This window comes from Strix uralensis, chromosome 6 (assembly GCF_047716275.1).
Source record: "Strix uralensis isolate ZFMK-TIS-50842 chromosome 6, bStrUra1, whole genome shotgun sequence".
Classification (NCBI taxonomy): Eukaryota; Metazoa; Chordata; class Aves; order Strigiformes; family Strigidae; genus Strix; species Strix uralensis.
In genome coordinates, this window is record NC_133977.1 from 22,727,352 (window position 1) to 22,799,440 (window position 72,089).

General features: G+C 37.0%; 2 protein-coding genes across 17 annotated transcripts; one reads left to right on the forward strand and one right to left on the reverse strand.

Annotated features, from left to right (window-relative positions):
• Nucleotides 1–568: 568 nt before the first annotated feature.
• DCAF17 (DDB1 and CUL4 associated factor 17) lies at nt 569–26,101 on the reverse strand. Of its 5 annotated transcripts, none has more exons than XR_012629484.1 (15): nt 25,655–26,101; nt 24,287–24,390; nt 22,850–22,940; nt 21,786–21,925; nt 20,947–21,025; nt 20,679–20,768; nt 18,431–18,538; nt 17,812–17,917; nt 14,147–14,289; nt 12,712–12,821; nt 12,249–12,336; nt 10,567–10,650; nt 8,972–9,127; nt 7,914–8,186; nt 569–1,678 (listed from the first exon to the last, which is right to left on the reverse strand). XR_012629484.1 is itself a non-coding variant. In XM_074873225.1 (14 exons), exons 1-14 carry the CDS (start codon nt 25,817–25,819, stop codon nt 7,998–8,000), a joined length of 1,653 nt encoding a protein of 550 aa, XP_074729326.1. In that variant the 5' UTR covers nt 25,820–26,101; the 3' UTR covers nt 7,486–7,997. The 5 variants fall into 5 exon arrangements, 1 of the variants encoding a protein (XP_074729326.1); XR_012629483.1 differs by having other exon boundaries at nt 569–1,688; XR_012629482.1 differs by lacking the exon at nt 569–1,678 and adding an exon at nt 7,486–7,825.
• Nucleotides 20,726–58,488, forward strand: METTL8 (methyltransferase 8, tRNA N3-cytidine). Of its 12 annotated transcripts, none has more exons than XM_074873229.1 (12): nt 20,726–20,797; nt 26,843–26,955; nt 33,273–33,428; nt 37,810–37,901; nt 42,574–42,965; nt 43,535–43,584; nt 45,520–45,583; nt 45,916–46,055; nt 49,042–49,148; nt 49,243–49,308; nt 50,459–50,685; nt 53,543–53,823. In XM_074873229.1, the coding sequence occupies exons 2-11, from the start codon at nt 26,951–26,953 to the stop codon at nt 50,647–50,649; spliced, it is 1,263 nt and encodes a 420-aa protein (XP_074729330.1). In that variant the 5' UTR covers nt 20,726–20,797; nt 26,843–26,950; the 3' UTR covers nt 50,650–50,685; nt 53,543–53,823. The 12 variants fall into 12 exon arrangements, 9 of the variants coding, with proteins under 9 accessions (XP_074729330.1, XP_074729332.1, XP_074729331.1 ...); XM_074873231.1 differs by lacking the exon at nt 20,726–20,797 and adding an exon at nt 26,186–26,708; XM_074873230.1 differs by lacking the exon at nt 20,726–20,797 and adding an exon at nt 26,186–26,343.
• The last annotated feature ends 13,601 nt before the right edge of the window (nt 58,489–72,089 follow it).

Below are 72,089 nucleotides of genomic sequence, written 5' to 3' on the forward strand. Positions count from 1 at the left end.
ATGGTGTTTAGCTTTAATTTGCATGGATTTGTGTGAACTGCTCTCAGGATTTAAGTGTTTGCTCGTTCTAGTCACAATGGTAATGAACATTGATATTGTTGTTTCACAAGTCACAGCATCTAAGAGAAGGAAACACGTAAGACCTGAATCTTCCGATGAATGCACTCATGCATGAACTTCCAAGGATGCCAAATTGTCATTAGCTCATGAGGCAAGCAGGTAGTCTCAGTATTATGTTCATAAAAATTGTATTAAGTTTTCTGAGGATTGCTTGAATGAAGTGAATCTTCCTATTCTTTACTTGCAAACCAGCATGTAATAAAACCATAAATCTGCCTACTTATGCACAAAAAATGTCATGTGGCTTAAACAGCATAGTATTTATACGTGATCAATTTTAGAGTATTTTTACCTGTTAATATCTTTTTATCTCCTTTGCTGGAATTCCTTTACTCATTGTCTTTTAAACAATCAAATAATCTCTGTTATATTTTCAAAACTTTAGTGTTTAGTTAAAGAGTATCGGAAAATCTTCAGATTTATGCTGAAATGTTACAGATTGCAAAGCATCAGTTTCATAGTGCTTGTCAGTTCCATACAGGGAATTGCAAAATTATTACATATAATTCAAAAAAAAAAGATTCATAGGCCCCAACATGTATCCATTCTTTCCAGTTATATGAGGTAGTCTAATAAAATGTCTTTTGTCTCCATAAAGCCTACAAACTAACATAAAATAGATATTTTAATCTACCTTCTATGAACATAAATCTCCAAATGGTAAAATACTTCCAGTTCCCACTGTTTTCAACAAGCTTTTATTACATCCAGTCACCCCAACAGTCCCATATAGGAACCTTCTACCCAAGTAGATTTTACTTATGCCTAAAACAATATCTCTCAGACATCCTTCATGAATTCCTATAGCTCAAACTGGTGTACCCTGTTAAAGCACCCAATAATAAGAGCAAACACAGAATTCTGTTGAACTGGAAGATGAAGCCCAGTTTTGCCAGCTAACCATGAACAAACTGTTTTTAAAATAAAGAAACATAAAAGCTTACAGAGTGTTTAATAAACCAAACCTGAACAAAGTGCAAAATAGTTAGACAAAGTGAAATGGGCTTTATGGAACATCTGTAATGCAGAAGAGATTTCAGGCAGCACAGTTAGTAACTCCTGCCTGTATTTCTCCTTGTTTCCTGTTCTTCCACCTCTTCTTGCCCACTTGATGCAAATGTCGGGTTGGTATAGAATCAGAAGCAATCTTTAGCACAGCTACGATGTCTGAGGGGATTGCATGTTTACATGGGGGTGGGAACTCAACATCATACAGCTGACTGGTGAGGGCTGAATGACGCATTTGATAATCTGTTTGAAACATAAACTCCCACTGGCATAAAAATGAAACTAACCTGTATGGGGCTTTCAAGTCTCTTGGATCAATGAACACCTGCTTTTGTTAACCATTACTGTGGATAGGTGCCACGGCAGTTTGTAATCTCTATTCTTTCCCAGAGCCTCTGTCTTCTAGAGCATGTTGATGTTTTTCCAGTACAGCACCAACTCTGTTAGTGCTCCCTCTTAGCAGTTCTGTCAGGACATCACCTAATACACACTTCTTTCTTTGGGTTGCTGCACCGTCAGATGTAGGAGTAGGATGACTGTGACTTCAGACCTGGAAGAACCTACAAAGTAGAGAAAATAAGACTTACAAAACAGACAAAGATTCACAGATTATTTTGAAGAGGCAGTAATGGACTCCTGCCTGTATTGTGCCTGTGGTACATGGCTACTTGGCAACTTCTGTTGTTGCTATACTCTTCATACATTTTGAGAGCAGCAGCTTAGACATAAATGTACATGAATGTTTATCTAATCAACACACCATGTCACCGTAGATCATTATTTTGTACTTTTGATGTAACTTTTTTAATACAGCAAGTGTTTAGGAAGCATTTATTTACTGAGAGGGTGGTCAAACAGTGGAACAGGCTTCCTAGAGAGATGATTGATGCCCCAAGCCTGTCAGTGTTTAAGAGGCATTTGGACAACGCCCTTAACAACATGCTTTAACGTTTTCAGCCTTGAATTGGTCAGGCAGTTGGACTAGATGATCATTGTATGTCCCTTCCAACTGAAATACTCCTATTTTCTATTCTATTCTATTCTATTCTATTCTATTCTATTCTATTCTATTCTATTCTATTCTATTCATTTTCCAGCAACTAGTGACTGACTTTTCAGAGCTGTAGTTAGAATGAGGTTAGAGAGTCTTTACCAGCTACAACTTATCTCTGTTTTCCATGCTGGACAAGTCATTGAAAATCCAAGCCTTAGAACAGGACATTCCAAATGAGTTACAGTGTAGCATTTGGATGAGTTTTTCAGAAACCTCATGGTTGTTCATCTTGTAAACAAACAAAGCTGCTGAGATAGACCAGCCATGTTTGTCCTGGCAGCTAATTTAACTGACTCTTGTGGAAGCTTTAGAAATATCCCCTTAGAAGTTATCTTACCAGGAGTAAGACTGACAAATGAGTTTAAGTAATGCAGTGTTTGAATGGCACTAACAAACCAAAATGATCCTTTTACTCTTTTTGGCACCATGTTCCACGTCTAAGAAGCAGAACCATTTGACCTTTGCTATTGAGGGTATCACTAATTTATCTTTGCAAAAACTGTGACTATTGAATGGGACCTTTCCTAGAAATAATCTTTACTTACTCTCTATCCTGGAGAGAGCTTTCACTGAGATACAGTAAGGTAGATAGTGCAGATTTTGTCCAAAATTCTGTACTGGTTATTGGTCAGTCATTATTACCTGTGCAATGAAACTCTTTATTGTGCTTCAATCGATAGACATTTTCTTTCTGTGAGTTGCAAAATATTTTTCTAATAACTTAAAGTCTTTTGTAACAATTTTTGAAAATTGTGGAACCATGGGGCAGTAGTTGGAACTGCCAAAGGAAGATTATAGAATATTACTGCTTGTACTTTTCTATTTGGCTTGTGCTTTCTCATTTTCTTCCCCATTGCTCAGCAGCCTTGTCAATGAGTATGTACTCAATGACAAGAGAAAGACAGGATGTGTGCTCTATTTATGCTCAAAGCAAATCTTATCAAGAGAAGCCAGTCCTTCCTATCTTTTCAGTCCCAGGTGTGCTGCAGCCATGCTGCAAGTTGCATGTTAGAGGCAGACAACACATGTACATACACAAAGTTGAGGCTAACTGCAGATCCAGAAGATAATCAGGAAAACTGCCAATGTATGAGTCTAATGTGGAACTTCCAAGTAAACATGTTAACAAAATAATTTTCCCATCTGGCTTCTGGCAAGCAGCTGTTACTGGGGACTGGCTGGTGTGCTTGCAATCCTATGGATCACGTGGAGCGCATTGCTTTTCCTGCAGCATCTGAAATAAGCCAGAGCTCCTGAGCCACTCTGTGGAGTAATTCCAGTGAATTTTAGCTTCCCCTTCCATGCTTTCTTTATCTCTTCCTGAGAAGAATGTGTACTTACTCTTTCCTAAAAATATAATATTCCTAAGAACACAATATTCCTTCCCCACTCAAGCAGTAATAAAGACATCTGTATTCCCAGTTTACTAAATGAGTTGTTAAGCTATACCAACCAAAGCAGTTCTTAACAGTTGTACCATTGTAACTCTTCACTCTGATAGGATACCTAATTCCTTTTATTAAAAAAAAAAAAAAAAAAAATTTGCAGTTAATTTTACTCTTATTATCCAAAGCAAGAAGTTTGACTACTTCAAATTTATTTAATCTATAAATGTTAGAATGTGTTCACAGAAGATTCTTTTGAAACTTCTGAAGGTTATTTTGGTCATCATTTTGTAACTTCAGTAAAGTAGAAATAAATACTAAAGTCACAGATGCATAAATTCCAAGTCTAGCAACCAGAAACCTTCAAGTGGTCCTCACTGAAAATCTAAGATTGTGAAATAGCTGCAAAACAAAGATGGTCCCTTAAATATCTCTGACATTGATTTTAAATACTGGAATACTTGTTTCCTTCTTTTACCTTCATTACCTATTCAGTGAGAGACACCTGGAATTCATGTTGATACACAGAAACTTTCATCAGTATGAACAGAACTAGTTGACAATTACTATACTATTCATCCATTCTTCAAAAGTAACATATTTGCAGGAAGTGTCTGAATTCTCTGTTTTAGCAGGGACTAATTAAATTTCTCCAGTTCATGGAGATAAACAAAAAGGTTCAGAATAGGTTCAGATATGCTATGCAATTATTATTAGTGAGGCATTGCTACATACATATCAGATCAATTCTCACACTTTCAAGAAAAAAAGCTCTTTGAAGGTTTTGTACTGGTGTCTGTGGCAATACTTGGCAGTTATGAAAGAACTCAGTTGCTGTTCTATAAATTCTTTTGTGGTTCAGCCTTAGAAAACCATGTTTGGACTAGTTCTTCCCCTTTTTCGCTCATATCATTTACGTTCTGTATATTCTGGCAACAGCAGAAAGCTTGTATCAAACAGCCTTAAGTGAAACCCTGCGTGAATTCAGTAGTCCATGACCTTTTTACTTACTAGACCAACATTTTCCTTTTTGCAGGCAGAGTGCCCAGACTTTGCTTAAAGCAGCTAACAGCAGTTCCTCACAACTATTCTTTAAGAAGACACCCAGTTTACATGCCACCCTATATGGGTGTTCTTTCTAGCAGGTATTCCCAATAGCAATCTTTATCATAACTGGGAAGCAAATTAATTTGTTCATTAGCATGTGTGGGATAGCTGTCAGTTCCGTAAGGAAAAAAGTTTCATGCTGGTGAGTTTTTGGCAGTCTTCAGTTACTGCTAAGTAATATAAATGGCATTTTTCTCAAAAACAAGAGAGAAATAAAAGACAAAATGAGAATAAAATGAGCAAGAAACTCTGCTGTTAAAGTAACAGGACATATCCAGAAAAAAAGAATAAAGAAACATTTCTCCGCACTGAAAAGGCAGAAAGTTTGGTTGAAGCTACCTAACTGGGAATGTTGGCAAAAGTGGCTAAGATCCCTTCAATTCTGTGTTTGAAATACACATTCGAGAACCTTTACTCACGTTAACAGTTCATATATGTAAATTTACATTTATATATATATATGTACATACAGATATTCTTTTTTCCTTGGGCATCTAGTGCTAGTGAAAATAATGGAAGCATGAGCTTTTCAGCTTCAAGCTTTTAAAGCATGCACTTGGTCCAGTTGAGACTGCATTTGATCTAGTTACTTGAGGCTTTATCTGCAGAGTCCGGAGGCCACGGCGTGAGCAGTAAGCACCCCCTGAAATACACAGGAAGTGAGGGAACTCAGAATTTCACACTAATAGTTCCTTAGTCCGATTTTTGTAAAACAGAAAACTATTAGTGAATGGGTTTCCTGATCATAAAGCAGTTAGCTACTGCCTATGAAAACTGAAGAATATTTTTGTCTTCTGTATTTTATTCATCCTAGTTTTTGAATTTATAAATGGGAAATAAACTACATTTGAAGAAGTTACTTCCGTTTTTTCAAAGCAGTTTTGTTTCTCTTTTCTTGTACTAATGTCACACTTCGGTGCTTGCAGAGATAATTATGCTGGTCATGTGCACAACATGTAATGGAAACCACATGAGTATCCTCAGAATTTCTCCACTTTAGAAATACTGTTATTCTTCAGTATACTGAATTATTCAGATTGTGTAAGAGATTTCCAAGTACCTAATTTACATTATGAAAAAGAGAAAGATAAGTGCTCTAGAATCATCATAAATGGACATCAAACTGTAGGTCTACAGGTCAGATGTAATGCATTTATTCAAATTTCGTATCAATTTGATACTGCACAATAGTACAGCCCTGCCAGCAGCAGTTACCAAAAACTGCTTACATTAAAAATCTCCTGGCAAAGTGAAATACTACCTCTTTCTGATGGATGGGTTTTGTTTCAAAATTTAACTTGAAATAAAAGCTGTTGATTCAGGTGGGCTGCCACCAAGCATTTGTGTTTGGTTCAGATACAGGGTTATCTTTAACAATGTCAAAAACTACTGGTTTGTGGTTAGGATTTTCCTCTCATTCTAACAGAAGTTTATTTTTAGCATTTTCTGGGGGTCTGCATAGTTACAGAAGCCAACACTGCTGTTCGCAGCTGGGAAAGTGCAACCCATAAGCGTTTAGTGATTCTGCTTCTCCAGTGTGTCCCAGCCCCTTTGTAAGTAGGGGTTGCAAATATACTCATAGAAGCGTTCAGGGCTAGTCCTTCTGGATTCTCCATTCTTACATAGCTTTCAAGGTGTTTTAAACAGAAACATCTCTCCTGTTTCGGAATGAAAATGTTTAAGTGTTACCTTCCAGGACGGAATATCTGCCATTATCTGTAGACTGTGTATTTAAAGTGATAGAATTTCTTACATGAAGCCCATAATCTTCTTCATCAAAGTCTGGGCTGCCTTTTGGTCATAACAAATTGTTGCATTTTTCAAAAGATGGATACTGATGTACAACTGTTGATTTAGCAGAATATCACTGCAAAAGTATAGCAAACTCTTGATGAGCAGTACTTGCACTATTTAATAAACAATGAAGTTTAAATGTCTTGTTCTGGGAGGAACTGCTTTAATAATTCAGTCAGAAATGAGCATAAAATATCAGTATCTGCTTAAGAGTTGGATCTTCTGCCTAAGAGTACAGATTCGTATTAGTTTTTACCCTCATATCTTACTTACATAGCTACTTATATAGTAACAGATAATGGAGAGGTGATCTTCCCTGGATAATAAGTGAAAACCTGTTGAAGCTAGGGTGGAAGTAGGGTGTTGCTGCTGCTCTTGATTTCTACTGTTGTTTCATTACCTTCTTAGACCTTCTTTTTGTGTTTTTTTTTTTCTTTCCACAATTGTATTTCACTTTTTCTTTTGCATTACACTTTTTATGAAAACTCACAGTAGATAATTTTTATAATTCTTCTAGAGCTCTTCATTGTTGCATCAGCTAGAATGATCCACATTGCATTAATAAAGCTTGCAGTGAAAATAAGTATCTGGGTTTAGAGTTAACACACTCACCATAATGGTGGTGGTAGTGAGAAATTGGGTGTTGGTCACCCACCTCAAAGAGCCACTCTCCCGAGCCCAGCTTTGGCTTGCATTGGGAAACACTCTTTATCAGAATGAAGTCTAGAGACTGTGTTTTGTTGTTGTGTGTTTTTTTAAATTTAAAATGAAAGCTTGCATTCTGCAGAACCTGAATATACCATATGGAACTCCCATGCATCAGACAGGCTGCACACAGGGATCAGGCGGAGCAGCTGGTAGCTTTGGCTCAGACTGAACAACTCCTCACCCTTGACACTGGGAAAATCAGAGAAGGGCTTGGTTTTATATATATGTATATATAAAAATATATTTTAAAAGGCAGTAGAAATATATAATTTATTAATATTTCTCTTTAAATCAAAACAAACACAACCAGAAAAGCCCAGTGATTTTATTTCTCACACAAAACCAACAGAATTTGTGTTGGTTTACCAACAAAATAGATTTTGTGTAAGTGGTTTAATGGTAACTCTGCCATTTTCATACTACTTATAAAATTTATCCTATACAGTTTTACATACTTTAATTAACAGTCTGTATTGAAGTTGCACAGGTAAAACTACATAACACAGATCGCAGCAGATGGTAGATGATCAGTAAGTCCATGTCTTTCTCTCTGATGTCCAGTATTTCAATCCAATTGCTGAAGAGAGGCAATAAATGCTGCATCTAGCATTAATGGTGAACTGGTGAATACATGAGAAGCCATGATGGACTACAGACAAATGTACAATGTTACAGAGGAAAAAGAAACAAAACCTTATGTAGTGTATGTAGTACAAAATGTTAAGATTAAATCCTACCTGAAAAACAGCAGTTGACTAATTTCTATGTATGAAGTCCTTAAATAATATCCAGTTGAAGTCTCTGTAGTTGCTGTTTATGGCTTAAATATATTCAAAAATTCTCCCTCCTTTCTTACAAAACACTCTTTCTGTCTTTTCATGGCTTGAACATTCATCATCTTTTGCAGTATCACAGACCATTTGGTAAACGTAACAACTGAACCTCCTGTTAGGCTTCTGTTCTATATGTAATACAAGGTCTTTGTCAAAGTAAACTTCATGACTGTAAGTCTGAAATGAGAAAAAAAAATATTTCTGATTACAGTCTCTGTTTCCACAACTTGCTAATACCTGTAACCATTTTCCTTGGGGAACAAAAAAATATTTAACAGGGGTGACCTCCATGATCAGACAGGAATTTTATGTGGATACACACAGACTGCTCTTCCAGATAAAGGACAGAATTTTAAAACTTTGAGAGGTTTCCCACATGCCTATTTTAGGAATCTAAGTGCAATTCAGAGCATCTGATTTAAGATCCTAAGTTGCCTACGCAGTCAATGATATAAGAGGTGCCAAAGGTGCTGAATATTTCAGACCATCTAAGCTGGATGTCCACCTAAACTTGGACTGTATGGACAGCCCATCCCATCTCTCCAAATATACACACAATGAGGTCCATGCTTAATTCTGTGCATGAGTAGTTCAAGTTAAGCTAGTGAGACTATTTACAAGTTGCAAAGTTAAGCTGATGTAACTAGCCAGAAGGTGAGTATTGAAGTTGATAAATACTTCAGAAATACCTAAGGGCAATCACTCCCCCAAACAAAAAAACCAAACAAATCAGCCAACAAAAAAAAATAATCTTAATTTCAATCATGGAGATTTTCAGATAGATGAACTACTGTCTGATGGAATACTTACAATTTTTGAGTTACGATTATTATTTTGTACAAGTCTCATCCACAGCACTTGGCAACACTATTTATATATCTGCTTCAAATCTGAACAAAAAATGGTAGGTAAATGGCTCTGGGGAAGCATTAGCATAAACAAAAGACAGGAATTCTCCTCACCACATCCCAGGACTCCAGTAATGGAATGCTCTTAAGTAGAATCCCATGTTCATTACAATGAAAATCAAGGTGCGCTTTTCCATCAGCCCCTATTTGAGTAACTGCCACAGTGGATAACAAATCCAATTCATCTTCATAGTCCACAATTTTGAATGTCTTAGGAAAAACAAAACCTCAAGTTTATGCATCAAACAAATTCACATTCTCCTCTACCTAAATTGCACAGCTCTCTTTCTTTCAGGTGAAAGCGGAATTGGAAGAATTATAGTTCTTAAGTCTTCTGGTCTGATAAAGAAAACTTTGCCAGCCTGACAGCCAACAGGCATCTTTCCCAACACAAGCTCTCCAATGTATTTTAGCAAAATTCCTTAAGATAGGAGAGAGGAAAGTGATGTCTGAAAACTCTTAATGTTCAAGTAGATGTATTTTATATCTATCATACAGGAAATACAAAAAAAGTACTTTGAAAGTGACAAAAGAAACGTATTTAAACTTCATGCCCTCTCTTGAAGCAGACATGTTAGAAACAGTGTAGTTCAAAACCATCACTGGTTTTGAGAGGAGGGGTATATTAGGGTAATTCTATTCACATGAACACCTTTATGTTCTGTTCAGAGCTCTCTCACGCTCCACAGAGTATGTGACAGCAAAGAACTGAGACCAAAAGGTGAAGATTGTGAGCTGCCTTAATTGCTTCTCTCCCTCACTGTCATGAACCTGGTAACATAGTCTCTAAATTCAAACCAACCTTTCTCTTCCATAATGGAAAAATATCTACTGGAATTAAAGTGTAACAGTGGGAGAAAAAATAGTGTGCAGACTCTAATTTTTTTTTTTTTTTTTTTTTTTTTTTAAAAAGTGGATAGAAACGAACTGCAGACCTTAAGGGTTATATTGGACTGTCCTATATTTTTACCAGAGTAAAATCCATTTCCTCAGAAAAAAAGAATAGAAATGACTGCCAGAAACTGCTGAATTTTAACTGTTGTGCTTATGTCAATTACAGCTCCAGCTCTAGATAGACAGCTAAAAAATTCTTCATAACCTCTTGAAGACTCAACACTAAGGCATGTGGTGTTTTTACTCTCAAGCAGTTACTTAAATGAAAAATATTAAACACCTTATCCTGCAATCTAATCAAAGTAACTGGGAGAGAAAAATATAGTTTAGAGATACTATATCAAAGACTAGAGGAACATAAAGCAAAGAAAAAAAAGAAATGTTTCTTTCAGTTCATAAAATGCTTTATAAGAAATGTTTAAAGGAGATGTTTGAATGGGGAGGAGTAATGGTTTATCACACTGATATTTCATTTCTGTGCCACTGAAGTTGCATGGAGTTATCACGGTATCATGGGGCATTAAGATCAGTTCTTAAAAGAAAGATATCCAAAGCACACCACGGAGAGAAGACTACAGACAGAAAGGGGAAATGACGTATTAAGAAGACAAAGACAGCCACAGAAGAGGAATAAAGAACTCAAAAGATTAACACAGCTAATGGTTATAGCCATCACACCTGAAACAAAAATTACTTCTGGCTAGCTAAACATTTTAAATAATCCACAAACTGCTCCGACTCACTACATCAGTTACCTCTTGTTCTGGGTCATCATCCAGCAAGTTAAAACGTGTTTTTACCACTCGACCAGAAGCTGTTACAGTAACACTGTTGTTCACCTTTGTAGAGAAAGAAAAAAGTGGCTCTTGACTTCAGAGCATTTTAGTTTCTTCCTATCTACTTGACTATTTATCTATTTCATGTCTTTTGCTTTCTGACCTTGTTTTCATCTCTTGCATCTTGTTTTACTCATTAGCTATGCATGGCCCTAGTACTGCTATCTCTTCTGTATGAGGGCTCATGAACTCAGTGGCTTTAGTTGAGATATTACTGATGTTTGCTCATATTCAGAGGTTCTCAGTCCTGTAGAGATGGCAAAGGTTCTCAGCTACCGTAATTTTTAGAACAGAAGTGACTGAAGCCAAGGTGCTGGAATGAGAATTAAGACAGCTAAGTCACCACCAATTTGTTTCTTAAACTCTTAGTTCCAGAAGAGGGGGAAAGTAGCATCTTAAACCACCACAGCTGCTTCCACTGGGCATCATTAACACCAGAAACATTCAAAACTGGGGTATCAGTGTCTTAATGAAAGTCAAAATGAAAAGGCACAGCACAGACAGGATTAGAACTCCAATTTCTTTCTCTTATTGCAACAGAAGTTATCTAAATAAATCCTACAAAAAAAAGAAGTAGTATGGCAAGTCATTAGATGACAAAGCTTATCCTTTCTGAATTCAATGGAAGCTTTATTCCTGAGTTAGTGTAGGTTTTTAATACACAAATTTTTCTTCTGCAAAAGCTTCAAAATTAGTATCACTGATTTCCAGGCACTTTACAATACTCATAAACTATAAAAATTTGCTTTTATGTAGGACATAACTTTGTATGCTGAAGCAAAATGGAGTTGCAGGCACTGCCAAAAAATTGTCTTCACAAGTGTGCTCTTTGACCTTTTTGACATTTAGATTGTCTTTGTGATTTTCTATCACTAAAGATTTCATGAAACAGCTGAGATGATTTAACAGCTAATTTCTACCAGGAGGTTCAGATCATCCCCTCACCACTTGGTTCTACCTTTCTGCACTCTTCTGACCCACTAACGATTCAGTTCTGTTCTGTTCCAGTTCAGCTCAACAAGCAAGCAGAAAAGTACTCACCTTTTCTGCTAGGTTATTGTTCTATTATTTTGTTGCACTGACTTGGCTCACCAGGTGTTAGATGAATGTTAAACCTGTCACAAGCAAGTGACAGGTGTGCATGGCCAGGAGAACAAACAGCCTTTTGGAAGCAATGTATTATCTTTGTTGTCTTAGGAAGACTTACCGCTAAGTTACAAGAGACTTGAAACATTTCTAGCATTTGTATGGTCAACTTACCTGAGCACCAGAGATGCACACAATTATCACTTGGTGGCACCTTCCTTTGAAGGAAATCTGCCACCATCTTGTAAGTATGTTTTATATCAGTGATACATGGTTATACTGCACATCATAAAGAATGCTGAAAACTAAAGAAAAGACTGAAGGTTTCAGAAAGCTGTCCTGAAAGTGTTACTGATTTCAAAATCTTTTTCATACAGCTTAAAGTCCAATGAAAACATAGAATGCCTTTCAATAAACTTTGAATTAAGCCCATAAAACACAGTGATTACTCATGTACACAAACACCCTGTATATTGCTCAAAATCATACATTGTGATCTCGGACACTAAACTCACAGAGTTTTCTCTGTTGGCCACAATTGTAAAATCTTCTGCAATCTCCACTTGATCTGCATTATTTTTAACTTCCTTAAGCTTCAACACTCTACAAAAGAAACAAATTACAAAATAAGTCATGCATTCTAATCAATCTACTACAATACTTCTATATTTAGAAATTTAAAAAATCAGGTATATTAAAACATCAGCAATATCTGAAACAAATTATTGTTGTCATTTATATTTATCAGTAAAATTTTAGCACAGTGGTCCATGAACATTTTTCATATCAAAATCTAGTGTTGCCTGCTGGTGCCCACATTCATCATGTAGAAATCTGCAGATGTTTCTACCAGAACTTCTGATTCTGACAGTTTCTAGGGCTTGATGACTATTTTGGCCCGCAAATTGTCAAACTATATATGCAGCTATGCAACTTTTCCTCTAACAAAAATAAGATTTGAGAAAAAAAGGCTCATACTTTACCAAATTTGGTCCCACGTGGATTATTCTACCTGACATATCTGGATGGAAATATATCCAATCAGGTTCCAGTGAACAGCATTTCATATCCTGTATGCCATTTTTTGCCTGAAGGAGGAAGGAAAAGCTTAGAATATTAGTATTTTGAAAATCTCACATATCTAATTAAAGAGGAAATACTGACCTCCTCTCCACATACCTCTGAAGGTTTTTAAATATTCCTCATAATCATGACCAGAAAGGATAGCAGTGAAACAATAGTAATAATAACAGTTTCAACTTTTTTAATATGCAATAAGCAATGACCTTGTACCATGGCTATACATGGTGCTACTTCTCCTGAAACTAAGCAAAATTAAGGTTTAGCTTACACTCTGCAAACACTTCAACAATTCCAGCAATTTGAGTGTCAAAGACGTGAGCTATGTCAAGACTTATGAAAAGCATTAGCACAAACTTTGACTTGAGCGTCAAACCTCAGGCTCAGCCTCTTTTGTGCAAATATTTGCGGAGTGTGAAAGGCTGGGACAGCTTGCCATTTCAGCTGCAAGCTGGTCAAAATCTTGGGATTTTGGCACTGTCATTTTGTTGTTAAATTTAGCTGACCCTGATCATTCAAATTTTTAAACATATGAACACACCTAGAAAAAACTAGGTGAGAAAGGATTGCACAAGTCCCTTTGAATCAAAATTGATCTTCAACTATGGTTGTGAAAGATCTGTTTTGAAAATAAGAGATAGGAGGGGGATCATTGATTTGATCAGGCTAGTAAAAGAGATGACACTTACAGATGAGAAGTTTTTTAGTGAAGAACCCTGAACTAACAGGCCTAGAAGCTGCCTGTATTACACAAGTATTGTCAGGTCAAGGCCAGATGCAAAATAAAAGCTGAGATGGAGAGGTCACACAAAAGAATATATGATGAATAGTACGTAAACAAAACCAATTAGGAATGCTGGATTAGACTGAGTAATAAAATCTTTCTAAGGAGAGAGAGAAGATACAAATCAGGGATAAACTACAAACATTAAGGAAACTTATTCTGCAATTTGTAAAACTTAAAATGTTTCTTTAGTCATGCCGTTTGGTAGGCTGACTAGACAGAAGTGCATTAAGATTTACCATGCAAGGGATCAGGTAATGAGATTCTGCCTGAGCCTTAATTTTTAAGCTGAGAATACAGTGCTACGTAACACTGACAGTGCTATGATCATATTGGAATGAGGAAAGTATCAGAAGCAGTACTAATTCAGAAGAAAACATTTTACACATGACTCCACTAGATTGCAGATGTAACACTGTGGAGTGATCCCTGTGAGAGGACCACACTGGAAAACAAGGGTACTGTTACCTCAAGCACTACTCAGAAGAAGATATGAAGACAAACATGATACACATTCATTTCAGAGAAGCTGCTATCTGAATATATTACCAAAGCATTGTCTTTCAGAGAACAAATATGGAAGACTCCTTTGTATTTTTTCTTGTTAGGTGTGATGATATAATGCCAAGGGTAACCTCCAATTTGAAATGCATTCTCCAGAGAAGATGCTTCAAATAACAAAGGTGGGGTATCTGCAAATATTCGGTAATGTTAACACCATTAGTAGCAGAACAATCATAATTCCACTGATCCTTACAATTCTAAATTCCAACAAAGCTATTAATTCTTCAGAACTTTTGAAGACTGGTGGAAATACATTGGCTGTGATCTTTTTTCTAGCACTATCTATGCTACCTCACCTAGCATCCAGGCACACATATGCAGTTCCCTGTGGAAAGTTACTGCCTTCTCAGATCTTCTTGCTGAACTACTCTTCTTATAACTTTGACTTACACTTCATTCCAAATGAACTGGATAAGCAAAGATGTAGCAAACAATTAAAATTAATCCAGCTCATCTGAATGAGAGAGGATGTACAAGTGAACAAATAAAAGAGCATATCAAAAGGGTCATTATTGTCTTGAGAAAAACAGTGATAAATAGCTGGAAACAGGCTAACAGCAGCAATCTCAAATAACAGAATTAAATGCAATAAGATACCCAAATCTGAATATTCCTTCTCCCGTTTGCATAATACAACAAAATAGCATGGACCAAAGCGAATGCAATCTGTAGCTGAGTTCATAAAAATCAATAGAAGTCTAGGGATTGTTGTAATTTATGGCAAAAGGTATCTAGTTTTTCCTTCAGTTCAGCTGGGATAAATTATACAGATGTAATATGCCATTCTTACAAGTCTGTGTACTAAATGAGAAGCAGCATCTTTGAACATAATGGACTGCATGGAGCTTTACAACTTCTACCAACTAGCTAAATAAAAGCAATTTCTACAGCTGCTATAGCTGAATCAACTTTAGACTGAAGATCAGCTCTTTCTAACAGTACAGAGGAGTGCTGGAAAAAATTTTTGACAAAATGTGGAGAAAATCTGCAATTACAAGGGGCATTTAAACAGACAGAATATAAAAACCCAAGCTGAATGACTGTGAAAACAGTGTTCTTATCTATAGACTTCTGTGTCCCAAAGGTCTCACCCAAATTTTGACTTGTTCTTGTCCTGCTTAGTCTAGATAATTATCCAGATCCTAGCCAATGGTGCTAAGATGTCATATGACATAAGAAATTATGTTTACATGGTGCTTCTTTCTTTTTTCCTTCGTTCATGTTGGAAATATGAATTAGTTCACTGCCCATGGAAATAAAGTCTTTCCTAAGGAAAGTGGCTGTCTCCTAGTTGTCTTTTGGACCAACACAGAGGAAATGGGAGATTCTGTGCAAGATATAACAAAGCATAGTTTATAAAAACTGAGGCATCTGCTGAAAGTGTATAGAATGTTGAAGATGGAGGCATAAGCAGAGGACCTTTTGATATCAAAATCTGTCAGAAAATTAAAAATGAGTCAAGAAAATTTAACATTTTGCCCTATCAACTTTTTAAATAAAGCATATATAGCAAGGCCCCTCAAAAATTTTGGTAGATAGACTAAATGATAGTTTTAAATGCGTTTCAATAATACAACAATCCTAAGTAGTACAGGCTGCTGATAAAATATGCCTTTATTTTTATGTTAATTTGGCAAAGATTCACAAGATCATAGCCACCTAAACCACTGTGATAGCGTGACTCTGCTGCCTCTTTCCTGCTATGTGTCACTTGCTCTTGTTGCTAAACACCTCCTGTTCTCATTGTTTGGAAGTCCTTTCCCTAGCAGTGCCAGCTTTCAATCTCCAGTTGAGCTTCTTTGTTCACTTCCTTAAAACTCTCCAGCCTCATCTAAGCATAAAGCCATAAAGTTGTTCCTGGCAGCAGTAACAAGTATTTGTTCTAAATGTAAAAAAAAAATCTCAGCAAATTATCTTCCTCTCAGTTTTTTTATGAAATTACTGTATCCTCTAATAATGAATCAAACTACAGTTTTAAGTTCCAGACCTTTCAGAAAGTGACACAATGAAGATTATAAATAATAAAAATAAAAATAAAAAATATAAATACCTCTCCATTCCTTCCACTGTGACCAAAATCAAATTCCTTACTAGTCAATAGCTGTAAATGATGTAGGTACATGGTAGCCTATAAGTTTTGATCTTTATACTATTCGTCTTGGGTACCCAACACACCCTAATAATTGCCATCCCTTGAGGCAATTTCTGTAGGGAGGCTAGGACTAAATAAGCAGGAAAATTACACATAGTTAAATTATAGTAAATACAGCTTAAACTCTGAAACTGTTAAAATCTCACTCACTGAAGCATGTTACATTGAACAGTTAGTCAGCCATCTCATTCTTAAAAGAAAACAGCTCAAAAACCACAGGAATGCAACTATCTGCAAAGAGCAGCCATAGCAAATGTCTGTCCCGAGTTCAAAACATCCTAACCACAAATTCTTGAATATGATTCAAGATCAGAAATGTTTTCTCCAATACACTGGTTTTAAATCTCAAAACTAAAGAGTACAATGATCTAAGACATGAGAACAAACCCGGTATAGGGTTCCTATTAGAGGTCCCACAGCATGTTTTCCACAGGGCCCCTAACATTAAATTGTGGTTTTGCAGACTGAGACAGAGAGGAAAACGAGGAGAAATTTTCCTTTGCAGAATCCGAGACATCAATTATAGCAGCCTATCACTTTCTTTTGATAAAACACTGCATTATAAACTCACTATGTAAGTCTGTATTTGATCTTTGTGTATTTCCTCAGGTTTAGGTAAATCTGGTTTGGTTTGCCTGTTATTATCTGACACTGTTTGCGAACATAAAGATCAAAAGCATTTTTTATGTGGACAGTCACCTGTAAAAACCATTTAATACAGAAACATTCAACATTAAAGAAATAAAAGCATGCATTATTTGATATTGGTGAAACCTACTTTTATTTTTTTTTTGGAAGTGTGAACTTTTGAGAATGTATTTTTAAAGTAAAAAAAAGTTTCAAAGAAAGTCTCAGGCTTTGGTCATTCATTAAGATTCTTAGCACCAAATTCTAATCTCAAATGCACCAACAGGAATGATGTTTGGTTTCAGAGAAATTAAAGTCATCACATAAAGCAGAACATTCATAAATGAATGATTCGAGGCATAAGAATTGTTTTTAATAGATAATTTGTTCTCTCCTCAGGAATTAATTTTATTGAGACGGTCACATTTCTGACAACTTAGAATTATCAAAGTGCAACTCAGACAAATTGTGTTCGGTCTCCTTGAATTCCCTATGCAGTTAGATTGGACGTTCTCACATCTTTTGCTTACATACCATATACTGTTCCTGGGTGTTACTAACAGCTGTCTTAGCCTTTCCTCTTTCCCAAGAGCAGCTGTGTCTCAGAAACAAGGAAGGGGTTTCCACTTCATGCATTGCTTATGAAGTTTTTCAAGTAGCTTAGTTGCTGTACTAGTTTTCTAGGTAAGTTCTATGTAATTAATTTGAGTAGTTAGAAGTAAAGCAAAGCACATTTTCACTATAATGTAAACCCAGAGATATAGCTACAGCACAATATGAGTACAGTGATTTTAATTATTTTTCTCGGTGTGAAATAAATCATAATTAACCCACAAAAGCTACCAGCCAAGACAAGAAATATAATAAATACCTGTTATTTTAATGTTATATGGAAGACCAAATGGATACTTTCCTACAACTCCTACTTGACCATTCCAGTTGAATTCATGTCCCAAATCAAACGGCTGTTCCATGAACTAAAATAACACAGAACAATTTAGCTTTATTGATGTTTATTTACTTGCTGTTTCATTTTACTGCTCTGTTACTACTGCATTTATTTATCTTGTCAGATACTGCTTGAAGTCATTTTTGAATTAATATTTGATTTTTGATTGGAAGAATATAAACTCAAAAGTCTCACTGCAGTTCTGTTTTGGATCAAACAATCTTGCATGCCCATCAGTTTCTAGCCTTAACAATCACCTATAACTACAGACTAGGTGTGTAAAGAAGAGCACACCCTGGTCTGTCATCTACATAGCTCCCCTCTCTATGCGCTGAAGTGCCTGTCTGACCCTGTATCTCTTACATTTTGCCACCTGTAACTGGTGCAGGTAGAATTTTTCCACTTCCAACTGCAAACAGATTTAGGCAAGAACTCTATCCTTTGACACATTCCCCATGTGCCTATGTGGCCTTACATTAATATTTATGATTTGTTACCCCAAAATAGCATGGACTGTATGAAAAATGTTATATTTCATTACCTGTTCCAAGATGGCCTGGAAGTTATAGAGCCTGACCAGACCCATGCTATGCATTACAATCAGGATTCCATTAGAAACAGCAACATCCGTCACACTATTACCAAATATCTGGGAAAAAAGGAAGAGAAAGATATTCTATTAGGGAAGAAATAACTGAGAGACAATGCAAAATACTGACATTATGTCCTTAATTTTGCAATCGCTTTAATTTTTTATTCTGATCAAACTCTATGATGAGTGTGAACTAAAGTTCATGCTGTTTTCTGTAACTCATCTGTTCTGCTGAGTTTCTATAATACTTTGCACTGCAGTAACACCTGAGATTAGATTAGTCATATTCTGCAAGCAGATTCATTCTCTAATCAGTTCTCAGTCTATCTGCATATCATGTTACCCAGTTATTATCATACATGAATAGATTATATTACCCAACATCCCACAGGAATGTTAGCACAGCTAACAACTCAATCTAAAAGTACTGATTTCAGATCTTCTGTTCTTTCATCACCAGGATAAAATACTAGTCTAATCATGGCTCTATGACTGTGTACAGCTGTACTAAAACTACATTATCCAGCTGTCACAGAGTACAGGATCCTCTCTGAATCCAAATTAGACACAGAAGCTGACTTACCCCTCTTAATAATTATGCAGTATTCATTTGTGCTACTGCTTAACATGTGTCCACTGAGAAAACCCCAACAAACTAATTTTTAATATTTAACAAATAACAGTGCATTAAGTTTGTATTTTTTTAATAGAGATGCTTGGAAATGTAGTTTTCATTTCTTTAATTTGAATCACTATGTTAAAAAGCAGTTAAAACAGGGTTAAAATGGTCTTAAAAACAATTTAAAAAAACCCCCAAAACCAAACCCCAAAGCTGTCGTACTCCTAAATCTTAACATTATCAATGATCTTGTGATCAGTTTGGTCCCAAAAGATACATTCACTCCTGAGACCCTGCCTTTTAGTCTTATGGCTCTTTCTCAATACATTTGTTAGTTTAGGTCCCAGTGTCTTGCAGACACAACCTCTAATAATCTTCCAACCCTAAACACTCCTTTCTATTCTTCAGACCTTAGCTAGTCTGAACTTATTGTGGTGTACCATCTCAAAAAAGTGCATTAGACGCATTCTGCAGTCTTGAACAGTAACCCTAATCCTAACTCTAATAATTATATTCCACTGATCTGCATCAGGTTTGGCATTGCATTCACTGGTTGCTTCCTCTGCTGGGTGTATTCTCAAATCCCAAATTCTGTCCTGATGTTATTCCTAGCTGTAACAATTACTCTGATGAGTACTCAGTACAGGCCCAACTGAAGAAGCACTCTTTTAGATGTTTTGCCTACTATTACCATGATGAATCTGGCATGCCATTCCTAACCAGATTCCTAACCTTTGATATCGGTAATGTTTTTTCCAGTCCTAAATGCTAATTTTGAACAGAACAATACACAGCACCTCTAAACTTTCATGGGCTCAAATGAAAACTGTTCAACCCCACTCCTTCACTTGCCAGCCCAATCTCAATTACAGACTCAACCCAACACAGCACCAGCTAAAACCCACTAATAGCTCTGGACCCGAAATGAGACTGTAGCTCACACAGCTCTGAAGACAGAGTCTGCGTGTTTGTACTGTTCCATTTATAAGTTGTACTAAGAGCTCTCTTGACTTAAAATAGACATGTTTTTTCACCAGAACGGCAAAACTTGCCATCTGGCTTGAGGTTTCCTAATATATATACTCTTACTTACAGGTCACAAACCGACCTCAGAAAGGTTGTTTGCTCTTGACTGATAAAGCAAGGCATACATTTTGCCATTCAGTATCAATGGTAATATGAGTTTGAAACATTTGCAACTGCATATAGAATTCATAGACTAGGAGTTGGTCAGAGGCACATCTATCTTTCTTTACAGAGGTGAAAAGAAGTCTACAAACAATTTAGGATTCTAATTCTTGTAATTGCTGTAAGTAAAGGCTAAAGTCCTTCTACACATCAAAGAGTAACCCAATAGCAGAATACATTTGTTATTTTCTCTTCTGCTCATTCAAATTAAGAATCTTCTCCACAACGCCCCTATCAGACACAAGAAGAGTATTACTGCTAATTAATGTTTCAGGGCACTATAGTTTTACAAGCTGTAAGTAGGACTTCTGAAATTCTGCGACAATTGCCTAAACTATGCCTCTCATACAACTACAGTACAGATCATGATTAACAGACGAATTAACTTACCTTTTTGTTTATTTCTAGCATTCCAATGAATGAAAGAGGCAAAACTTGGAATACAGCAAGATAGAACAATACAGACTGTTGGATACCTGCCTGGGAAAGAACAACAATACTGAATATAGGTATCATACTTGAGGCATTTATTAACAGTAGGACACCTTCATCTTCTACCATAATAACAAAGCATAACGTCTCCATCTCTGTTGTTGTAAATTTTTTTTGATCGATTTTGTAAAAATTTAAGAATGACAGAATTTTTCAACAAACTTACCTGCCGCGCTGCTGCAGGGAGCTTATTCTGAGCTGACTTTACAACCATTATCTCTTGAGGAGTATCCCAGCTCAGATACCTATTTGTGACAAGAAATGCCTATCTTAATACATTTAATAATAAAAACATTATTTCACATAAAGTATAATCCACTATAACTAGGCAGATCCCTGTGTCCAGGCAAACTGTTCAGTATCTGATTCAGGAGAGGTACCTGAGATATTTGCTGTTTGCAATAATGCAAAGCCCAGGGAACTAGGAATGGCTTCTTTCATACAGAATTGTGAGAAAAATTCTGAAAGGATGAACATTCACCATCTTAATTTTTCTCCTCCCCTTCACAAATCACTGTTTTCTTACCCTTCAGCCTGAAGGAAATAATTTCTTCTGAGAACTGAAAAAAAGATGCAGTTTACCAGAAGAAGTAACTGCTCTGCTTTTAAAGAGCAAAATGGCTACTCTGTGGATAAGAATGCTTGCAAGTTAAAAATGTCTTAAACTTTAAATGTATTTTTCTTATGTTTTATGAAGTTTGTTTTACAGCTCTTAAAGGTCCTCTCCCAGTATGTTGCTATTGCAATATAAAAGGCTGTAAAATTGTCAGAGAAAAGCCAACAGTAGCCTAGTTTTTGTGGCTTTGGTGGAACTTGATACCATAATACTTAAGCTGCTGAAATTCTTCTATAGAAGACAGCATGCAGGAACAGTACTCCACATAATGTGCTAGACTAACAAACCTGAAGTCAGCCATAGGACAGTACTAAAATAAACATGATTCCCTTTCTCCAGTATAGTACTAGTGACTGTTAATTATATAAAGCCTAGTCAACGTTTAATACCTGAATTTACAACAGGCCCCGGCAAGGTATATTTTTTCCAGTATTTCTCCACTATCAGCAGAGAGACGTAGAAGCCAGTTCTGCACTGTCAAGACTATCAGGGAAGATTTATAGTCTGATGGACTTGGTAGCATTTCCCCCTACATAACAAAAGGTTATCAGAAAAAGATTTGTACCAGGAGGATACATAACATTTTTACACAGTAAGAAGAAAATAAAAGATAATACACATTCCTCAAAAACTAAAGGTGGAAAGCTGCCTGCTAATGACATCAGGATCTCTAAGCTCATGTCTGGGCAAAATAGTCATCTGACTATCACATAAATAATCTGTTGTTACACTTTTTGCAAGGCAGTTACCTTTTCTAGAAAACACACCTTTTAAAACTTCCTTGCCTTGAAAAAATGAAGTATAAGGGCTTATTGATCTAATTGATACCAGTCTTGAAGAGACTTGTTTAAGTATTGCAGAGTAAGACATTCAGTGGTAACTGAACAGTAACTGCTAAGAATGGTATTCACACTGCTTTATTTTTAGGCACCTCAAGGATGGGGCTAATATTCCTGAGCTCTGTGGACATTGGATGAGAGAAAAACAAGGAGGGAAATTATTTAATCTATTAGCTAGAAAGAGCAGAACAGCTTTTGGGCAGAGTTGCTTCAGTGGGTCTTCAGTTTATGTGGGTTTTTGTATGTCAAAAGATCTGGTAAAAACTAAAACTCCCACCTACTGCTCTTGCTAAATAAAAAATAAAGAAAAAAATTAAACTGAATTTATGTTGTAAGGAATTAGTTGCATAAGCATAAAGGCACTGTTTTTAAAATTTTCCACGAAAGCTCACAAAAAAGCATCTGAATGCGCTATTGAGAAATTCAGGAAAGTATACCTCTAAATGTTCAGTCAAAATAACTACGCACACATTGCGAACCTTAAATGACCTAACTCCATAGGAACATTGAGAAAATAGTTTGTGGGGAAAGATCGCTCTATTCTAAATATGTTTCACTGAAAGGTATTAATTTGGTTTTTTTGCACACAAAGCTCTAGTAAAAAGTAATCTTACCAGTGGGCATTCCAATAATAAAGCATCTTCTATTTTTTCTGACTTAGAACACTTTGGCTTTTGATAAAGTATTCTTGGCTCTTGTGCAATGCTGGAGGAAAATGATTGCTAATCATTAGTCTAGTTTATAAACTACTTTCTATTGACAAGTCATTTCATACAGTTTTATAAATCCTGCCTTCTTTTTAGGCAGGTCAGAAATCTAAACATCTTATTTTTACTTTGTAAATGTAACCTGAAATTGCTCACAAAATAAGGCCTAATAAACAATAGTTATTATAATATGATATTTAAAAGCTAACCTCTATATTTTGTGGTTTGGTGTTGTGAGGTTTTTTGGTTTGGGTTTTGTTTTGTTGGATTTTTTAAAAAACAGATGTAATAGTAACATTCTTACTTCAGTGATATACATTAAAAAGAAAGCATATTCCAGAAATTAACAATTATCCTGGAACCTGCCCCTCAAGCTCTTCCAGTGTTGCCTTTCATAATACAAAGGCATGGCATCATGTACAGGTATTTAAAAAAACCCCAACACAGTACTAGAGTAAAAGCTGTGCAGAGTTTTCCCCTCAGGGAGAGGATGAGACAAAGATAAACCTGAAAGATGTTAGACAGGTTAACCCAGTACTGGAAAGCATTCAGACAGTGTAGGAATAAAACCCGGCTAAGCAGATTTAGATCTCTGCTGTAAGTGATAGATTAATTTCATTAACTCTCAGTGGTTTACACTGACAGAGTAATTTCTTTTATGTACCACATGACACTGTCTGAAAACTGTACTGACCACAACTTACTCAGCAACACAGTCCTCCAAGTCCCTGCTACTTCCCTCACAAGAAGGATGGGCAAGGCCAAGGACTGGTGTGCACAGGGCTTTCCATTCTCATCCTCTACTCTGCCCTGTGCTGCCTCCTAAACTGTGCCTCTGCAGGTGGTCACGGAACAGGAGAGTACCAGATCAGAGAACTGATCTGCAAAATACATTACCAAAACCCAGCAAGTACTCCCCGCACTGTACTTTTACCTGAACAATAATCTACTTTTTTAACACAGAATTCACAGACATAGTACCAAGCTTGTTACATAGGCTGATTTTGCGACACATTCTTTAGCACACTGCTAGTTTACCAGATCACAAAGAACTACTGTTCATTTGGCATTTTAGTGCAAAATTATAAAATGGTGATAATCTTCCACTTCTATTAAAGTGCTCTGAAAGCTGAAGTTATACAGCACCAGTAAGATCAGACTTTTATTTCACCAAAGCAGGTGTCACATTAAGACACAAAGACTTAGGCACCTGGTTATTTTTTGTTCACAATTCCACTCAATTCACAGGGGCTATTCGGATAAGTAAAGTTGGCAACATGTTTAAAACAGAATCAGAGTGTTAAAACTGTAAGCCAGGGTAACTTTTAATTGTAAATTTATTACCTGCTAATACAGCACTGGTAATTGTCTAAGTAAATTCTTCCTCTTTCATATGCAATAGGAGATGCAGAATGAGTTGTCCAAACGTTCTTGAATTTAGTACTTTCCTGAAACAGACAGTGTTGCAACAGTGATGGCTTTTGTAACAAACCTTGCTTTTGGAAAATGTTTTATTTGGCTCCTGCAGCTTAATTGCTTACTTTAATTGAACCTTTGCTGTTGAATACATAAAGGAAAATCTTGGGTTTTTTTAAATCAAAGACTTTTTTTAAGGAAATTTTGTCTTTTTTAAAAACCAACTTAAATTATTTTTTATTAGCTATTATGGACAGCATGGGTAATGAATATCTTGTTATTAACTTGCCTACAACAAAATTAGAACTGGCAACTAAACTTTAATGGCACTTTTAAAATCAAGGACAAAACTCTCGAGTGTAAATATGCACATCTCTTTTATATGCAATTATTGAATTTACTGAACATCTGACTCCATTCTGCTGTTGGTGTTCTGTGTGAAAGGTAGAAAAATGTGTTTAGTTATTTGCAAAAAGTGCCTGAAATGTTAACGGGATAAACTGCTCATATAGAGTTTCTTGGGTGCGTTAGAGACATCAGGAGCTCTATACTATTAACAAAGGTTCCAGTCTTACAAAAAAAAAGAAAAAAGGCATTTGTGTAAGTAGGATGTACTAATTTTTATTTCAATAAACCTTGCATGCCCATTGATCTAGTTTCACAAGCAGACACTTTAGCTGACTTCCAATAAATATATCTTCAATATAGCACAATTGCCAATTCTCTTCCACATATTCACCTTCAATGCATTTCTATCAGCTACTGCATGCGAGCAGTAATCACTCTGATAAAAAAGTCAAGTTCACTTTAGTCTGCAAGTGGTTTAATTCCTATTTTTTCTGTAACATAAATTTCACTGACACATTAGCAGTATGTTTACCTGAAGACCTCTGCTGATTATCTTACGTGGCTGTGAGAACTCCATTCAAATTTAACACTGATGCTCCCTAAAACACTATGAATTTAGTATTGGTATTAAATATTAAGCCATCTTAGGGAAAGAAGTGATATAAAAATCTCATAAAAGTCTATTTCTAACACTGTTAGTTTTACACGTGCTTCTGCAGTTTTTCCACAGCATAGTCCTCTACATTTCTAGGTCTGAGCCTCATGAAATAAAGTTAACCATTTCTAACTCTCTTCAGCACAACTGCAGCATTTTTCTCCCGAAACTTGTTAGTCAGCGTGACCAGGGACTTTCTCAAACACCTCGGTGGAAAACTGACGCTCGGACCACCCCGGCTGAAAGCCTGTACACGCAGGGGTACAGCAAGCGCCGGAAAGCATCGCTATTACCTGACATATTATCTTTCTGAGGAGTCCCAGGTTTTTTCTGTGGGCGACACCGGCGTCTCTGGCATAAAAGCCGTGGGCCCTGCGGGTGAGGAGGCAGCAGATGTTGTGAGCCCCGGGAGCCCGTGAGGCGGCCCTCCGCCCGCCGGCGGCTGCCTGAGGGTACATTCCCGGGCCTCGGGGCAGGCTCGCCTTTCTCCCCCGCTTCTGGCTCGCTCTTGGCGGGGCGAGCAGCCTTACAGGGCCCGCGCCCGTTGCCGGATTTCCCGCACCCCCCGCCCTGCCCGGCGAGAGGTGAAGCAAAGCGGGAAAAGGCCCGAGCGGCCTCTCCGACTCCCGGGAGACGCAAACCGAGGCCTCAGCACCGCGTCTCCCCCCCCCCCCACCACAAAACCGAGATGCCACAGGCACCAGGCGACGGCAAGCCCGTACCGCCGCCGCCTCCCCCGCAGCCCGCCGGGTACCGTAGTTTCCACGGCGAGCCCGGACTACATCTCCCGCCATGCCCCGCGGCAGCCCGCCCGCTCCCTCCGGCGCCGCTGAGGCGGCCGGGCGGGTGTTGGGGCCGCGTGGGAGCCCGCGGCCAGCGGGTGGGAGCAGGGTAGTTCCCCCAGTGTGGGGGTTGCAGCGGCGTTGCCGCTGGCGGAACGCCGCACGGAGCACCGGGGCAGGAGGAGGGTCGCTGTGCAGAGGTCGATGAGAGCCGCCGGCAGTGGTCGCCCACCGGTACCGGCGGCGTCGCCCCCACGGCGGGAGCTCTGCCCCAAGCCGGGCTCCGCTGCCGTACCCTGCCCTCAGGGACTGAAGTAAACGCAGTGCGCGTCGGCATGCGGGGCGTGTACATGGAATCATTTTATCCCCCCCCCCCCCCCCCCCCCTTTTTTTTTTTTTTTTTTTGTTTTAATTAAAGGCAGGAAAGTTTTGTCAGTGATAGTTCAGCGAAGGGAGAAGTGGGAACTCGTATCTCAGTTCTTTCAATGCTCCTGTTGGAGAGTGACGCCTCGCGGGGCTCTGCCGGGCGCGGGCAGCCGGTGGCCGCGGCCACGGGGGATTTCGGGTACTGCTGTGCTGGGTGGAGTGTACCCGGGCTTGTGGGGGCGGACTTTAAAGGATTTGTTTAAAACTTGTTTAGAACTCCAGGGTCAATAGCGGCTTCCTGAGATGTATGACACTTGATTTTTATATTTTTAGAGCTACATCCCAAAGGTTGTCGCTATCATCAACAGCTGCTTGCCAGCAGAGCGACTGAAGTCTGTGGAAAAACTCGTTTCCCTTCCTCGACAGAGGCCAGGCGCCCAAATGGGGTAATGTCAAGTTGCTGATCTTACATGTTTCTGTGTCTTTTCTGCAGGATCTCTGAGTGGAACCTTTACTTTTTGCTGATACTGTAACAAAAAACAGATTCCTGTGATTTTTCTGGTGCTTTGCAGTTATTTGGATGAAGTGAGCTAAGCACACAAACATGGTGGTTGCAGTTGCGCCTCCAAAGAGTGGGTTAGGACAGTATGCAGAGCGTACTGCCTGGTGGGTCCACAACGTTGCCAGTGACTTCAGAGCTGGCAGGGCAGGTTGCACCTAAGCAAAGTCCTTGTGGACATCCAGAGTCTTGCAGGAATCTCAATGAACGAGGTTCTTCAAAGTAAATAACAGATAGTAGTAAAACTCATGTTGCTGTATCTCCATTCTCAGCATCTTTAATAATAAAATAATGTCGTTTGTGTTGAGACAAATCATCTTTTGATTGTTAGGCAATACAGTTACATGTTCAGTATTTTGTAGAAAATAGGGCTGAAAAACAATTTATGTGATCAAAAGATATGTACATAAATGCATGTTCACTGTGCATGTATATGTATACATAAAGTCAACACAGCTTTGTTTTGTTTTTTTCTTCCTACGTCAGCACCAACCAGCAGAGGGTGCACAGGTTAACTCGGAAGCTGATGGCTTCCTCTTGATGTTGAACTTGTGAATACATTAATTTAGTAAATCAGTTTCGTGTTGTATTCTGCTGTATAAATAACAGGAAAAGACGTGAATTACCTCATGGAAAAAGCAGAAAAATAGGGGAAAAAAGTAAAGGATTGCACAAGAATACCGACGTTATTTAAATCCCATTCTACACTTACTGATATGTGGGTGGACAACTTGTCTGTAAAGTTAAACAAATGCAGGATAATAGGCTAAAGAATTACTTGTAGAATTTGCCTCTTTACATTATGCAATATTTAAGAAATTTGTAGTGAGAGTAACTGTTATCTTCTTAATTTCTGTTTTTCAAATTATTTTAGTCAATAATATTTATAATGACACTGTTTCTGAGGGTGCCTTTAGTAGGTGTCACAAACATAGAACAGCAGAACAATTAACACCGAAAATGTTACTATAAATAGATCTATACAAAAGTAGAAGTTCCATTCCAAGCATGATTCTAGGATATGAAAATATAATTTTAGCTTCAGTTGGAATGAAAGTATTTTTCACAAGTTGAACTATTTTGAATTCAATTCAAATACTTTTATTGAAGCTTCATTTTCAAGGCAAAATAGTATTTGATAGTGAAGTCAGAACATCACTATTACAAATGGAAATAATGCAAAACACTTGTCCTAATCAAAACAAAATCTTTCAGCATTACAAAAAATAATGAAAATGTTTGAATATATTAAAGTGTCAACAGAATTGCTACATTTCTTTAAAATACTGTGATTTTCTTGAATCAGCATTTTTTCATGAGCTTCTGTCAGAATGTTTTATCACCTGCCTTTACAAATGACAAAATAAATAGGAGCTCAGATTTAGTTTAGGATAGAAAAAATTACATTAGTCACCTGTGGCAACTGAACTCCACATTTTATCCATACAATTCAAATAAAATGCTTTTGTTAGTTATTTAATGCTCACATTAATCGATTAAAGATTCAGTAAATAAAATGCATCTATATTTTTAAGGTACCTGTTTCTTTCTTCCTTGCTGGCTATTCATGTCTCTTTGATCTTGCAGTTGCCGTTATTTTATCTGTAGTTGCATTTTTTCAAGCTGTCTTCGTTAGCTTAAAAACATATTAACTAGTGTAGTTGATTCCCTCAGTACTGCAGAGAAAGCTTTCTTTGCTTCCACTGTCTTCTAAGATCAATAGAATCATATGCCAACAAGAATTAATGTTGCAGTTCATAGTCACAATTGAAGAACATTTTCCTTTTTTTTATGGGAATTGTTTCTCAAAAATAAAAGAATAAAAATACAATTATAAACCCTGTAGTTTTATAAGATACTGCAAAAATGTAGCAGAGTAATTCCAACAGCAGTATCAAGATGGAGAAGAGAGGCTGAGAAACAATTCTCAGTGAATACAAGATTAGGGAATTAAATAATATTTTTTTAAACTCTCAAGGACTTCTAGGTCTCTGCTTGTCCCTAATAACTGTCTGCTTTCTTACTTTTAGAAGTGATTACATAGTACCTACATACATTATTTTATCCCAAATAATGTACCTTCAGGTTCTGTTGCTGATCTCCTGGATGTATAGTGATTCAAGTAAATGTTTTCAGTAAATGAGCAGTTTTATTTCCCTCTCTCCTTCGCTCTACCATTGCATAAACTATTTCCTCTTTGCTTGACTTTTTAACAGTCTACCTGGCACGTGGTGTAAGAACAGGCTCTTCTTACTCAACCTTTCTGTACATGTAGTTAAAATTATATCTGGTGGGGTTTGTGTGCTTGTTTTTATCTGCTGTTACTTTTTAACCAATGTTAATTGTGTTGTCTCTACAGGAGTCAGAATAAATAAAAATAATTTTTTGTTTTGTTTTTATTTTCCCCTTGGTAGTCAGTGCTCTCCAGTAGTTTTACTGAAGTTGCTGTGTGCCAGCAGAGAGGCCTGTATCATTGCTGGTGATGATGCATGAGAAGGAAAAACAGTTGAGAGTTTTAGATCTGCTGAGTTTGAAAAGTTGCGAAATATCCTATTGTTTCAAATGTGCACAGTTTTTTTTTGAAGTGTATTGTTGAAAGACTAATCATGAAGCCCCAAGAGGGCGTGTTTAGTCTCTTGGTAGAATAGAATGGCATTAAGCATTCACTTAATGAATGAGTCTGGTAGACGGTAAAGTCCCCACCTTCCCCTCCTCCCCCTGCTCTGATTTGAAATAGTAAGAAATATTAAAATGTATATATTCTAAAATTAACCACTTGTAATTCATAGTTATACATTCTGTGTTACCATTATCTTGACGAATTTTTCACTTTGTGTCCATGATTCCCACTTGCCACTTTGTGTAAGGTGTTCTGAGTTTTGGTAGGGTTTGATAGTGATAAAGCAGATGAGCTATACTTTACAGGAGAGCATTGTCAAATGTTGTGTAGCTAAGCTTCTAGGTGCCAAGCAGAAAAAGTAATTGTATTAAGTTCATTGTTTCCAGAACACTTTTCTGTCTAGAAATATAAGCTGCACATACTCTTCCTAATACAGACTTTTTTTATTTCTTTATAATGGACACTCTACAAACCTCAAAGATGACAGGTTATTTCTGTTCTGTTTTGGTTGTTTGTTTTTTTTCGGACATCTGTTTCAGAACTGATACTTCTGAAGGATTTTACTCATCAATGAAGTGGTTTACATATGTTTCGGTGTGTAATTCACTATTTAAAAAGCAAGATTAGAACAGCTCTTTTCTCTTGTATCTCTAGTTTTTCCTCTCTGGATGTGACTGTTCAGAGGTTTTAACGCCGACATCAACTAGTAATGTATTATTTCATGTCTAGCTGGCAGTTGATGTGTATACTTTCTTCCGCATGTCCACCTTCAAAAAGCTTTACTAAAGGTGCTGTGTTAGATTGCTTGGGGAGGAGAGTAGTTTTAAGGCTGTTAAAGTTTCTCAATGAAACTGAGGACCTGATCCATATTTGTAACAATGACAAAATTCTGAATGCTAAAAGAGTGCTCCACTGGGCAAAAAAAATCTTCCATGTTGCTTTTGAGTGTGGTTACTAAGTACATTATTTCTTTAAAGTTTTTTCTGAAAAATAGTTATGCTGCCACAAAATATAGGCATTTTTAATGTAATTCAGTTTCATGATAATATCCTTAAAGGTGGAGGTTGAATTGCTTTGATTAATAATCAAACTTAAAGCCTTTCTGACCGTGGCTCTGAACAAGGAAATAACTTAATTCTTTCAGATAACATTTCTTGCTGTCATGGCTTTAGGGTATGATCATCTTATATGACAAAGAGAAAGGGTGTTTGCCTCTTTCATTAGCAAAATCAATTAGAGAAACAATTGAGCAGTGACTTACTTCTGAAAATGTAGTTTAGGCTTCCAAGTAATTTAGATGCTTTTTGAACTTTAGTAGCCAGATTGCCTATTAATCTCATGATCTATGGATAACTAACTCTCAGGGATATACATGCATGTCTCCAAGGAGTTCCTTCACATTTAGCACTGGATGCAACTGTAAACTCCCCCACCTATCCCACTCTCCTTGCATTTTCTTGATGTTTCAGAATTTGTCAGCTAAAATTGTGCAATTATCACTCAAAGGATCACATTCTTATAAAAAGAGCTGCATCTCTGGATTCTACTGATGCAAGATCATTTTAGTCATCTGACTATAATTCCCATCTGTGCATCTTTTCATGTTCTTACTGAGATATTTAGAAAGCCAAGAAAAATTATGTGACTAGCCTAGCAGCTGAATCATTGTATTTTATGTTGAATATCAGTGCTGGAACAGGAAATGCAAGTTACTATCTCGGGTCTTTTTGAATGATTGAAGGAGGAAGAAGATTTGTAAACAGTTTGCGACGTAATCTTTATCGAGGCATTTCTATACTTTAATAATAACAATTTTAGATCAGATTAAGTTTTGGGTTTTTGGGAGATTTTCTATTTGTTTTTGTTTTCAAGAACATTGCCTTTATGTAAATTACACATTTTTCAGAAATTGTCATGGTGTGTTAATTTTCATGTCTCATAATTATCATTTCATAATATTCCACATATGTTAATAATTGTGCATTAAGTTATTAAAAATGCATACATATTTTCAAAAACAAAGCATGAACAGTTTGTAGTAATTAAAGTATAAACTGCAATTGTTTTAGTTGCTGAGACACATTTTAAAAAAAAGAGCCATAATAAACTCATTAACATTAGAAGACGTTTTAATTTTTTAATAGGACTAAATGGTACATTTTCATTGTATGGTGAGGCCTCATATCCTGGTAACGTTGCAGTTGCCGCAGCTGGAATTTATCAGTGGTTTTATTTGACATTGACCAGCCAAAGGCAAACCCCATTTTATTTAATCTTTGGCAAATAAAAGAAATTTTAATATTTTTTCTCTTTTTTTTCTGTAGGCTTAAAATGAATAAACAATGCCCTTTTTAAAGCATGACTCATTCAAAAGTACACCTTAAATGAGGAATTGTTCATTTAAGTGATTCCTTTGCCAAGCTTTGTATTGATGTTTGCAAATTAATCTTTTTTTATTCACAGTACAAGACTTGTGATCAAATAGTACTATTTTCCTCAAGATAAAAATCTTCATTTTGTAACCAATTTGCACAGAATGTTTTCTGATAATGTCTGTATTTAAACCATGCCTGTTCTTTTATAACTACATTTTGTATTTCCAGTGCATTAAATTTGTGTGTGCGGTTTATACAGAAGCAGCACTCAAAAAAAGAAAAAAGGCAGGAAAAAATAGGACTAAGAATAATTTTTAAAGTCATATGCAGAGCACTTGAAGGAAAAAAGAACAAAGGCTCATCAGGGTAAAAGTAGTAGGAGGGGTATTTCATTTTACTCATCTCCTAGAAAGCCTACTTTAACAAGAATATGCAAAAAACCCCAAAAGCCAACAAGAAAAAATGCTGGCACTAGCTACACACACTTGTTGTCTTTCGTTATTAATACTGTATGAAAAGATTCCAAGTAAAGTAAAGTACAGCAATGTAAGAGAGAATTAGACATGTCATAGAGAAATCTCAAGCACTTCATATATAATTTGCATGAATAGAAATTTAATGTTTCAACCCATTCATTTCAAAGAGGCATTAAACAGGGATTGGGAGAATACATGGCAGAAATTTTGGAAGGCTTTCTGTTGCATAATGTTTACACTTTAAAAAAAAAATCTTTCATTTTCTATCTAAAAGTGTAAAGCCACAATCACAGTTCTAGAATGAAGTCTTTTGAAGATGGTTACCTAGTGAGTGGGGTGAAAAATGTCAATCTCAATGACAGCACGTACCCACTAGAACAAGTGGTTTCTTTACTGATCACTTCTTGCTTGTCTTCTTAAAGGTACAATATCAAACTTGGTTTATTGTTTTCCTGTGTACATCTTTTTCCCCTGCCTGATAGGACTTTGAAATGGTACCAAATAATTTATCTTTCAACTGGTTTCATTCCAGTAACCTACTTTGGGATTATTTGGGCTTTCAGCACACTGAAGAGATGTTGCTGTTTTCTAAAAAGCGTTTAAATTGATGCTATAGTAAAAGATTATTACTAAAGTTGATATTGGTGCTTGATTATTTGACCAGTTTCTCATGTAAGTGACATAAACAATTAAGTTACAACAAAACTGTAATTTGAGTTAATTGTGTTTTCAGGTCTCTGAACAAAATGAATTTCATTACAAGGCTTTCTGCTTTATGTCTGAGGAAAAGCAAGTTGCAACAGAGGCACCAAAGTGGTAGACGACCAGCTGTTCCACTTGGATCACGGATTTTAACTGATCCTTCTAAGGTTTTTGAGCATAACATGTGGTGAGATGTTTCTTCAAGGCTGATTTTCTTATATTTTTGTGTGTTATTTACTATGATGAATGGGTGGTGTGTGTATATATATATAACAATGGACTGCCAGAATAGACGTTGAAAGGTAGTACTAGAGAGAACTTGAGACTATCACAAGTAACCTGACAGTTACGAGTTCTCAGTGACTTGTGTAAAATTTAGCTGCTGAGCAAGTAGTAAGTCATGGAATAAAAGGCAAAATACCATTATAGATCAGTAATGAATTAAGAGACAGAAAGTGTAGAGGATAAGTAGTCCATGTTATAATGGCAGAAAGTTACTAGTTAGGTACAATAATGCTGCATACTGGATTAGCACTGTATTCCAAACTTGACACCATTTCAAAAGGAACATGTAAATTACTTGTATTCTTTTAAAGGTGTACTGAAGATATTACAGATAGCTCAGCAGAGATTTCCATACAGTGCACAGTTTCAGAAAAGGTAAACTGAATCTTAAATAAATTATATAATAGCAGCGGAAACATTAACAGGTAGTTGTTAACAAGCATAATAATTGCCCTGTTTTGCAGCAGTACATCTCCATCTCTAAAAGGTGTTTTTATGATTAATGGGGGCTCAGAAAAGAGTGAGAATGCTAGTCAACACAGTGGGAAAACTGAGATTGAAAAGGTTAGGATTTTTGACCGTGGAATGGAGATGAATACAAAACAGTAAGTGATACAGGAGGTGTTAGAAGGGTAGAAGAATATCTAAATCTGTCTAGAAAGTAGAAGAATATCTACCTAAGATATTTAGAAGACCAGGAATTTCTATTCCTATAGTACATAACTTAAGAACAAGGAATATTTGATGAAAAGGGAATTTAGAAGCTATACAAGAAATTGTTTTCCACATAATTTTAAAATATATTTTTGAATTCTGCCACACACCATTTTTGAGAGCAAGGATTTAGCAAAATTAGAAAAGTGACTGGGTGTGGCTGATGATAACCAATGGGTAACATAACATAGGAGTAACATGACAAGTTTCAGGATTTAAGCTTTCTTCATAAAAGTAATCTGCAGTTCTTATACCTTCCTCAGAGGTGTCCCCTGCTGGCAACTGGCAGAGAAGTTACTGGACAAGCTTTTGTTCTGAAATGAAGTTTCCAACTTGCTGGGTTTTTTAGTATTATTATTCTTTTTAATAGTCCTTTTTAATTGTTAATTGATCCACTTTACTTTTTAATCTAAATTATTTCCCAAGTTCCTCTAATAAAATTCTGATGAATAAAAAGGTTTTAAGAGAAGAACATGACACAGAGACTGTCTTCGTTACTCTTTTTAGTCTCTAAATTTGGGCTTAACTCATGAGGTAAGATATGCAAATAGATCTGTCACCTATTACTGTTTTCTAAATTAGACGTCCCCAAGCCATGGTCCCCAACACATACCACCTTAAGGCCAAATCTGGAGTTATCTATACTTCTGTAAGTTCCTTGGTTGAGGAAGCTGGTTATTGTGTTAAAAGAGTGTAAAGTTTATCTCTGTGTTTCATATATCTATATGCAGTGTCGTTCTTAAGCATCTTCCAGTCTCAAGACCTCCTGCTAGATGGAAAAATCCTTTACTTGTGTGAATGCTGACTCAGATATAGGCTATATAGTCTAGGTAGGAAAAGATTTTAAGAAAAAGATCACCCTTTTTCTGTAACCCTTGATGAAACTCAGTGTTGATTAATTTTTTAATTTCCTTCCTAATAACTGATCATGTGTAGCTTCAGTTTTTCTTGCTAGCATTTGGTGACAGTCTAATACAGTTATCAAACTATGATGCAGGTGGTTGGGATGGATTGTGAAGATGGGATTGAAAGGAACAGGGTTGTTCATGAAGTGGAGCTGCAGATGAATCCACATAGCTTAGAAGGGAAAACAGGTGAAACTGAGTTGCAGGAGTGGCTGCGTGGAAGTCGCAAAGGTCTTGATAAATCAAGAACCTGGCTATGAAGTGTGTGGAGGTCCTTGGATCTGAAGCTGGCTGAATCAGCAGGGTTCTCACTAGGGAGATAAGGGGGATCAGGATGAGTGGTGGTTGATCTAAGTAGATCACACAGGGTGTGCATAAGAGATACATCCTTCCTAGCATTGATGTATGAGGATTTATATCCTCCTGTTTGCCACTCATCATCTTTGGTAATTCATGAAGTGGCATCCTTCTTTTTGCCTGTATGTGAATTGGCAGGGAGCCAAGAGCTGCTACCATTGCTGCTAGGAATACTAAGCAAATTAAATTTGGGAACTAATGCTTTAGATATTTGCTGTGGTGCTTTTCTGTCATCTGGAGAGAGAAATAATGAATGATGTTAAACATTGGAGCAAAAAATGTCTTTTGCTTCTCTTCAGGTTAGTAATTGGCATAGTTTTCACATACTAGTTTTCAGAAATGATTAAGACCTATGCTAGCAAAAAAGTTAATGGAAAAGGGGTGGGTTGAATAAGCTGAACTGAAAGTAGCATTGCTTGATCTTGTCAGGCCTACTCATGCTTACAGTTCCTGGTGTGGTTAAAATGGATAGCTTGCTTTGCTGCTGTCAGTGTTCAACTTAAAACACTTCTGTACTTAAACACTTCTGTGCTTAGAATTTTTCTGTATCCTGTGTTCCTGCCAGCTTGTATTGCTAAAGGAGCTGCCTTGTTTGAAGCATCCATACTATGTAAATAGTTTGCATAAGAACTGTGCTATGTCCCCTCTTTTGCAGATTTTGATCAAGAAGTGCTACTGCAGTCCTGTTGTTTGGGGTCTTCCATATAGAAATTTATAGGAAAGAGCCAAGAGATCTTTCTTCAGCTTTATGCATTTCCAAGGAGGGATAAAAGAGAAAATATTGTTGATGAAGATGGAGGACTTCAGGCACCTGTAGTATTGCATGTAGAGCCCTTAAGGGCTTTGACGGACACACAATGGTGGATTAAAATTGATCGGAAAAAGCTTATACCACAGCAAATCATACTGTCAGCCTGTCTGACAGATATTATTGCCATGTGAATAGTCCTTGGATTCAGCTTGCTAGAATAGGCAAGGTCAAAACCAGTGATAGCAGTGAGGGAAGCAAGTCTTTCCAAGAGGATGGCTGCCTAGTAATGCTTCAGTCATACAGTTTTATTCTACTACAGCATGTCTGTCAGAGCCTTGACGCTGCACAGGAACATTTGGTATATGAACAAATACAGGAAGGGGAGAGGCAACCTGCTGGGGACAATAATAAGAAATACTTCAGTAGAGATGCGGAAACCAAGTCTGAGGCAAGCAGACAAATACATACCAATTAGTCTCCCACAATTAACAAAAGAGGAACAGTGAAGGTCTAAGAATTAAATTACCTGTATATCACCAAGCATGGAACAGGAAGATGCTCATTAGCTTTTAGACACAGTTAACTTTTTTCAAGTTGGCACCTTGTTCCTTTTCCCATAGTAACCAATGGAATTTTAGTCATAGGCTTTCAGTTAATTGATTTCAGTAGGATTAGGATCTAACAGGTAACTTGAATTATATTATCTAATCTAATCTGTTTTCTAAAACTGTTCAGACTGGGCAGTTTGGAGGGATGGCTGGTTTGCTTTTAAAAGCTGCCAGCAGCATGTTTTTGGGCACTCCCCATTGTGGCCTGATGCAAACACAGAATCTGCAGGGAAGGCAGTTTAGTCATCAGGGTTAGATCTTGGCTTGGTTTTGTGGCCGTTTAATGGATTAATATAACATATAGTGAACCACTTTACACAACAATAGATAGCATAGACTCGAACCATTGCAGCACTGCTTGTCTTTTCTTAGGAATGTCTCATTCTTTTTTCTAAAACTTTTCTGTCTCTATTCTGCAAATAAGTAAAGTCCTGTTCATCAATTCCACTTGTTCCACTTGAATAGGTGGATTATGCTCCCTGTTTCAGGATCAACTGATTCATTTGCTAAATGACCTTTGTGCCTCATCATGAACATTACTAATATGAGGAGTTTCTTGCATCAGGGTGTTTGTTGATAGGTCTATTACTATGTCCAGGTAAATGCAGTTCTAATGGGACACTCAAAATACATTCCTATAAACGCACTCAATTTACAAGATACATGTTAATTCTATTATTAAGAAAAAAAATGCATACTATTTCAGCCTCTTTGCAGTTGCAAGATTTTTCTTAATTGTTTCACTTGAGTTTGACCTAACTAGTAATTAATTTTTATCTATCACACACTGAAACTTAGTTTTTAACTGTCAGTCTCTTTGTGGTCATTTGCTTGCATTCAAAAAGAAGATGTACTTGAGACAGTGTAGCTAATTTATCACTGTTTTCCCTGGGAAAAACCATTACGAAAATCCTATTTAAAGGCTGATTCTTCAACTACCTTTTGCAGGGACCACATGCAGTGGTCACAAGAAGAAGAGGAGAATGCCAAGGAAAGAGCAGCAGAGAACTCACTTGTGAAAGTCCATTGGGAAGACCAAGGTAACAAATTCGTAATGGCTTAAAAATTCCTATTGTAATGCTATTTATTAAAGCATTTAAAGATGCTTTAAAATCCAGGAGCACTCTTTTTATTTCTACGTTCTCATGTCTAAATTTGTTGTTTGTTTGTTTCCTTTGTTGCCTCAAAACATTGTCTCAAAGTGTGTTTTTCTAGCAATTCAGTTACTTATTTTGCATGGGGTGGGGGCAATATGCTCTATGTAAAACAAGTACATCGGTATGGTGCAGTTGCAAGTTCTGGCTCTTTTTGCAGTTGGTGAGAATAAAACTACAGGACTTCATCAAAGGGAATGAATTTGCAGCCAGCTAGGGTGCTGGGGATGAAAGTTCACATGTACAATATTCAAATGCTTTTTAATCATTTGTGGACTGTTTAGAGAGCTGGTGTTTGTACATTGCACCATATTTCAGTTAAGTGCCATGAAAGTTGCACTGGTCCCAGCTGGTCTCAGCTTGCTGCCTTGGCCAGGCTGAGCTGGGAGTGCTTCAGGAACTTTGTGTGGAAGGTGCTCCAATACATCATGCAGAGTCTGCTCTGTAAATGATTAAGGAATTTCATGTGTGTCTTTAGAGGGGAAACAATGTTTTCTGCATTTCTGAAGAATGATAGGCCTAGGTTCAGACTGGCAAACTAAACCCTGGACTAAACTCTAGGATAATTATGTATGCTAAAGCTGGAATATCAGCTTGATATTAGCATAGAAGACTGGATTCTTAGTTTGTTCCTTTATTAGAAAGATATTCCAAAACCAGTTACCTGGATGTCCTGGGCCTCAGTTTACTTGGCATGTCTGGAAGCTGTCTAGATAGTGTCATTATGATCCTGTGCTCAGTTTCCTTGATGTAACTAGGGCACATGATGGACCTGTGAATGTCTCTTGGATTGTGTGCCCTTTGTCACTTTGAATGCTCTGGGATTGTCATCCTGCCCTTTTCTGTTACCTCTCACATTCTTTATCTAAATACAGGAGTACAATGTTTGGTTTTTAAAAATGACGTCTGATATTTTCATTTGATTTGTATAAAAAGTTGAAAAAGAGCTCATGATTGAAAAGTAAGCTGTGTAACCATGTAGCTCATGGAACCTTTCATTCTCCATGTACAATCAGTTAGAACGTAGTTTGTGCTGGTGAGAAATGAAATAATCAGGCATTTGTCTATTGCCAAGAAATACAAGAATCCAAGGACATTTCCTATCAATGCCCCTCTGTTTAGAACTTGAATAGGTGAGCATTGCTGATATTGTTCCTTCAGAAAGCTTCAGCTTCATTCTGCAGGTGGAAGTATGTTTTGGCCTATTTGTGTAAACAATGAACTAGATGGAAGCTAACGAGCAGGTTATTTTGGGGCCTCGGAAACTGCAGTAAGGGGAGCAAGACAAGACAGACTTCAGCAATACTATTATATCGCTAAAATAGAATAATTCTGGTGAGCCTTGTTAAACCAAGAGATGTTAAACTGAATGAACTCATGATATTACCTCTGGGAATTTCATTTACTTATTAGTATGTCCAGTTTCTTCTCAGACATGCCTGCTAGTGTATGAAAGATTCTGTCAAGGAGAAAAATCAGTTGACTATGGGATTTTTTTTGTCTCAAAAGGTTATATGTTTATTAGTTTTGTCATTTTTATATGCTTTGGAAAATTTAGTAATCAGGCTACTTAAATATATAAAGTTAAACAAAAAATTGATAATAATGCATGTGTAGTTATTACGCAGTGGTGCAGGAGTGACCAGAGAAAGAATGGAAAGTAAAGTGTTCTTTCACTTGAACTTATGTAATACCATACTAATACAATTTGAAAGGCTGACTTTAGCCATTGTTTTCCTTCAATTCTGAAATCTGGAAAACTTGATGGGAATTTAAGTACAAGGGTTCTGAGCAGACGTAGAAAAGTAGTGACTATAATAAGGGGTGATAATGATTTAGTAACTGTTTGAGTAGAAAGTTAGTTTTTTATACTGAAGCTGAGCAATCTATGAATGTGCAACTTCACACTATTGAGATCTGGTATATATGACCTCAATCAACTTTGCGCTTACATTATAAAACAAGTCTGTACAGTTACTCTGCATGGCTGGATCTTGCCCTTTAATAATACAATTGGTTGTATTAAATGTTAAATTAAAAAAATTCTGCAGATTTCTAGGACAAGGCATTCTGCCACCTCCTTGCCACTTCCCACTGCCTGTCTGTGCCTCTAATGATAATTCTCAGCCTTGTTTATCTCTGAAAAGCTGTAGCGATTTAGGAAATAGTATGGTAAGATTTAAATGAGAATAGTAGGAGAAATGCACCGTATATTTACTCTGTGCATTTATATTAAAAGAACTAATGGGTCAGCGTAGGTGAGTAGGGACAAAATAAAAAGGCAACACATTATATGTTGTACACTTAGCAAGAGATGCCAAGGGTAACATGTAAATGCTTTGGGAATGAGGTGAAAAATCAAGAAAAAGATTTGGTTTGGTACTTGGGAGGGATGAGGAAGGGAAAACCATCAACAAAAGAGACACTGAAAAAGCTGTAATTCTTATCTTTTTATCAGCCTTCCTTTGAAAGGGTTAGCTGCAGTCCAGTGGCTAGCACAATTAGTGCTAGTAAGAAGGAAGAAAGATCTTGTTCTCCTACTGAGAAAGAACAGGTTACAAAGTACATTCATAGAGTACATGGATGACTGGGAAAGCAGAAAAGAGAATATTTAGTTTTTTTAAAAGGGAGGTAGGAAAAGAGGAGAGTCAGAGAATTAGTTTCAGTTCCTGGAAAAATACTGGAAGAGATAATCCAGAGCTTGCAGACACTGGGTTTGGAAGAACAAAGGAGATGAATACTGGCCAACAAATATTTTTCAAGAATAAATCATGTAAAATCAAGCTAATTTCCTTCTTGGAGAAGGTTACAAGCCCTGGGGATAAGGAAAAAACAGCAGACGTCCTGAAATTTATCCTTAGTCAGGCTTCTGACATGCTTTACTTGACATTTTCATAAGCAAGTTAGGCAAGCGAGATCTAATGAAACTGCTTTTGGGTGAATGAATGCCTAGAGAGATCCTTTCAGAATGGAAGGCTGTACTGGGCGGAGAAGTGTTTTGTTCCATGTCCAGTTCTGCTTGGTATTTTCATTAGTGACCTCAGGACATGGGAGACTTGAAGATGATACTGAGTGAAGAGATGTTTCAAGTATGGTGAAGGACAGGATTACGTTTCAGAAAGGTCTTGACAAACGGTGGAAAAAAAGGACCTGAAAGATACAAATTTGCTAAAAATAAATGCAGAATACTTTGCCTAGGAATAATTCCTTGAAAAAAATACTGGGTTCTGGAACAATTGGCTAGGTAGTCATTTTGCAGAAGAAGATCTGAGGGTTGTGGTGAATCACTAGCTGAATCAGCAGTGTCATGCTGTTGCAAAATGGCAAGCTGGGAGTTATAAACAGGATTACAGCCTGTAAGCCTCATAAAATATTCCTCTTGCTCTGCGTTGATAATGCCTTTACCAGAATGCAGCACCAAAAAGTAGTAAATCAATTGGATAGAATCTAGAGAAGAAAAACGAAAATTATCAGAAGTCTAAAAATGGTTACTTCTGTGGAAAAAAGAGATCTAAGTTTATACAATCTAGAAAAGAGATTGTTTATGGGAGACATAGTAAAAGACTTTGAATAAGTAAAGAGGTGTTGCAAAGAGAAGTGAGTAATCTTGGCTTTATCTGCTTGGTTAATGGGACAAGAATTACTGGACTTAACCTGAAATTTCCTTATTGCAATTTAGGTAGTGGAAAAGGTTCCTAACTGTACAGATGGTGAAGGGCTGTAATATATTACTGAAGAAAGTTGTCAAACCTATATGAAAGATGGTATTTTAAGAACAAGTTAAGACAAATTTCTGTGGAGAAAGGGTATGAATTCCCTGACTGGGTGAAATCCCTTCTAGTCCTATTCTTTGACATTCTAACATTAATTTAAAATGTTTTGTGAATTAAAAGTTAACACAAAGGTCTATTGTAAGAATCTCTGAAGTATTTTGAAAGTAAGAAAGCAAATATGTTGCTTCTGACTGTATTGTTATTTTCTGTCAAAACTGCATTGTTAAATGGTTAAGAGTGAATTACTGTGTATACTGTCTATAAATGCAGTAGCATTTATCACTCCAGTTCACAGAACTGGATTTCTAATTGATGTTTTTCTTGAGAGATGACTAGCTACCAACAAATTTGCAATTGTTCATAGAGTTCCATAAATCATGAAATTAATTTCAATTTAGTTTTTTTAAATACGAAAAACATGGAGAACATTTATTTGAAAGGATGCATTTCTTTTATAATTTGAGACATGAAAGCCTCTCTAAGAAGCTTATGATTGCATATTTTGGTGATGTTGTTCTATTATGTCACTGTAGTAAAAAAAAAAAGATGATGCAGAAAGCCTGTCTGCCCCATCCTAAGTGACATAAAATCAATTAAACCCTATGGGAGTTATTTTGAGCGCAGGTTAAGGTAAGACGCAAAATCTGTGTTTTTATTTAGATGTGTACAATTTGGGAAACTACAGATTTTTAAACTGAAAATTTGGGGTCCAAATTCCATGCTGCTTTACAGTATTTTGTAGCTAAGCTCATATTCACCAAGATTTTGTTTTGTTTTATTTTCAGATAAATATGAGAGAGAAGCCAATAAATATTGGAATGAATTTTACAAGACTCATAAAAATAACTTTTTCAAGGATCGCAATTGGCTGTTTCTGGAGTTTCCAGAAATTCTTCCAGAAAAAATGAGAGAAGAGTTGAAAACAGAAGAAAGATCTTCAGGACACACAAAAATAAATAGTATTGACAGTTTTTCATGCAAAAATGAAATGTTTGAGGAAGGAGAAAAATATTGGAAGAAAAATTATGGAGGTGGTTCTACTTCTGTACAAGGATATGTATATAATAAAACACAAGCAAAATCTCTTACTGACAATCCTCAGGGTAAAAATTGTGGAGAAGAACTTGGCAGGCTAGAATCCTTCCCTGGTAGTGATGCCAGTTACAGAATATTAGAGGTAATGCACTGCCAATGTTCTACCCCTCATGTACAAATCCACTTAATTTCTCAAAAGCCTGATAAAGACATTTAGTCAGCATCAAGAAAGTAAACATTTAGAATTTGACATACTACATTGATTTATGGCAGAAACTTTCAGGAAAACCTGTGATCGGGGCTTTGTTTTCCCTTTAAAGTTTCTCCCAAATCAGAATTTAGGGCTAGATTTTCAGATTCCATTTTCACTGGAAGTTGGGTTTCTAATTTCCTTAGGAAAGTTCTGTCTTAAAGTCTTGAAGTGAAGGTACTTGATGCATTCTTGCCAACTGGTGAAATTGGACAAGAATACTGCATTTTCTTATGCAGTTTGAGAGATGGATTATCTCTTAACTTTAGAAAGGCGTTGAGGAGAAACGTGATCATAGAAGTGATTTGAGGATTGAAGTATGAGCTGTTTATACCTTCTCTGTCCAACATACCTTCAAGTCTAATGGGTCCTACCTACCAACTAATTCAAGACAAAAATTTAAAAATACAAGGTTTTATTTGCACGTTTATTTTAACTTTTTGTGTCTCTTCTGATTTTAGGTTGGTTGTGGTGCTGGAAACAGTGTCTTTCCAATTTTGAAAGTTCTGTGGTATGTAGTGCTGGATTTTTAATTATGAAAGTTCTGTTCTCATCTTCTTCATTTGCTAGACCAGTGCTGCAGGAAACGTTGAGTGGACTGCTTTAATTGCTCACAGATCACAGATAATGTTAGTAGCATCACTACAAAATACTCATCAGCCCTAGTCTCAGGGGGACAGCATTTGCTGACAAGGTTTGTCTTCAGGTGCATTCAGACTGATTTCTTGTAGTTAGGCAGGTGAAATATTCTCTTGTCTTATATGTCACCATAAAGCTGTGCAGATGTCTCTTGAAAAGACCAGAATCAGAGACAGTAGATAATGGCATGTGGTCTACCGGTAAGAAGTTGTATTATTTCTGAATTTGGCTGTTGTCATACTGCTTCAGATTTTAGTGTCAAGGAAGGCAGAAGTCCTGTATTGCATTACTTCATTCCCTGAAACATCTTAGTCCACTTAGCTTCTGGTTTTACAAGAAGCTGTTACGACAGCATGTCCTCCCTTCCATCTAGGCAGGAAGGTTTTATTGGAAAGACTGTGTATGTATCAAGGGTTGAAATAGATTTCTTTTTATTCATGCCTCCAAGAGCTTGAGTACAGCAGAGTTTGTTATTCTGTAAATTAATTCTGATTGCTAGTATTACCACTATACAATACTCCATTTTGCAGGCACGGAAACAGAGAGCAGGGGCAATTGAGTGATGCATCAGGGTCGTACATGGAACCTATTAGTGTTAGCAGTGCCTCTTCATCCCAAAACAAATGCTTTGCCTTAGACAGCATATAATGAAAGGGGAGCCATGTTTCATATGAAAAGTTTGGAAAGTAACACTATATGGGGAAAAGATAGCATGTGGCTGCATTAAAAAAGATGAGACAAACTCTGTATTTTCCTCACAGGAGGCATTAGTCATAGGTTGGCACTTCTGAGAATTAAGAATCCACTCATTAGGTATTTTTCCTGGAGGTCTCTATTCTTATGCAAATCCTTCAGTCAATCACATTGGTTGGTACATTGAACAACTCACATGTTTGTCTTGTATATGACCTGATGGAAACATCTCTTACCTCTTAGCAGGCCTGGCTATATAGCACAGTTGGTTTTACTCTGAATTTAATAATATAAAAATTGCATTTTTTAGGCATAGAAAAAGAAGCTGGTGTAGAGTATGAGTGTACCCTGGCTACAGAAAAATTTTCCACTTGTGTTTGTAATGTAACTTTTAAGTTACAAGAGGGGCTTGCTCTGTTTCTCTTAAATGGATTCTTTGGAGGTGAAAAAAATGTATCCCTAGAGTTCCTAGTATCTGATGAATGGTATGAGGAAATTTGCAGCTGGCTTAGTCTTGGATGGGATAGGAAGGGAAAACAGTGCTACAGGAAATACTTACTCATCTTGGCTTACAGAACAAAGGGGATAATGGAGGGAAACAACCCATACTGCTTAATTTCATCAAAAGCTCAGCAAGATGGCACATGGGAACCCAAATCTCTACAGTACTGTGGATGACTTTTGCAACACCCCATCCCTGCCCAAATCGATTGCTAATTAAACTGCATACATGGGCTAATGACAGAAACTTAATGCAGTGCTTCTGTAAGAAAATGTGACCTATTAATGTGCATTTATGTAATACAACTCCAGGACATTGTCATCAATCCTGACAGCCCTCTGTGACCTTTTTTCTTTTCCTTTTCACTTCCTCTCTGACAAGGCTATAATTCTCCTTTTTATACTAACTGCCTGTTGGTATTCTTATGAATTTGTCTGCCCTTTTGGTTCATTACAACCTATGTGGCTTTCCATGTGCTAGACATCAATAAGGCATGCTTGATCAAACCTGTGGAGAACCCCAAAGGGCCCTCTGTAGTTCCATGAACACTGATGTAGACTTTCATCTTTTACAATAATAATTTTTTAACTGATGTTGGTTTTGTTTTCTTAGCAATACACCTGGAACCTTTCTATACTGTTGTGATTTTTCTTCAGGAGCTGTGGAGCTGGTAAAGGTAATTCATATGCTCGCCTTAGAGTACCTTATAAGCCTGTAATTCAGGAGGCTGCCAGGAAGCCGTCTTCATGAAAAAGAATGTGATGGCTTTGACAACTTTTAACTGAAGTTTTCAATATTCCAAAGAACAAAGTCTTACTCTATGCAGAGAGGAATGAATACCATCAGTGAGCTTGCTTCTCAGCTTGAGTAAGATACCAGACAGAATAGGCTTTTATATGAGATGTTTTACAATGCTGAATAATTGAAGAAAAAAAGTTTCTTGAGTCACAGTAAACGTATTAACTACTACTGTTCTCTCTGTGCCACCTTTCATCTTTTTCCTGACAGTCACATTCGTCCTACAATTCAGCCTGGTGTTCTGCCTTTGTTCATGATGTGTGTGATGATGCTTTACCCTATCCTTTTCCAGATGAGATCCTGGATGTCATTCTCCTTGTCTTTGTGCTCTCTACTATTCATCCTGACAGGTAAATGAAGACTAAAGGGCAAAGCAAATGGGTTAAATCTCTTTTATCGCTGGAGATTTTCAAGAATAGCAGAAGAAGATGATGAGTCTTTAATTTATTATTTAGTAAGCTATGATACATATAAACCAAGGTATTTTAAATGCTGTTTCCCATATTCAGGCTTCAAGAGAAAAGCTGGTCAGGCTAATTCATTAGTGAGCCTCCTGTCTCCATCAAAATACAAGGGATATATTGTAACTAAATACATCCCTATTAAAGGTGACAGTGATTCAAGAAAATTACAAATTAAAAAAAGACCGCTAGTCTTCTAGAAGGAAATTAATCTTAGTGATCAAAACCAAACATTCATGATTTAACACCTTACAATATGTTGATAAAGACTTAGGTTGCTGGTTTAGCCACACACAGATGCTTACGTGCAGGCTTTTAAAACAAAATGCATTCAGAATTTTGTAACTTGTTTGGATTAAGAAAACTTGATCTCGTTTTTGTGCTTAGTGTTATGTTGAGCGCTGTTCACCTTGTTACTAATGCCATTGATTGTCTGATGAACCAAACTTTGACTGTTAAGGCTGGCTGATTGTGAAAATGCCCTTTATTTAATGGGAAAAATGCAGAAGAGGACACATAAGTTAACTCCTTGACTCTTCCTTTAACTAGATCATATGAAGGGAAATACATGCTGTATGTGTGGTAATACATTTATTACTTTAAGGATGCCATTAAAATGGGCTTGGCAAACAGACCAGTATTTGCCTAAGTCTGACAACTGTTTCCCTGCCTCCCTGCCTAAGTTATTAATGATTAGCTTTACAGAAAAATCTTTCCCATATAGGATATTGCTTTTTCCTGTTTGTTCAGAGATGAGCACATGAGTCATGCAAAGCCTGGGTCCAGATTACAAAAACAATTCAAGCAGTAGATTTCAGATCTCTGTAACTGTGGTGATGCTGCCAGGAAGAAATTGGACAATAGAGATGCATTCATTCAATCGCTTTGCCTGTAGAAGCAGTAATCAGATGTTCTGTCAGAATTTCTGTGCATCTTTTCCTATTGGTCATTTGAGAATGTGTTTGTCTTTTTTTTTTTTTTTCCCCCCATGTCAGCATCTAAAGGCTGACATGGATGCCTTTGTGTGTTTCTGTATACACACATAAAGATTTCTGTGCAATTATCTGGGTTGTAAGACCCACTTTCCAAAGATTTGTTAGTCATTGCTGTCATCTCATAAAATTAAAATGACTGCAGAAAGGCAAATGTAATCCAGATCCATCTTGCTCAGTATACACTTTTTCTGGAAATTTGAAAGTGGGAAATGAAAAAGAAAGCCAAGAGAATGATGATGCAGAACTTACGTATTTTGGAGACCTGGAAAATATACATGAGAGGGACACATTTATATTTAGGACAATTGTTACTTAGTGATTTCTCTTCAGGCTATTGTATTTAGTTTTTGATAATTGCTGCTTTTGTACCCCATTTTTAACACATTTCAATTCTGCTAGAAGGCTCCTCTAAAAGTTGGTTGCAGAATTTGAAAGGTATTTAACTTTCTTCAAGCTACGTACCTACGGGATGAGATTTCTCAAAGCACTTGCACTTTTTGTGCATGTACGTTTTTTCTGTGTGCACAAAACTTATGTTATATAGGCAAAGTCTGTAATTCTGTGCACAACTACCTGCCTTGAACAGTCTTTTATTCTTAGGTAGTGCTGCATTTTCTGTCTGTGGCAGCACACTTGTTTACCTGTGTTGAGCATGAGCAAAGAGGACAACTTTTAAAGTACTTGGCTTCCTCTGAGGGAATTCCATGCTTAAAAAGTGTATGCTGCTTTTTGTTCTTGTTTGTTTGGAGATATGATACTATTTTCTGCTGAACTACCTCCTAATTCTGTCCCTTAATCAAGGTAAGATGCCTGCACTGCTGTTGCATAAGGACCAAATTGCACTAGTGCTTGAGTTCTGGCATTCCTGGGGCAAGGGGGTAAGGCCACCTGAGAGACAGGGATGGTGTAAGGATGGTCTCTTGGTACACAGTAATGGTATGCTAATTTTGTATAGTTAAGACTTCTTTAGCTCTTTTCAGATACAGCACTCTGCCTTTCCTTTCTATTCATTTAGCATTCACTCTGGCTCCACATCTTCTACACGGTCAGTCTGCTTCCCTGTGGGAGGAAGGCTTAAATTAGGCAAGTGGACTTTTCTACTTTGCAGCCTGCCAGGTGCAGCCTGCCTTCAGTGGTTTTTCATGAATGTGGAAAACCTGAGTCTTTCAGTTTATTCTGAAAGTGTGAGGCAAATGCAAGTGATTTTTCATTAGTAACGTATTTTGTAGAGTAATGCAAATGTATTTATAAGAAGCTCCAAGATCAGGTTAAAAGGTGAGAATGAAGATACTCTGGTCTAGTTACAGAGAGTACTGTGTATGGTACTTTTTCTATCATACATACAGCAGGCTTGTGTAATCTTGATAAGGAAGAGTTGATGTTAGATACCACCAAGATTCACAAACTTGTCAGCATTTTGGAGGATGTAGACTTTCCTTCTCTAACTGGCAATATCTTTATATGGAGTTCTGCCAGATTCCTCTCCTGTGATACTATGTAGATTCTTCTTTCAATCCTCAACCATCAGGTGTGGAGATACGATTTTGTGTGTATGATCAGTACCTCCATAAAGAAATCAGATAAGTTTTTGTCTGCCTTCCAGGCCCTTGATTTTACTGTGAGCAAGAAGGCTCAGCCTAGTGTTCATTCACTGTTTGTTAGATATCTGCCTGACCCACATACTCAAAAGCTGTGTTTTAATCCATCCTTGAGATTCTGTTGAAGAGGACTCCTTTTCTCTTTCCAGTTTGTATTCTCTTACAGTTCCTTTAAAATTTTTGGTTTAGAGGCTTTTTCGTAAAGAGTTCTTCCTGATTCAAGCATCTAGAAAGAAACAGTTATGTTTGCAAATTTCACCAGTATCCCATCTATTTTCTAAGGATGCAAGGGGTTGTAAATAGGTTGGCTAAACTACTGAAACCTGGAGGAATGTTGTTATTTCGAGACTATGGAAGATACGATACAGCTCAACTTCGTTTTAAAAAAGGTAATTCCTGAATGCTATTGCAGTTCACTGTTCATTTTAACTCTTTTTGAAAAAAAGTGACATGTCTTTATTCATTACTGCTCTACTTTTGTAGGTCATTGCTTGTCAGAAAATTTTTATGTACGAGGAGATGGAACCAGAGTATATTTCTTTACCAAAGGTATGAAATGGTATAGTTTTATAGAAGGGGTTGAATGTGTCTCAAGATGATTTGGGTTATAAAAGCTCACCTGAGAACAGAAATGTTAAGAAGGCTTTATTGGCTTTTTTTTTAAATTCTCTGCTTTTACAAAGCCCAAAGCTAACTGTTGTAAGAAAATAATTCCTTTTATGTGTATGCTTGTTGCATCTGAGGTTCTGCAAGGTTGCTTACAAACATCACTGAAAATTTCTTTTTGTCTAAGCATTTTATGTCTAATGATATGCTCAAATTCTGTTATTCAAAGATGTACTTGATTTCTTTCTTAAAATTGAGATAAACATGCTTGGAAGGACAGTTGGTAGCAGTGCTCTGATATTTTGTTCTGCTGTGTTGGTGAACCTGAGCTGAGAGGCTGCTCTTTCTGCAGGAACTAAACTTAAATTCCTGATTATGGATACCATTGCTCTTTACCCATCCATTCACTTGGTTCTGTTGGCAGTCAGCTTAGACTGATACATTTTAGCTCCTGGAAATTGTGAAAGTGAGCATCACAGTACTTTTTTTTTTCTTTTTACCTTCTGCAGCCTAGACTGTAAGCAATAGAGATGTCTCAGGATTTATCCCAGCCTGAGTAATTTTAGAAGTAAGAAGGAGGATCTGGGACATGTATGGGAAATCACTTGAATTCAAAGAGCCTTCTCAGTTTTGAAATGTCTTGTTTTGTGCTTACCTATGACAAAGAAGCCTAAAGTTTTCCAGTGGTGACTGATAAGGAGATAATGACACTGGTATAAATGTGTGGATTGTCATTTGACAGGTGAAATAGCATTAGTTCGATAATAGGCCAACAGTGACCAAATGGCATGCATTTGTTTTCCTCAACTGTGACATACTGAAACATCTGAAGAAAGGGCATCTATGAATGCCATGAGTAATAACCAATGGGGTTTGGGCCTCAACATAACATTTTTTTACTATAATATAAATCGAGAGCTGTGAAAATTAATTTCTAACAAATAACTTCTTACAAGCAGTTTCCTTGATCTTTCAAATCACAAAACAGATTTAGTTCCATGTTTGATTGAACTGCTGGTTGTTAATTACAACATTCCACAAATGCCTTTTTTTTTTTTTTTTAATTCCAATAATTCTTCATATGAGAAAATAGATGAGGTATGGAACATGTTCAACTTGGCTGGATTAACTGAAGTACAGAATTTAGTTGATCGGCGATTACAAGTAAACAGGAAGAAAAAAGTGAAAATGCAACGAGTTTGGATACAAAGCAAGTTCCAAAAACCATTGCTGCTATCTCAGAATAATCTTGAAGAAACCACCAAAAGTCACCCTTATATATAATTGTACCATGAACTCCAGAAACCAAAGCAGATTTGAGTACGTATATTTCCTATAAATTTTGCGTTAGCCACTGAAAAGGAGAGATACATTGAACTGAAAACCTTTCCCTGATTTTTTTGTAAATGTATATGTGTGTGAAGATGATCTGGGAAAAAGCATTTCTGACTTCTGCTTTATATGCAATAAAGGGAGGTGCATTAATCTATTCATAACTCTTACCAGCCAGTATTTTACTTCCTTGAATATGAATAGTCAGTAAGTATAAGTATGTATCTTGTTCCTGTTGAAATTCACAATATCTAAAAAGTTTTAGACTGAAGCATAATTGTTTCAGAGCTTCAGAGAAACAAGAGTATCTGTTCTCACTATCACTACAAGCTGTGCTGTTAATTTCTGAGTCATGTCTCTTACCCACTGTTTGTCTTTCAACTATTTCCTCTTTGGGGGGAAATTTCTTGGTGCATAAATAATGAAGACAAAAATCTCTTTCTGATTTGCATGTACGTTATCATTTCATAGTAACTGCATGTGATATGCATAGGTATCAGATTAGTCAGTGATTGGCATCCTCCACTGTGACTGACTTATTCCTCTCAAGTCTCTACTTTTCATCTACATGCTGATCACAAACATGCCAAACTCAAGTTTCTGTAACAGCTTAGTGACACATACGTTATATTGAAAGTGCCGTAGGTTGTGAACTGAACATCATTTAGAAAAGAATTGCCAAAAGAGTGCTGAAACCAAATAGTTAACATTTGCCTGGATAAATACAGGCATTATTTTTACGATATGTCAGATACACTAGAAGGAGGAGCAAAAAGAGTAGTCTGGAGTGCATTTTATTAATATTGTTATGGGGTATTGTAATCATACTAAAATGGTGATCTATATGGCAGCTGAGATATTTTTGTTGTTTACAGAGAGAGATTGCTTGCTTAGGGCTTGAGTCTTAGAAAAAAGATACAGTGTTTTTGTATTGATACTAGTATTTAAAGATGCCACTTCTGCTATTTAAATGTAGTTTTGCAATCACTTAGCCACAAGAAGAGGATAAGAAACAGGTGAATGAATAAAAGAAATCTCTTACTTCAACAAGGATATAGAATGCATGTAATCTATAACATGCATGCAGTTTTGAGTGCCATTAATATAGTAACACTCTCAAAGTCTCTTTTCTTTTGTTTTAGTCTGAAGGGTAAGCATGTCACAGCTGACAGCCCATTTTTTTGCAAGTTGTTAGCTGGTAAGCTAAGTAGAACTGTCTTCCAGAAAAAAAGAAATTATCTAAATTTAGATGCTAAATATCTTTATTCCCTTTCACAAGATGAGGGACCTGCTTAATTTCTATAAATCCAGATCTGCTTCAAGAATGAGGTATAATAAGGGGTCTTTGAAGATAAGATCTGATCCTGCATTTCTAGTGTATTCTAAACTCCCATTAGAGTAAGATACTGTTTTATGAATTAAGTGGCTTAGGAAGCTTTGGTTAGCAATGGCATTATTGTAACCTGCAATAAAAGCCTTGTGGTATAAATCAAAGGTTAAAACATAGCTGTGTTTCTTCAAGCCCTAAGTCTTAAGAGACTGTAGCATCTGCCTGGGAAATGTAAATAAATATCTGCTTATACTTTAATTAGGTTGCTACCCTGTGCTATTAATCATGCCTTCTGAGTATGCATAGCTCTTGGTCTAGTACGAAGCATTTTCAGTTGTAGAAGTTTCCAGAGGGGTGATGGTGATGATAAGCTCTTGAGCATCATGCAGTCTTATTCATGTGTGTGATGTAGATTTTCCATGTGTAGAGGCTAATGAAATGTTTGCTTTGGCTTTCACGCTGATACGTTGATTTTGGCAAGATTTTAATAGGCTATGTTGTTAGTTTAACAAAAATGTGACATCAGAAGAAACCAGACCCTGAATTCTTGTATGGCCTTGAGCAGAATTGGTTGTTTCTGTTCCATACCCTGCAGCATTAGTATTGGCTGCCTCTTTTAGAGTAATGGTGCCTGTTTTAGAAGTAGTAAGATCAGCTACTGTTTCTAAGTGTAGAATATCCACTGTAAAGTGAACTGTAAGATTGTAAGATTGATAGAAGGGTAAATGGACAAAGACGTAGTTCCCAGTAAGAACTTTTGAATCTGAGTAGGACTTTCTGTATTTTGGCTTAGTTTTCAGTTTTCAAAAAGCTTAATCAAGGACATGTTTTTAAAATACTTTCAAATTATCTGTATTAGTTGGGAAAGATAATATTACAATATTGGTAAAAGAAAGGCAAGTAGAACTACTGAAATAAAACAAAGAAGAGAGACGCAGACAATTGTATGGGAAATGCAGTTTAAAGCGGCTTATTGCTAATTATTTCTGGATGAAAGAAAAATTAGGGTATTGCAAACAAAGTGTGCCCAGTGTAGAAAAAGGCTGTAAATTTCCCTTCTGAAATCTGAAGTTACTTCTTTAGTCAGATATGTACCTGAAATCTCTAATTATATAAATTTATAGAAACACACATTACATAAATACTAAACATTTTAATTGTTAATTGCTTTTTTTTTTTTGGTTCAGCATGACTACCTGTCCTGGTAAAGCCAACTTGTGAATGTATACAAATGGCAATTAGAGAAAGATAATACTGTTAGAATTAATCTTTGACTTCATTGGCTTTGGCTTGCTTTATCAATACTGTGTACTTTTTGCCCATCTCCACTGGTATTACATTAGATTTCTGTACAGGGATACATAAGAATAGTATTTATTGGTTTAGACCTTGCTTACTTTTTAAGCAAGTACAAGACAGGTATAAAGAAAGTGGCCAACTTTTTTTTCTAAATTAATTCTGAAGTATCAAGTCAATAACAATTAACTCATATAAAAAATGTTGGGTTTTTTCCAGCAAAACCAAGGCGAGTGCTTCTGCCATATCTGCAAATCCACTGAATCTGAAGAGGACAACCAAAATGCAGGGCAGACAGGGAGACAGCAGGAACTCTAGTGACAGTAGGGAAAAGTTTCTTGTATTGGAAACTGCTGTTTCTGTTTTGTCTTTTGCTTGTAACTTGGCTAATCTGCAGATTCTGCTGTTTAATAATGACTAAAAACTTGTAACAAACCATTCTGAAAATTTGTATTAAACACCAGTGGAAATCACTTAACATAAATTTTGCTACTTTTTTTTCATCTGTGTAATCCTTATTCACTGCTCTGGTGTGCTCTTTGATCTGTTGACATATGCCTCATTTCCCCTTTTTCCTGTGCATACTAGACGATTAAGCAGTTTCCACAGGAGCTATATACACAAACATTTGCAGTAAAGTTTGCTGGCTGGGTTATTTCTAGGATCGAAGCAAGAGAGTTTTATTTCCTTCTGTACAGAACAGATTGCATTTTTTGTGTGTGTGTGTGTGAATGCAATCAGTTATATAGATGCTAAATTAATATACTGGTATTGGCTATATTTTTTAATTATTTTAAGACAAATATACCTTAGAGTATACTGTTTGTAATGGCAGTGATAATAGTAGACAGTTCATACATAAATAATTTCTTCTTCATAGAGTGTCTTCATAATGGGGGATTGAACAACCTTGGAAATAAACCATATATGCATATTATAAAAATATTAAACATTGCTATTGTTAGTAATACAGGTCACTTTGCCTTTCAGTATCTTATGTAAACTTCTCTCCATGTTTGGAACAGAGATTGGACATGAGGGGTTTTTTACATCAGTTATGTGCCAGTTGCCCTCCTCTTGAGAATCAGCCAGAAACTGGACAAGTCTAAGTCTGCTAAATGCAATGATAGTAAGAACTACATGGGTTGCCATGGACATTTTAGCAGGTTCTTTGTTGGTTCTTTGTCAGCTTTGAGCTGAGAAGGGAACTTCTCTGACCATCCTCCACCCTTTGCTAGTACCAAGCAACTGAAAGAAGAACTTGCATGATTTGAACGCAAGAGCCATACAGGCAAAAGGGGAGGAAGACAAAGATGAAGCTGGAAGGCAGACAAGAGAAGGAGTGTTTCCTGTGGGAACTGGGGTAAGAAGGAAGCTTGGATGGACTGACAAAGCGAGAAGAATGAGATGCAGAACTGAACAGGGAACTGAGGAACAGAACACCATGGGCACCATATAGGGAGAAGATGGAGGCAATGTGGCAGGGTGAGGACATTGGGGCTAGGAATGAGTGAAATGAAATGGAGGAGGCAAGAAGAAAAAGGGAACTGATCTGTCACAGAAATAGGGTGAAACGTGGGTAAACAAAGAAATTGGAGTAAGGATTGGAGGTGGAAAGACCTACCTTTTTCTCCCAAGTGGTACTGTATTTTCACACCTTAGTGGAATATTATAGGCTTTGTCTTTCATCATATGTGCACAGTGTATTTCAATTTATTACAAAGATGGAATGTTTCATTTGTTGTAGTTTATATGTGCTGTGCACATGTTTGCAACAGTGCAGGCAGGTTTATGATACACCTGCTTTTGCTTTTTCCTTGGGGAACAATGTTTTTACCTCCTTTCAAGTAAAACTCTATAGTGGCAGAAGCTACGCTCCTAACCTCCTGGGAAGCAAATACAAAAGAACAGAAGTGCTTGCATCCTGATTGTGTTCAATCAAGGTAGGACAATTAAATTTACTCCATATGTTCTGATGTTGTCCCATTTAAATCAAGACCGTATCTGCAGATTATCACCTTGAAGTGTCTCCCAATCTCAGTTTCTGTTATACTTGCATCTGTTCAACAGAACTTAAATGAATTTGAATAAACTAGAAATACGACTTAAAAGGAAAATAGCAGAATAATCTTTAGTCTCTTATCTGGGGTTACAACAGTTTAGAGAAGGAATATGTTTGTTATTTTAAAACATTCTCATGATTGCAGAGGAGCACTCATCCAAGAGGCTGAAAATTTAGGTTATTTGAGGTATAACGTACATCATCAAGGATATTAAAGCTAATATTTGTGTTATGAAGCTTTTTATACTTAATGTTAGCCAAAGGTGTCTTGTCAATTGTTACTGTGAAAAAGGAGTTAGCAACAAGATAGTCCCATTTTCAGAGGATGTTTTATTGATCAGGTTACTACAATTTTGAGGGGAACATGAAGGATTAAGAAAGCAAGTGAATTAGCTTAATGATGGCTAAAACCCACTGATTATGTACACGATTTAATAAATACTCAAAGAATAATCTGAGCATTCCTGTGTATTGATACTAAATGAACTTTTAAATTCATTAAAAACACAGACTTGGTGTATGCTGCTAGTTATAAAAGCAACCAAAATGTTAAAATTTGTAAATATGCTGTAAAAATAGAATGTTCTATAGCTACTGCATAAATCCAGTGTATAGTCTCTGTATTGTGTCCAGCTAGAAAAAAGATGCAGTAGAAATACATGGTGAAAATTCCTAGAGACATGAAAAAACTTCCTATGAAGGCAGGTTAGGGAAATGAATGATCGACAATGTGAGGAGTGCATATAACTTGTATTTAGAAGGTCTAGTTTATCCCTTTACATGATACAAAAAGCAAGGTGAATTAGTCAAGTTGGCAGGCAACAAACCTACATTGATAAACATATACAGTGTGCCCTATAAAAACAAGGAATCACAATGTTCACAAGGCTAAAAGACTGGTGAGTTACCAAAAATGAGTTACATTAGATTTTTCCATTTTTATTTTTATGTGTGTGTGAAAGGGAAAATCTACATACTTATTAAGATTTTAAAATGCCTCCAATAAAAAAAAAAAAAAAAACAACCAACAATCCTACAACCTTTTTCATTATCTTTTGTGAGATCCTAATGTTGCTCAGCATTAGAGCTGGAGAATAAAGCTGAATAAAAAATGGGTCTAGTAGGCACAGTTTACTGAATTAAGAAAAGATAGAGGGGAAGAAAGTAGAAAAAAACATAGTAATTGGCATGACAACATGTAGTCCTGTAGCAATCATACAGCAGTATTTTATATAGAATGACAAATTCAGTACAGTGCCTTAGAGAGAGGGAGGGAGACATCAGTCTTACCACACTTCCCTGTCACGACAATATCACTGTAAACTGGCATTTGGACTAGCCAAAAGCTAAAGAATAAAAGTAACTAGTTTGCTAAAAGAGCAGATGATTAACTATGCTTGGGTCAGACTGGCTGTATTGGAGGGTTTCATTGCAGAGCCAACATTAATTTTTTCTTTCTTTAGTGTCAGGCACACTCTAGCCTCCATTTCCTCCCAAGTAACAAGTGCTCTTTAAATGGAGGAGCTGCATCTTTGAACTTCAATAGAATGGTTGTTGTGCAGCATAGGATTTAGCAGATGGACCTAGAGAATCCAAACCTACCACTAGTCTTTTATTCTACACTAGGAAAAGCTTTGCCATTTTTAATGGCTCTGGTACATACCCTATTAAGCACAATAGTCAGATGTCGTTCTGAGGAATCGGGCAGCTTAGTTTCCAGTGACATTGATTACACTCAACAGTGAGAGGATGAGAAAGAGTGGTGGGTGGAGAAGCGAAAAGGCAGTGTGAGGCATTTCAAGGAGGAGGTTTGCACTCCAGCACTTGTATGTGGGTGACAATCCCTCTGAGAAACAGTTTTTACTCTGAAGCGGAGCAGAGTTGCATCTTCTGCACTCACTTCAGGATTAATCTCCATCCCTGCAAACTACCAGTGCAGCCTGTATTAAATGTGCATTTACTTAAAATGAGAAAATAACAGTAGCAAGAAGCTACATCTTTAGAATGGAGCTGTGATTTCACAGAGAGACCCTGGCATGTTAATCTCTGGTATAAATGGGTGTAATTCTCAATGACAACACTAAGCCTGTTTACACAGGGTCTGAGCTAAACCCAGAGATGATACACAATGCTGTTCAAGATCAATCATTTAATCCTTTTTAAATTTTGTGATCTAACAACCAAAGATGTTTGTGTTAATAAAAGATGGTGTGATAAAGCTGTGATTGTCACTGAGCATGACTTGCTTTGAGATAAAAATTATGACAAACATACTCATAATCTTATTTTAGATAAACATTTCATCTTATTATTCAAGAGTGAATATTAGTGAGTTGAATAAATACTCAGTGATAGTTACCGAACTCTGAAATAAGGTCTATTTTTTAAATTGGAAACAGTCTGAGCTAGCTTATACAAAGGGAGAAGAACAAAATCACACTGGTAATAAGTCTATGTTCTATTTTACTGAAGTTTACAAGGAATCAATATAATCAACAAGAACCTTGGGTTTAGGTTCTTTTTATTTTGCGTGTACTTATTTTAGTAACAAATGAAAGCAGATGAAAAAGGACACTGCATGGCGCAGTCTGCAAAGCATGTAAGTATTATTATATCACATGAGATATTTAAACGACTAAACCACACTTTTATTCTTGCATCAACTGGCTTGAGACAGAGTATCAGAAACAGTAAATATTTATTTTACTTTGAAACAATGTTAATAAAAGGCCTCAGGGTTAAATCTGAAAGAAAAATATCTTTGAATCTTTGACCCAGATTCCCATGTCATTTATGTAAGTGCAGAAGACATGTTCATTTTTGCTATTTCTCAAATACTTGAGAAAGCACCTGTGAGAAGGTATGCCTATTCTTAAATTTAACAGTCCTTTCAAGTCCAAAATAACAAAATTAGTGAAGATTGAAAAAAAAAAAAGGGAAAAAAATGGCTTTTTTAACGCATTCTTGGGAAATGAAAATGTATATTTATGTTTCCCTATCTTTTTAGATTTCATAGAAATTGTGTTATTCCATTACCAAAACACTTTGTATGTTGGTGTGTGTTTCTAAGGAAATACCAGTAAAGCATTATAATTTAAACTAACATTATGCTTTGAGCTTCCATTTTTTTCACAATTGTTTATTCTCCTTTGTCTAAAACAGTCCATCAGATTGAAAAAGAAAACAAACACTCTTCGAAAGCCACAAATTGTTGATGATAATGTAGGCAAATATTAACTGAGTGTTGTTTCCAGTGGATTTTCCTATCTGTGAGATCAAGAACGGGACCATTTTATCTGCTATGTTACCAGCATTTTTTTTAGTAGAGGTATGCTATATGTGTGTTTGTGATACTTCATATCATTTTCACATTCTTGTTTATGGCTGCCCTACCTTCTGATATACGTTAATAAAGCTTTTGGAGATTCCCAAGTGGAATGTAATACTTACATTATCTAAGTATTACGATTTGTATTCATAAAGTGAATAAATACAAAGTTTAACATAAATCTCCACATGTAACTACATGAACAGTGACAGCTTCAGGCCTCTTGGTTTTCATCCCCAGTTTACTAGGCAAGATCAGCCATGAACATGCAAACTTTCCCCACAGGAGCCTAGAGCGACCTTTTTTATCTCTCTGAGAGTGCTGCCAAGTATTTCAGTGCTCCCTGAATTTTTTTTTTAAAACACAACAAAACAGTTATTGCCAAAGAGAAGCCTAAAGGGCGTAGATTACATACATACATACGTGTGTGTGTGTGTGTGTAAAAATAAAATGGGAGCATAGCTATCAGCAGACTGGGAGGTAGAGAAATGGAAACTGGCCAGCATCCAATTAAAGAAAAGTTCAGGCATGAGAAAAAAGAGATTTCTTTAAAGAGACATTTAACAAAAGGTAAAAGGGAAAGGTTGTATGCTTAGAAGTTCTTCCTAAAACCACTGGCAGTATGGGATGAGAAGTAGAAGAAAAGTTATTAATAGACTTTCAGGTTTTGGTCTGGAAAAGTGTATAAGCCATAACTCTCACGTTTGGACTTTCTAAGCACTTTTATAAAAGGGGCCTGCTGGGGATCCGCATTCTTCTGCAGTCAGTATGGGTGCTGAGTCATCAGGAAAGTTGGCCATTTGGTTTTAGGTTTCTAAATATAGAGGTGAACATTTAAAGCCCTAATCTGGGACCAGCGGACACTCATATACAGCTTTGGTGACCTGAATGATTTAATTCTTAACAGTGCTTGTATCAGAACCAAAGCTGTGCCTGTATTACACATACTCCTGAAAATTGTAGCTCCTATGACAAACACAAAATAATTAATTAAAATTAGAAAATGATTAAAAGAAATATAGAAGAGTGGCAAGTTTCAGTCTCTGCTAAGCATCAAAATTCTCTCAGGATACCTCGTGTGCTCTTACTCTATGCAGAGGAGGTTGAACAAGTAGACTTTGTGGGAGAGAGCAGAAGAGCAACCTAACTTAAGGAAGGAAGCTTAGGTTAAGCCTTAGAAGGGGCGAATTTTGACTCTTCAGCTGGGTTTTAGCTATTGTGTTCAGGGGGTGAGGAGTGTGAATTTGTGGGAGTCTGCCTGGAAATTGTCAGTTCTCTGAATAAATATCAGAGAAGATGTTTACTAACTTTACCTTTGCAGCTGGTATATTATACCAACATTCAGTACATGGGTTGGGGTTTTTTTTTTTTATTTCTGATGAACTTCTGCACACTTTGGTTTGTTTGAGAACTTTGCTAAAATATAGGACCTTTGACATTCAAAATGTTGTGACAGAGAATCAGAATTACAAAAAGGTGTTTTCACTTTCACTGTAGACAAATGTTTATAATCCCATATTATATAGTAGGAGCTCCTTCTTAAAAAAGCAAGGTTTTATACTGGTGATTCAGTGTTTTATTTTGACAGCATTCTGTGCCTTCTGCATAGATCCTAGCTGAAGAAATGCTTGCTGAGCACTTCGCCACCTGAAAATATGGGACAGGGAGGTTTGAGAAATCCTGTCTGGTCAACAATTATGTCAGTTTGGCTAAACGTGTCTATTGCTGCCAGCAGCGACGTGCCTCTCTGCGAGGGCAGGCCTGCTGGGCCTGCCATTATGCCTGCTGCGTGCCACTGAGCTGTGGTGACACTCCGGGTTCTCTCTGCACTAATCTGCTGCTGCAGAGCATGTGCAACATAGGTGCTGTCTCCCCACCCAATTACCAAAGTCTTCCGGGAAAGTGAGTTCTTGAACGAGCTGTGAGGTCTGGTGGGTATTGTTCTGGCAAGCCAAGTATGGCCCAGGAGTGCACTAGTGCCTGGCACTGCTTTAAGAGGAGCAAGTGCTTTATCTTGGTGATTTTTGAATTAAGGGAAGGATATCTAGCAAGTGGATAGCAGCAGAGAAAAGACTGTTTTGAGGGAAAATAGTCTTTTCTATAAACATTGTATCAAACTTTCATCCAGAGTACCTACAGTGTGTTTTAAGAGCCATTTTTTCTAGGTGAAATAGCTGGGAACAGAACTTCTTAACAGTGAAAAAACCCTGTAGCTATGTTAAGTGACAAAGTACTAGCCATTGCATCCAACATGCAGTGCTTTTGTACAGCAGCAGTTCAGTGCAGCTGATTTGTTAGTCAAAAAAAAAAAAAATCATTACCTTACTATAAAAGGAGACTGCCCTCATTTTCTATGAGAACTTAAAACATGCAGAGTTTGAGGTTTTAAAAGTTAGTCAGCCATGTGTGATTTACAAAACCACAGCAAGTTAGCAACTTATGTTAACATTTGAAATAAGTATTTTTTTATTTGCTTCCAGCTCAAAACCAGTTTTATCAGTTTCCTTCCAACTGGTGTAAGACAAAGACAGACAATTTTACAACCAAAGGGGATTTCTTGACAGAAGAAATCCAGCTTTTACAGCAGGATGATGAGAAGAACCTGTTGTGGAGGATCGCACTTACAGTTGTCTTAAAAGGTACCATTACTAGCCTGTCCCTAGCCACAGACTTCTTGTTTGTTGCTCCGCAACACCTGCTAAATGCTTGGAGTTCCTCAGCAGCATGTAGATGGAGTCAAGATCTCTGGGCTACAGAAGATAAATTCCTAATACGTGACCTACAAGTGATTTCTGCTGCCTGTGATAGATACAAAGAAAGCAAGAAAGTCCTGTTTTATTCCACTAGGAGGAAAATCAGTAAATGTTATATTACCCAGCCTTTTATGTGGGGCTTTCTGATGTATTCTTTGGAGAAGACTGAATGCTGCTTTCAATTATGCATGGTATGCTGAAGGTATTGATTTGTGACTTTATTACCAGTCTTTATTATAATTCTCTTAATTTTGGGTGCTGTCTTTGCACAGGATCAAAACCAGAATGTGTCTGTTTTTCTTAACTGAACTTTATTTCTTCTGATTGAACTTTAGGTATAAAATAGATGTTACTTGTCTATTTTATACTATGACATTCAAAACACTACCTATTTCATGTGTGCTACCATTAATATATAATGGATGAGACCTTGGTACAATTAAAAAATTACGGAATGCAGCTGAGAAATCCAATGTAGTGATTGTCTATAATATAGCCATGATTCCACCTTAAAATCTAACATTGTATGAACAGTTGCTACATTTCATTTGAATCTTGTATGAAAAGAAACATGGAAAATGTGAAATCTGCTAGTGTCTCTTTCCTCCAGTGGAAATAACCTCCCTGTGTCTGTAACAGTGAGATACACCCAATTAGGTAGCAGTAATCCCCAGTAGTATCATTTGGGTTTTGTTTTCTTGTGGAATTCTATGCCATTTTCATTCAGTCTTTTTCTTCGTCTGAAGGCCCTGAAGTTTCAGTCATCCCTGTTAATTCTGAAGATGCTGCTATATGAATTGTGGTGAAATTAAATTTCCATACAGCATCTCTAATATGACGTTTTTAATGTAATAATTTTCTTTCCCATGATTCCTAAGACCCTAGCTCAAAATTGACGTAAAAAAATGTTGCTCTGACCCACAGGAACCAAGTAAACTTTTTGCCACCAACTTCACTCAAGATGAAATCTCTTTATGATGAGATCTCATAGTCAGATCTGCAGCTATTATGCATACCTGTTCAGGTAGATCTGTTGATGCTTTTATAAGTTTAATATCAAGTTGGACTTGCAGAGAGATCTGGACAGGCTAGACAGGCTGGAGCGATGGGCTAAGGCCAACTGTATGAGCTTCAATAAGGCCAAATGCCAGGTTCTGCACTTGGGCCACAACAACCCCCAGCAGCGCTACAGGCTTGGGGAGGAGTGGCTGGGGAGCTGCCAGTCAGAGAGGGACCTGGGGGTGTTGATTGACAGCTGGCTGGACATGAGCCAGCAGTGTGCCCAGATGGCCAAGAAGACCAATAGTATCCTGGCTTGTATCAGAAATAGCGTGGCCAGCAGGGACAGGGAAGTGATCTTGCCCCTGTACTCAGTACTGGTGAGGCTGCACCTTGATTACTGTGTTCAGTTTTGGGCCCCTCACTACAAAAAGGACATTGAATTACTTGAGCGTGTCCAAAGAAGGGCAACAAAGCTGGTGAAGGGTCTGGAGCACATGTCATACGAGGAGCGGCTGAGGGAACTGGGGTTGTTCAGTCTGGAGAAGAGGAGGCTGAGGGGAGACCTCATCGCCCTCTACAACTACCTGAAAGGAGGTTGCAGAGAGCTGGGGATGAGTCTCTTCAACCAAGTAATGAGTGATAGGACAAGAGGGAATGGCCTCAAGTTGCACCAGGGAAGGTTTAGACTGGATATTAGTTACAGAACGGGTAGTCAGGCATTGGAATAGGCTGCCCAGGGAGGTGGTGGAGTCCCCATCCCTGGAGGTATTTAAGAGTCGGGTTGACATAGTACTTAGGGATATGGTGTAGTTGAGAACTGTCAATGTTAGGCTAATGGTTGGACTGGATGATCTTCAAGGTCTTTTCCAACCTAGACGATTCTGTGATTCTGTGTTTTTGTAGGACCTTCTCGATACTTGTGGTTTTACTCTTCCAGATAGGAAAATGTGGAATCTTTTGGCAAAATGAAAAGGAAAGAGAGAATCCTGCAGCTTGACTATGTCTGTGCGTTGCTGCATTGTCAGACTTGCTTTTTAAAATAAGTTTTTCAGTTCTTCTCAGAAGTGCTTAAGTAAAAGATTAATGTTGGTGTTCAGCAATCATAGGACAGAAGCAGCCCAGAGTCTGTATCTGCTCCTTATAGAAAAGGCCTGTAATAGAAGCAGTGGGATGACTTAATACAAAGAATTTTGAAAAAGGAAACTAAGCTGTTTTGTGTTCTCATTTATTAGACAGAGAGAGGGAACTGAAGAGTAACCTTTAAAGAACTCAGATTGCACCTGAATAATTTGCATTTAGAAAGGATGTTCCTTTCGTGTTCAATTGGTTTATCAAATCCGTGTTAGATTCCTGTAAATGCTGCACAGCTTTTGCATCTCCAGTACTTTGCCTAAATGAAAGACTAACCTTTGGAATCTGGCTTGGCTATATTACATTTATGTTTAGTCTAATAGAGGTGATGAAAGTCATTGAACTGAATGGCACAAATTCCCTTGGTCCTTTAGAAGCAGCTTTAACAACAATCTCGGTTGGATGTTCAGAGTGACAGGAATTAACATCATTCCTATACATAGGAACATGCTTCCACTTGAAACAGCCTTCACAAATTCATGTTTCAGTAATCTTCCATGAGGGCAGTGTGGTGCCAAAGGCAGAAAAGCTGAATATACTTTTCATTCCCGGGAGAAATTAAAAAGAAGGCAAGTGCTCTGGGTGGTTAGCAAGCCTGCCTTCATTTTGATTCTACTGACCTGCCATAAAGAAACTTGAAACAAAGCTCATGTTACTGAACAAAAATATTTTGCAAATGAGTGTCTTAAGGAGCTGTGGGGTTGGTGTGAATGTGGTCTGAGCTCATTTTTTTTCCTCTAGTATAGAGTATATGTTGACAGTAAATTCTTCCTGCAGATAGTGGTCATGAGAAGTTTTGCCCTGGGGGTCAGACGGAAAACTGTATCAGAAGTGTGCGAGAAATCTCGCTGTGTATGTGGGATCTCTATATAATACGCCTATTTCAGTCCCTTTCTGTTTCAGCATTTTTGTGTAAATCTCTCGGGTAGCTTGTACAAAGTCTTTATGGACAAGGTAGTATTTAACAAGGGTTTTGAGACCTGTAATGTTTTGGGATTTGTTTTTATGCAAAAGCAAAATCATATTGAAATCAGACGTGAATCTAGTTTGTGAATTACATTACACAGGGAAGTGCTGTGTGGAAAAATACCCATAATCACTAACAGGGATTAAGGATTTAATATTCTACTTAATATACCCAGCATTAGACACATAAGATTGAAAGTAGCATTTCTGCGTTTATTCATAGCAGTAACTACGTGCTTGTATTAAGGCAAAGTGACAGTTTAGTTCTGATCCTGGGGAGAAAGCTAATGTCTTTGTGAGCTCTGCACTCACACTCTCTTTATGGGAACTTTGCAATAACAGTGCAATTGTGCTTTTGAGACAGAGTCTGGGATCTGCTGAGTTATTCTGAATATGTGCTAGCCTCAGTTATTGGCATCATTGTCCCCAGATGGACTTTTTCTTCCACTGCCCTGTAGCACTTCTTGCCAAAGGGGTAACTCTTACCATTTACCATGTGAAGGTAGGAAGGGTTAGAGTTTGGAATGACAGTACTGAGAAGTGAAAGCTTCAATAAGAGAGAAATCATAACTTTTTTCCTCTAAAATACCTATGTAGACTTTGCTTTTGGATTGTTGAATCCCACCCCAAGAAGCTATCGAGTAAACAGTTTGTCATTGCTGGGCATCAGGACCAAATAACAAGAGCCATGGATAACCACCATCACAAAGGACCACTAAAGCCGTATATAAACAAAGGATTCTCAAACAACCTGGATATTTTGTACCTGTCACATCGGCAAAAAGGGCCTGACTGCAGTTGTGGAGTTCAGTACAGCTGCTTAACTGTAGTTGGTTATGAGGCTGTCTAAGAAATTATCCCATACCGATGAATAATGATTTCATCTCAGTCATTGTTAGCTCATGGTTGGGTTAGAGTGAGGGCAATACGATAACGTATAGCAGTGTAGCAGTGTAACGTGTAGCAGTGACTTCAGTACTTTAGACTCGCAGCTAGAATAGAACAATGCTGCGTATCCTCAGAGATGGAGGCTACTGCTCATTTGTCTTCTGTTCCTTGCTCTGCCTGTTCAAAGAATAATATATCGGCATCAGCATCCTGCTGTATTTTCTCTAGGCACTCCAAGAATTAGCCTTGGGATATTTAAGGGATCTACTAAAGCCCAGAAATAAAACATGGGTCATCTAGAAGAATGGATCTTTCTGCAGTAATAGCAAAGCTTGACTGAGTTTTCTTTGGAAATGGTTCAGCTCTGTCTCAGAAGCTACTGAAAAGGAACATTTCTTTAATGTTGTGTGCTCCAACATAAGTACCCGTATTTGTGCGCACGTGTGTGTAAAACAAAATAAAAATTTCAGAACAAAGCAAGCTGACTTGCTCCTTCCCAGCTCCATGCAGACAAAATCTTAGAACTGCATAGATAGCAGTTGTGTTGCTTTACGCATGCCTGAGATGTGGTTGGGAAACAATACATAAATACATAAAAAATAGAATAAAAAATAGAAACTAATGTGCAGAAGCCTCTAAATAATGTTATAAATAAATGAGTGTGTGCAATTGACCATGGGTTATCCTTTACCCCTGAGGATCTAAAAACTTGATTTGGAACAAGTTTTACAGGATATTTTATAACTTTTTTTTATTTTTTAAAATTTTGTTTACTTTTTAATAATGCAGCATATGAATTTATGAGTGTACTGTGGTACTATAATCAAAAAGAAGATCAAAATAGTGACTGGAATAAGTGAAAAGGAGATAGAACTGGCCCAAAATCTGTATGGAACAAAGAAATTACATTTATTATCTAACATACAATTCCATTAGGAACTTGGGTAGGTATCATAGGATTCATGATGGAATATGTCCTCTAACGAAGGACCATTATTATGGGAAGCACGTAGTCTCCATTTAAAATAAAAAGCTAGGAACAATTATGTTAGTTTTAGCATGCAAGCAGGTAAAGGAGCCCTGTGTGTTATTAGGCACTTACCCTTACTACCTGAAGTGGAATTGTCTGATAGGAAAATTGGGTAGGGCTTTCTGTGAAAAAAATGCAAATTGTATACAAAGTTGTCTGTATGAGTCTTATGACTGATTTTAGTGCTTTAAGGTAAGTATTGTTGGCAATGAAACAAATATTTTTGCTGTTCCTGTGGTCTGTGAGCTTTATTAAGTACATGAATAACAAATACACTTGATGTATCTGATAGCAAACTATGTTCCCTTTGCTTCCCTAGGATCCTTAAACCTTGACTGAATCTCATCATCGGAGACAGGCATTGCTTTCACTGTTGTTTCTATGACAGTTGTATATGAATGGTGAATCTATCTTTGGAAGGCAGAAAATGAGATGCATTGTCTTTTGGTGGTCAGGTCTGATAGATATGCTCTTTTATGTGTTGGCATTGAGTCTTATATAAGATTTTGCAAAAGTGAGAATAAGTTTTCCCTAGAGAGACAGAAGAGGAATAAAGGATTAGTACATCTCTCCATACAATAACTCCTAATGTGAAATTCTAGCCCTATTTATAACAATGAGAGCTTTGCCACTGACTTCAGTAGGATCACAATTTTACCCCTAAGGTGCAGTTGTGCTTTCCTAGGAAAGCTAATGTATAAAATACAGCCACTGCCAGCACATCATCAATGCAATAGCATAGAAAGAGGATAACATTGAATTACATCCATAGCCAATAATAGCTGCTGCAAGCATCCTGTCGAGCAGTGTATTAATGTTAGTCACCAGCTTTCCAGGTTTGTATAAGATTATTTTCTTTGTACCTGAACGAGGTAGACTCAGGATTAGTTTGTATTCTTTGTAGAACTGTGGTTAGTGTTTGTTTTTTGTAATTTTTTTGAAACTCATCAAAGAATGTCAGATGTGGTAAAGCATCATTGATTTTTATTAACAAAGCACACTGTTTATAACTAAGTAAGTTTTTAAAGGCCTTCAAGGCACTGTTTAATTTTTCACCTCTCTTCTTTGGTTCGGTCTAGTTCTGTATTAGCTTCCTATCCTCAGGTCTTGCCTTTTGTAAAGCAGATATTGTCATGCATGCATTTCTGGGAGGTATCTTGAACCTCAAGAAGGAAGGAAAAAGACTCTCGATTGGGATCCCAGTCTTCACTGACCCACTGCTCAGTAGGTAGTGTGCTGTGGACATCAGCAACATTACAGAGGGGCTTTGGCCAGTATGTTGCCTACACGTCATGGATTGAAGACTGTTGCTCCGTATCTTCCAGGTAAGACTAACGTACTCTTTTTGATATGACTGTTCAGATGTCAGCCAAGAAAATAACTCCTTGATGTGTTTGCATGAGAATGAATCCTGTAGATAAAATTATATTGCGTAATAGTTTCCTGCAGCTCCCCAGATACTTGTTAGAGTAGTCCAAAATTTAATTCAGCCTCTCCCTATGAAATTGGATCTCTATGTTGTACTTCTGATTGCTTCTCTCAGCTCGATTAATGACATGGAAGCACTTGTTCTTTCTCTGAATAGTGTCTGGGTGCCTCCTGCCAGAGTAATGGAGATCACCTTCTGCTGAGCTTATACATATATGCAGCAATAGCAGCCATAATGGGTGCTTCAGTGCACCGTGTAATATCTTCTTCCAAATTAAGGAGACTCTGACACATCAGTCAGTTTTTCCTGCCTGTATTTGATTGCACTCTTAAAATCAGCTGACTCTCAGATCAAGTGGTGCCTTGTAGCTTTAAGCTCAGCAGTGGCTGTTGTCTATGTTAGGGAATTCTGTCACTGTCAATGGTAAAACAAGACTCATACTAAAGCTGGCTGTGGAATTTCTTTGCAATGATCCTCCCTGAGAAACTTGAGCTTTCTTGATTGCAAATAAGAAAACTCTTGAAGGGCTGTGTGCACATGGTAGAGAGAACTTAAGAAGGGAAGAAAAGGATTTTATTGAACAATTTCCAAAAGTGAAGTGAAAAAAAAATTAATGTATATCAAACCAGAAATAAGCAGAACAGTAGTGCAAGGTGACAGAGTCCTTTTAGAGTCTGAAAGTACTGGAAGTTTCACTCAAGACTGGGCAAAGTTCTGCATTGTGGTATTAGATGTCACCATCCTGAGATATTCAACTTGGCACAGTGAGACCACTTCATTGCCTCATTTCATGCTAGTGTGTTTCAGGCTACGTGCTGAGTGTCTCCAGTATTTGGCTTTTTATACAACATGCAATGGATTCAATTTTCCTATTCTTACCATCAATATCTTTAGCAGTATGCCCTGAAATACCTCATGGATTCAAGCTGTCCCTTAATCAATGTTGCGGAGGATGCAGTTTTGATCTTTTTCTCTAATATATGAACTATGATACTAGATTCATCCTGGCATACATCTGTCAGGCCAGACTGAAAGCATTCAGTTAGAGACACTTCATTACCAGAATGGGGCCAACAAATTGGAGACAATCTAAAAAAAGGGGATTGAAATATAACATAGATGGGGAATAGAGGATGTCTCAAAATAGGGTCATAATGGAGAACTTAAATTGCACATCTATCCAGACAGCAGCAGGACATCCTCAAAATATGCTACAGTATCTGCATACTGATACTGATTTTTACAAATATGCCACAAATATGGATTGTTTGTGGAAAGAACAGCTATGGGTCAAGACGTAACATAACAGAGGAAACAATTCTGCAAATATAAATATTTATTATTAGTGGGTAGTAACTGCTTCCTACTAAAATTGGCAAGAATGATGAATCCAACCCTCTTAATATTTATTGGAGAATTAGGAAGCTAATGAGAGAGTGCAGCAAAAAAACCTCTTCTGCCTTCTAGAAAAATCAGCAAAGCTAACATTGCCAGACCATAATGAAGAATACTCCAGTGTACTGAGAGTTACTGGACTGCAGATCCACCACTAAAAACCACCAGTGCTTGATACTGAACCAAGGAGTGAAAAATACGAAATGAAAAATCCTGCACTGACTGAAGGACATGCAGAATTCTTTTCCATCTGTAGTTTTTGTGATTGTTAATACTTCTATGAAACACTGCTGGACTGCCATAGAGCAATTGACAAGCAAGAGATGAATGTGTCTGGTTTGATCTTTGAGACTCTTTGATTAGTGCAGGTAAGAGTCAATGTCATCTCTGCACACTGTGGCATGTTTTAGTATCTGCTGTTACTTTCTGGGTTGGTTTGCACTGTGAGTCCTTAACTTATGACCTTTTTTTTTTTTTTTGATTTAGCCATTGATTACACCCCAGAAGATGTGATTCCCTTGAACTACAAAATCCCTGTTTGTTGTGGTACTAATAAGCATTGTGCCTACTGAAAGTTGCAGCAGAATAGAAAGGGAGGAGACCTAACAGGCTTGACACCATCTTTTTGTCTGTGTTGCAGCAAAGATGTCTAGGAATTGTCTTATTATCATACGGACATATACACACACATAAGCATTTTTTATTTGTTTATCTAATCTCTTGGATGCTTTTTCGATGCCTGTCTTAACCTTTTGTTCTTGAAGGAAGCAAGGAAAAACTGTATGACAAGCATTTAATTTCTTCTTTTCTCAAGAGCAGCTAGTGTTCCTTGTGTTGAGAAGAAAATGGGACTATGTGGAAAGCTAGATTTCAATTAACACATCAAAGGGCAGTTTGTGGGCTTTTGCCTATAACTAAGGTCTAACTGAGTTGTAGGACTGTGGGAATTTTGTGTTTTCAGATACGCTCACGTATTGCATTCTTACTTTTCCTACTTCTCTACCTTTCCTCTGCTTCTCTGAGGGGGCCAAACGAAAGCAGTATAATCTTATTGAATATATTCTATGGTTCTTGCTGATGAATTAGGCGAACAGCTGCTGGGAACAGTCTGGGAGTACAATTTGGTGAAAAAAAAAAGATGAGATACAAAGAAATTCTCTTATGATGCCATTCATTCTATATGCCGTATTATACCAGAGGGGTGGAAAGATGGGAAGGCCTAAAATTCAATTTCAATTTGAGCTGGTTTAAAAAGAAGCAATTCTACATACATTGCACCCACAAAACCATGTATTTATAGGCAGAAACTTTCACGTTGTAGGTAGAAACTGCACAGCTGGTTGTATACGTTTGTTTTTTTGCATGCATAAGAACTTACTTTGACAGGCACAACCATTGTACTTTCTTCTCATTATTTCCCAAACAGTTACGCTAATTCTTACATTATATAGTTCATATCTCTTCTGTGTGCTTTAAACAAGGTTGGAAAGGAAGAGAAAGGCCTACACTTGACATGCAGGACAATCAAAAATACAATCCAGAAAATGTAAAGGGAGTCATTGATATGTGTCAGTGTTCCTGCAATACTGTCCCGCTTACATTTCTGCATTGTAAAAATCCAGCATGCAATTGTGTGTTAAGAGTGGAAATTAAAGCTAATCTCCTCACTTGCCTTACAAATGGCATATACCAACTGAAGCAATGGTCATTTTGCTTTCTTGTCGTGCTACTTCAGTAAATTCCTTCTCAGGTCCTTTTCATCTAGCAGCATCTGCGAAACACACAGAATTAAACATGCCTGTCTACAGAAATGGGAGGGTCAAACATGAGAATTACATTGATCTTGGATAAATTACCATTTAGTGTAGTTGTGATAATTCACACTATTTTGGAAAGGTTGATCAAATTTTTTGATGTGGATCTTGGTAATATAGAACATGTTATGGCCTTTGGCCACACATCCTGTATTTTGAACCAGATGTTTGTGGTTTACCAACTTGTTTCCCTTTATCCCACTGCAGGCCAATAGTAGGTATTGGATTCTTTCCTTGGTTAGTTGGCTGGAACACATGAAAATCCTCTTATGCTATGTATGTTTTGTAAACTATGGGCTTGGTCTGAAAACATAACCATTTTAGAGTCCTAGGACAGTAATTTTAAGCAAATATTTTAAAATGTTATTCTGGAACAGAATTTTTTTCATCCTTAGATAATTGGAAGAGGCCTTCTTGGTAGTTATGAAAAATGGAAAAAGAAATAGGTATTTTTTAAAATTAACTTAGAAATAATCTAAAAGTTTAATAGTAGTCATGAAGACTTCAACACAAATGATGTTTTTGTTTCTTTAAAAGGGATTGTATTAGCTCTCAGGATGAAAGTGTCATCAGATCAACTATAGCTTGACACTTTGTGCCTCTGTGCATGTGCATAGCTTGATATTATCTAAGTACTGGTAACAATGATACCTAAGGCTACCGTGGATAAACACAGGTTTAAGCACAGGAGAAAAGCTCTCGTGTGGTTTATGATACCATCATAACCCTGAGGTGCTGACAGAGCTTCATTCACAGTTTTTCTATGAGTTCTTTTTCTGCATTTCATGTATCACTTTTTGTTTCTTGATAAAATAATAGATTTTTTTTTTCTCTTTAAATAAACCCAGATTAAAATTAAGAATTAAAATCAAAATACCTATTACTACCCTGGTTATTTTAAAAGAATTTAAAATCTGAATTTGACATCTTAGTGGTTATAAAATGGATGTTTTGGACAACAGAACCAT

Bases quoted from the DNA above. Each gene is read 5' to 3' on its own strand.
- DCAF17 (XM_074873225.1), bottom strand. From the start codon at position 25,819: ATGTACCCTCAGGCAGCCGCCGGCGGGCGGAGGGCCGCCTCACGGGCT. The intron at 20,769-20,946 runs GTAAGTTTGTTG...GTTCTTTCCCAG, and splicing joins TCCCTGCAGCAGCGCGGCAG to GCAGGTATCCAACAGTCTGT. The intron at 14,290-17,811 runs GTATTTATTATA...GAATATTTGCAG, and splicing joins ATATAACATTAAAATAACAG to ATACCCCACCTTTGTTATTT.
- METTL8 (XM_074873228.1), top strand. The intron at 37,902-42,573 runs GTAACAAATTCG...TTTTATTTTCAG, and splicing joins AGTCCATTGGGAAGACCAAG to ATAAATATGAGAGAGAAGCC. The intron at 43,585-45,519 runs GTATGTAGTGCT...TTGTTTTCTTAG, and splicing joins CCAATTTTGAAAGTTCTGTG to CAATACACCTGGAACCTTTC.